The sequence below is a fragment of the Durio zibethinus genome, chromosome 7 (genome assembly GCF_047325235.1).
Source record: "Durio zibethinus cultivar Kanyao isolate XHJ-2024 chromosome 7, ASM4732523v1, whole genome shotgun sequence".
Taxonomy (NCBI): Eukaryota; Viridiplantae; Streptophyta; class Magnoliopsida; order Malvales; family Malvaceae; genus Durio; species Durio zibethinus.
The window spans coordinates 15,896,741-15,968,829 of record NC_143168.1 but is presented as its reverse complement, the minus strand read 5'-3'; the positions used below and the strand labels follow the sequence as shown (position 1 = coordinate 15,968,829).

At 28.9% G+C, this 72,089-nt stretch overlaps 2 protein-coding genes and 1 pseudogene across 6 annotated transcripts; all 3 read right to left on the bottom strand.

The window, feature by feature from the left end:
* Positions 1-34,174: 34,174 nt before the first annotated feature.
* Positions 34,175-36,433, bottom strand: LOC111276827 (uncharacterized protein At5g01610-like). 4 transcript variants are annotated; one of them, XM_022862714.2, is made up of 2 exons: positions 35,839-36,433; positions 34,175-34,807 (listed from the first exon to the last, which is right to left on the bottom strand). In XM_022862714.2, exons 1-2 carry the CDS (start codon positions 36,313-36,315, stop codon positions 34,760-34,762), a joined length of 525 nt encoding a protein of 174 aa, XP_022718449.1. In that variant the 5' UTR covers positions 36,316-36,433; the 3' UTR covers positions 34,175-34,759. The 4 variants fall into 4 exon arrangements, with proteins under 4 accessions (XP_022718449.1, XP_022718448.1, XP_022718447.1 ...); XM_022862713.2 differs by having other exon boundaries at positions 34,175-34,623; XM_022862712.2 differs by having other exon boundaries at positions 34,175-34,626; positions 35,839-36,426.
* Positions 36,434-38,589: 2,156 nt separating this feature from the next.
* On the bottom strand, positions 38,590-46,192 carry LOC111276826 (biotin carboxyl carrier protein of acetyl-CoA carboxylase 1, chloroplastic-like). The gene is made up of 7 exons (XM_022862711.2): positions 45,822-46,192; positions 42,015-42,068; positions 41,754-41,920; positions 41,348-41,657; positions 41,162-41,233; positions 39,047-39,112; positions 38,590-38,907 (listed from the first exon to the last, which is right to left on the bottom strand). Exons 1-7 carry the CDS (start codon positions 45,966-45,968, stop codon positions 38,884-38,886), a joined length of 840 nt encoding a protein of 279 aa, XP_022718446.1. The 5' UTR covers positions 45,969-46,192; the 3' UTR covers positions 38,590-38,883.
* A 12,408-nt stretch (positions 46,193-58,600) lies between these two features.
* LOC111276825 (gamma-tubulin complex component 2-like) lies at positions 58,601-70,880 on the bottom strand (annotated as a pseudogene). Its single transcript, XR_016343508.1, has 22 exons — positions 70,714-70,880; positions 70,398-70,459; positions 70,272-70,317; positions 69,186-69,320; positions 68,534-68,662; positions 67,855-67,937; position 67,820; positions 67,683-67,781; positions 67,448-67,539; positions 66,092-66,164; positions 65,864-66,016; positions 65,669-65,789; positions 65,480-65,533; positions 62,393-62,476; positions 62,144-62,218; positions 61,928-62,053; positions 60,364-60,489; positions 60,172-60,279; positions 59,728-59,790; positions 59,543-59,617; positions 59,043-59,245; positions 58,601-58,972 (listed from the first exon to the last, which is right to left on the bottom strand). The product of XR_016343508.1 is annotated as a gamma-tubulin complex component 2-like (transcript).
* Positions 70,881-72,089: the final 1,209 nt, after the last annotated feature.

Below are 72,089 nucleotides of genomic sequence, written 5' to 3'. Positions count from 1 at the left end.
TTATTATATTTTCCCAATCTTTCCATTATTTTATTTTGTTTTTAGAGTTTCTCCTTTGATCAATACACATATTAATCATCTCTTTTTCCATTACTTTTGGCAAATATGTGGAACATGTATTATTTCTTAGTATTTTATTCTTCTCAGCTTAGCTTGTTTAGGGGATCACTAAGTTCAGTTGCCTTAATTTAATTTCATTTATTGCTTTCATTTCAATTTTATAAAATTTAATCAAAAGTTAATTTGTAAAGGTAACATCCTCAATCTCGTATTAAAATAATATATATATGATATAATATATATGTAAATATCTAAACTTTAAATTATGAGATTTTTTTGTATGATAAAATTATTAAATATTTAAGTTAAAATAGATAATACCTCACAGATTGAGTATGAATCTTTATAAATAGTATCAGAACGATCACAAATCGATGAAAACTAAGTAGTATACCATGGGAGTCATTAAATACTACGTAGTGGGGCTATGAGAGTAACTAAGTATTACACAATGAAAAACCATCCCTAAAATCTTAACGTTTGATGCGATTTTGATCTTGTGGTTTAACTCACTTGATAAGATTATCAAGCTTTAAAGGTGAGGAGATTATGATGCTCTCAATCTCACATTAGAATAATATGTGGATATGATATGATATATATATATAAATCTAAACTCTAAACCTGTGAGATACCTTTTATGGAATAAAATCGTGAAACTTTTAGGTCAAATGGATAATACCTCATAACTTAGGTATAAGTCTCCACATAAAATCCATACCTACATATTTGGAATTCATTTTATGGTATTCCAAGTTTTTAATTGTGAATGACATGAACTAGTTAGAGTTTTACTTTTTTTTTTCCATAAATAATAAACAAAATGTTATTTGAGAATTGTTGTAACGTGTGAGTTCAAAAACTCAATTACTTAGATGAATTTTAAAATCAAAATAGGAAATCAACACAAATATTTTTTGTTAAATGTGATTGCCTACCTTAAAAGTTTATTTTTCGATAAAACCCTAAAACTAGTTTAAGATTTATTAAAAAAACAATTTTAAACTTCAAAAATAGAGTTAAGATCACGAGTATGGTTACATATAAAGAAAGATTTGCACCCTTAGAACATCCATTTTAAAAATGGTATCAATTAATAATATGTTATCCTCTTAGTGTTATATGTTTCAACTTGATATTTAATAATAATTTTCCTTACTTTTTGAAATCAATTTATATTAGGTAAAAAGAAATGTTGATTTAGGAATAAAATAAAAATCTTGAGGTTAAATAATTATCTTAAAACTCTTCATCATTTAGGTGGAATTTACTAATAACCATTTTTGCCTAAGATTTATCCCTATCATGTAGGCAAACTTTTAGAGAAAGCTAAGAGACCATGATTACATTTCTTACTTAAGGTTTTAATGTGTATGCGAATGATGATGAAAATGCCCATGACATTTAAATTCTAAAGATGATATTTTACCAAAATGCAAATGGTGCATGAAATTAAACTACTATGCAATTACATTTCTAAGACTATTTCACAAGCACTTAGTAAACTAACCATGCATAAACAAACAACCAAACAAAGCAAGATAAAATGGAAAAGCGAGAATTGGCCAAGCATGGGAATAACCAAGGTCGAGAGTCCCTATGGCCAAGTTAGAGTTCTTTATGTTGGCCATTCATCTAGGATCATATACCCATTATTAGGACTCATTACAAACACTTGAAAACATGACAGAAACCCATTTTGATTTCATCAAACACTTAGAAAAGTCATCAAATACTTTTTTTTTTTGTTTTGAACACTTCCATCACATACTTGGAAAACATTGAATTTCAATAAGAACACATTGAAAACTTATTATGGCTTCTCATAATAACACATTTTGATCACTTGCTAGGAAATGCCTCAAACACTTAGAAAACATGTTTAGAAAACTATTTTTATTGTCAAAAGATGTTTATCAAACATATAGGGAACTACCAAGAATGAAAATACTAAAGAACATTTTATTGTCAAAATAGCAAACACAATATATCAAGAGGCAAAAAAGCATATAAATGTAAAGCTCTAACATCTTAAGCATATTACAATATTAAAATAAAGCAAAGAAAACATGAAAGAAATGACAAAAGAGCTTCGACCAAGACATGGAAGCCCTAGGCCAAGAGCTCTTCACTTAGGTTTCATGGCATTTTTTTATTCTTTATTATTTCAAAACCATACCATTAGTTTGGTAAGATGAAATATTGAATCAAGTGAAAAAAAATAGTAAAGAATAGCCATGGAAAACATTGTATCTTTTGCAAAAAAAAATAATAATAAAGATATGAAGAAATTATATGCATGGAAACTGAAGCTTGTATGGAAATGCATACAAAGAAGTAAAATAGATACCTTTCAAGTTTTTCAATTTTTTTATTTTTCTTTTCTTTTTTAGTAATTGTTGCCACTTTCTCTTGTTGCCAATCCCTCATCACAACCCTACAAATGTTTTTTTAAAAACACTTTCTCACTACAAGGGCCATTGTATTAAACTTCATAAAAGGGTGATAAATTTTTCATGTTTTTTTACTAAACTTGATGTCCAAGCATATCAATCACACTATAGAATTATCGTGCTCTCAAATATAATGGCTTTAAAAATTTATAGAACACAATCAAATGCAAACTTATTCAAATGTCGAGCTACTAGCCCAAACCCAAAGGCTCGCCCAAGTTTTGAGAAAGCTTGGATAAAAAATTAAAATTCATTAAACGAATTTGGGCATAATTTTTAAACCCGTTTAAATTTCAAGTCAGGTCCTTGATAAAATATTTAAAATCTAAAACCAGCCTAGCCTTACCTAAATTCATTTTTTTTTTTAGTAATTACTGCCACTTTCTCTTGTTGCCAATCCCTCATCATAACCCTAAAAATGTCTTTTTAAAGACACTTTCTCACTACAATGGCCATTGTAATAAACTTCATAAAAGGGTGATAAATTTTTCATGTTTTTTTACTAAACTTGGTGTCCAAGCATATCAATCACACTATAGGATCATTGTGCTCTCAAATCTAATGGCTTTAAAAATTTATAAAACACAATCAGATGCAAATCTATTCAAATGTCGAGCTACTAGCCCAAACCCAAAGGCTCGCCCAAGTTTTGAGAAAGCTTGGATAAAAAATTAAAATTCATTAAACCAATTTGGGCATAATTTTTAAACCCGTTTAAATTTCGAGTCAGGTCCTTCATAAAATATTTAAAACTAAGACCAGCCTAACCTTACCTAAATTCACATATATATAATTTTTTTTATTTTTATATATATGTAAATTATTTATAAATTAATTCATATATATTAATTGAAAATAAAAACTATATATATTTTGCTAAACTTAATTTTTATTTTTAATTTATATATATAAGTTATTTAAATATAATCCCATTAAGCTTAATTTAATCACACTTTTTTAACTTTTTATTATATATATATATATTAAGTTTTACGAGGTGGGTTTGAAATTTATTTTTTTTAATTTAAGCTTGACTTTAGAAAATTTTAAGGTTCGAAATTTTGAGTCGGGTTGAATTTGGGCAAGTATATAAGCTATTAGTACTAAACATGAGCCCAACTCGAACCTAGTCTGACCCGGCCCATATATATATTTATTTTTCTCTAATAAATTGCTAGATATATATATATATATATATATAAATATATCCCCAATTAAACAAACAAATATATATAAATATATGTCTTTGAAAATTGTTTATAATGTCTATCTAATTGTCTATAACTAATTCAACTATTTGAGAGCAAATTTACTGATCCTTAATTATCACCTTTAGAGACATATACTAGTGCCTTTGATTTTAGATTTTGAGGCAATTAAAATTAAACCTAAATTAGGATTTTAAGTAAAAAAAATTGTCTATAATTATAAATAGCAATAATTATAATACTATTATACCAAATAATTTAGAGACTTCTACATTTGCCTCTACATCTATTATTTTTTTAATTATTATTGATCATATAAAACGTATTACGTGATTTGTACACACACACACATACATATATATATATTAATGTTCAAATATTTTGTTTTAAATACTAATCAAACAAAATTTAACTAAACTTAAAGGATGACATGCGAAAGTGAACAAGTAAAAAAAAAATTTAATTAATAAAAAAAATCCACCATTATATGTACTAGGTACTTAAATTATAATGTCTATACTATAAATAAAAAGTTTCAACATATTGGTTATCCAAAGATTTTACATCTCTAGTTGTGGTAAATGATCCATAACATATTAATACAACCATATTTTTTAAAACATTCAACTTGAATTCATGATTGCAAGAGTTACCCTTCAATTTCAATCACTTATTTTCAAAAGTACAAGCCAATAGACTAGTGTAAGTAAAATTATAATTATTTATATTATATTGCATATATAGAGTCCATTTTCAAATTTTTATAACACATTTTTTCTCTAAAAAACTTATAAAATATTTAGCTTACCAAATAAGAATGCCATGTAACAATTATTCCAATGTCATCTCCAATAGTTTTGTAGCTCTATATGATCATTATTTAGAGGTTCTTCAATACATATTAAAAAAAAAATACAGGTCATAATTGTTGTCTTCTCACTTTACTAATAGGATCCCTATTAATTAGTGTTTTTTTAGTCACATCATTTGTGTGATCTTTAGTGTTTTTCAATAAAACAAATATTATTCCCTACATAATAAAAATTTAATTAAGTAAATAAACTTAAGGATTAATGTAAGTCTAATTGCTACTTTTATGACAATATAAAAAAATCACACAATTAAAAATATAAGTGTATTAGTTACATGACCCAACTTTTAAGTCATTGATGTTGAGTGATTATAATCTTGTAAAATTGCAATGATGACAAAAATTATGAACTAATGTCAATAACAAATACTATATGTATAACTTATTTAAGAAAAGCAAACAAACATATAATAATTATTTATTGCTTACTTTAATGTGTTGAGATTGATCATTCCTACGTTTTGAAAAGTACAAATGAGGCATTAGACACTGAATCAAAGAAATGAACTTATCATCCAACTTTAAAGGCATATATTTAGAGAAGTACTTTTGTTAGCATATGTTTTCAAAGTATGATAAAAAAATATTATTTTACACAATACTATAAATGTCACTAAAAATCACTTGATTTAATGTTTCAGAACTAATATTGTCCATAACAACCATTTTATCTAATTATTATAAATTATTCTTTTAACTAAATGGCAATTAGTTATTATATATATAAATTATATAAAATATATATCTTACTTGGCTAGATTCAAAAGTCGTTGATGATAAAGAAAGATGAAGTGGTGGTGACTAATTATAAAATGTGGAATTGTCATTCACCTATAATAATTAGAAAAGCCCCCAATCGATATAAACTATTTTAACTTTGATAAATATTTTTTTAAAAGACATTAGTATAATAAAAAATTATTTAAAAATAAACTTCTCACGTGATTGTTTTAAGATCTATCGACTAGTGTTGATGAGCGAAGAAATGGTAACAATGAAATTAGGATATCACTAGTAGAATTTTGAACATGATCAAGTGTTTGAAATGAGTCATTATCTCTATTCTCCACATAGTTCTAGATCAATCAAACTATTCTATATGCAAAGCTTTTCCTTAAAATTTGGTAATATTAAACATGATTAAATAACCACTTTTATCTAAATTTAATGTGTGTGCGTGTAATATTATATAACAGAAATCATGTTTCTCAAAATGTCCTTTGCTTGATAAACTTCATGAAATTGAGTTAAAAACTAAATTTGTTGTTGTGATGAGCTATTTAGAGAATTAGAAGTTGTATGTTCCTAAAAAGATAGCTTCAACTCAAATAGTTTGCATTTAAAGAATTAATCAATAAACTTAAATATTTAAATAACACTTTTGAAAAAAGTGATCGATCTTAATGAACTTGTTTTATCATTCAAATTTATATCTGGACACCTAGTTTGAAGTAAAGAGAACATGCCAACCACTTAACTTTAAATTATTAATATGATCTTGCATTTTATCCATTTTCTCTTCAGATGACTTTCTAACATTAGAGGCCATCTTTCTTAATTTCAAACAAGTATTGTTAGGACACAACAAATCTATACGAGAATGACCTAAACCATATATACGTACATAGCTTTTTCGATCTTCTCTTATAACTTAAAAGAAAATATCGTTAGAAGCAAGAGTATCTGAAAATTCTAAACCTTAATGTTGAATAGCTTATTGTAGTTTTTCCTATAAAAAATAATATAAAATCATAAAATATCACTAATATTAAATAAAATATCTAAAATTTTTTAAAGTAATAAGTTTCATAGCAAAAAAATCTTCCCTATATACAATTGTTATTGTATGTTCATTATTAATTAGTCTTCCATCTTTACATGTATGATTAGCAATGAACAATTAAGCTAGAGACAACACATTCCCTTCAAGTCTTGTATTTCTTTATGAATTTTCAATTACAATAAGTAATTATACTAGTTTGAGCAATTTTATTTGTAAATTACTTAATTAAAATACATTAAATCATTATTGATTTCTTCCTTTAGACCACCCAAATAACGAGTTATTTTTAGTTTATAAGGTTTTATCATATCAAATTTAAGCATAAAATGCTTAAACTCTAAGATTCTTTAATAAACAGTTCATTTTATCTCAAATTATGAAGCTTAAAAAAGTAGCTTACCTATAATTTTTAGGCAAAAATGTTCATCGTAGGTCCTTTCTCATTTTTTTCGATGTCTTAATTTTGCTTTTTCCTTCATGACTCTGTTGCCTCTTCAAGCTTTTATTATTGTAAAAAAAACATATTTCTTTAATTTAACAACAAACAATTTCACTTTACAACTATTATAATATTTTTTAAACTTAAAAACCCTTTCAACCGTGTAAAGCCAATCAAAGAACTCATCTGATTAAATTTTGCTTTCAGAGCCTGAAATGTCAAGAATTGTTTATTCATGTGTTTCTTTTTTGGTAAGCATTTTCCCACGAATAGGGTTCATAATTTGTAAAGACTAAATTATAAAATCTTTTGAATGCATTAGATATAGCACGTTCTATAACTTTGATACCAAGTTAATATTGGATAAAGAGAATGAAGTGAAATGAATCTCTCAATCAAACTCACAAGTAAAAAGATAATCTCACTCTTTTAAGGATATTGATTTCACTATCCAAATCAAAGATACCTCTAAATTCTAAGAATGCAAAATTCACTACTTATGGATATCCGTACCCAACCTATGAGATATTGTCTATTTTGATCCAAATGTATCATAGTTTTATCCCGTAATAGATGCCTTATAAGTTTAGTTTTAAATCTCTACATATATATCATATCATCATAATTTTTCAATGTGGAAATAAAGGCATTACAATTTCTCCCATTAAAGTATGACATCCCCCAAAGCCAACATAGAACGAAAATCATACCAACCATTAGGATTCTAAAGGTTACTCCCATAATGTAGGTCTTAGCTCTCACTCATTGAAATTCTAAAAATGGCTCGCACAATATAACACTTAGCTCTCAACTTTTAGCTAGCGATTACCTAATACCATTTGTAGAGCCTCATACCTAACCTATAAAGTATTATTTATTTTGACCTTAATATCTCGTAAATTTGTTCCATTAAAGGTAACTTACAAGAATGGTTTAAATTTCTATATATATATATATATATATCATAATAAATTCTCACAATTTCTTAATGTGAGATTTGAGTAGTACAAATTCTTCCATTAAAGGTTAATGTTCCTACCAAGCCCAACAAAAACCAAGATCACAACGGATGTTGAAAATCTAGAAATAGCCCCACTATGCAACATTTAGCTCTTACTTATTAATATTCTAGAGGTAACTTTCACAACACAACACTTAGCTTTTTTTGACTGATGATTATTTTATATCAATTATGGAGACTCATACTCAATCTATGAGGTATTATTTATTTTAACTTAAAGGCCTCACAATTTTATCTTACAAAAGATACCTTATAAATATAGATCTAAGTCTCTATATATATACACCATGTCATTTGTCTTACCCTATTTTTTACAATCATAAGGATTTGTTTCAACAAGCATTAAAGATTCAGTCAAACATGAAACGATATGAGTAGAAGATAAACGATAAGAAATGCCTAAGCTTTGAGGGAGATTAGAGTATTTGTAAAATGTAAAGGGAAATAAAAGTAAAAAACAAAAGTGAAATCCAATACTAAGCCTGAGAAATGTAAGTATTGTAGTCGATTTCATTCTGGATCATATCTTAATGATATAAAAATTTGTTTTAAATGCGAGAAGCATAGGAATATTAGTTAAGACTGCTTTAACAAGAAAAAATGATGATGTTAAGGCTAACCACTAGAGTAATCATAGTAAAGCAATGTTCAAGTTTTCACCTTGACTTGACAAGATGCTAATATAAGTAATAAAGTGGTGATAGGTACTGTTCCTATTAATTACATCAATGCCAATATTTTATTCAATTTTGGTGCCTCTAATTTCTTTGTATTTATCAAGGTTGCTGCATCTTTGAATTTGTATATGAGAAGTTGTATAAGCCTTTATATATTGCTACTCTTGTAGAAAAAATTATATGTGTCGATAATGTTTATAAGAATTATGTTGTACACATAAAGGGTTGTGAACTACTAACAAACTTAGTACAATTAAAGATGATAGAATTTGTTTGGTCTTAGGGATGAATAAGTTAACTGCATATCATGCATTTATTGATAGCTATGAAAAAAGATTCATGTTTCAATGGCTATGACAATCTAAACTTATAGATAAAGGTGGTCATTTTAAGCTCTCATTTTAGGTTGTGTCGATCTTCAATGCCATAAAATTCTTGAAGAAAGGTTGTCAAGTCTACCTTGCTTATATGAAGGACACTTAAACAGATGTAGGCTCATGATTAGAAGATACTTCAATTGTAAAGTATTTTCTTGATGTCTTTCTTAAAGACTTACCTAGCCTACCCCTTAAGAAGAAAATTATATTTGAGATTGACATTACCCTTGAAACTGTACCAATATTTAAACTTTTTTATTGTATAGCCCTGTTAGAGTTGCTTGAACTAAAAAGTGTAGCTCCAAAAATTATTAGATAAAAAATCTATTCATCTAATATGTCATCTTGGGGAGCTCTTTTATTGTTTGTTAAAAAGAAAGATAAAAGTTTATGTTTATGCATTGATTATAAAGAGTCAAATAAAGTAGTTGTGAAGAACAAATATCCTTTTTCTCGAATAAATGAACTGTTTCTTCAGTTACAAGTTACATAAACTTTTTAAAGATTGATTTACGATATGGGTATAACTAATTGAAAATCATGGCAAGTGTTGTATCCATAACTTCTTTTCAAAATAGGAATTTCCATTAAGAATTTTTGGTTATGCTTTTTGGATTAACAGATGCACATGATTCATTTATAGACTTAATCAATAGAATCTTTAAATAGTTTCTAGATCAATTTGTTGTTGTTTTCATTGTTGATGTTCTTATCAATTCTAAAAATAAGAATGAGCATGAAAAACATTTAAAAGTTGTACATAAAACTTTAGGAAATAAATAACTCCTTACAAAGTTTAACAAATGTGAATTTTGGTTGGCAAGTGTTGTTTTCCTCGACCAGGTTGTTTCTAAGGATGGGATTTTTTTTTATCTGAAGAAGATTAAAGTAGTTTTGAGTTGGCCTTCTCCTCCAAATGTGAGAGAAGTAAGAAATTATATAGGTTTGACAAGTTTCTATAAAACATTTGTTTAGGGGTTTTCTCAAATTGTTGTTATTTTAACTTGTTTAACTTAAAAGTGAGCACAATCTAATTAGATTGAAGAATGTGAACAAGGTTTTCAAAAGTTGAAACAATAATTGGTGTTGGAGCCTATCTTTATGCTACCTTTTAATATCAACAGTTTTATTATATATAATGGCATTTTCAAGAAAGGTTGGGTTATGTGTTGATGCAGAACAATAAAGAAATTGGATGCAGAATAATAAAAAAATTGCTTATGCTTCAATGCAATTAAAACCTTATGAATAGAATTATCCAATAGCTTAGAGTTAGTCACCATCATATATGCTTTAAAAATATGAAAATATTATTTGTATAGGGGGCTTTGTGAAATTCATATAAATCATAAGAGTTTAAAGTATCTACTCATGTAGAAAAAGTTGAACATGAGACAAAGGAGATGGTTGGAACGGACCAAAGATTATGATTTAAGTATCAACTATCAACCAAGCAAAAGCTAATGTAGTTGCAAATGCTCTTAGTATGAAGTCCACTAGGAGTATAGCTGCCTTGATTATCTTACAACCAAAATTGTTGGAAGAACTTAATGCACAATATATTGAGGAGACTATGCAAGGAAAAGATGTTTGTCTAGTTTATTTGTTCAACGAAATTTGATTGAAAAGATAAAAGTTTCACAAAAAAAACAAAGGTAAGTTGAGCAAAATAAAAAATGATTTGTACAATGCCTTACACTTAAAGTTTAAGGTTCATAAAGATGACATAGTATGTATGGGAACAGATTATGTGTACAAAATGATCTTTAGTTAAAATAAGAGATCATTGAAGAAGCATACGAGTCTCATTTCACTATACATCCTAAAGGCACTAAGATTTAAAAGGATTTGAAATAAATTTTTTGATGGAATAACACAAAATGAGAAATAGCTTACTTTAAGAACCAATTTTTGGTGTGTCAGCAATTTAAGGCTAAAATCCAAATACTATTAGGGTTTTTGCAACCCTTGAAAAAACCAGAATGCATGTGGGAGCATATCTACATGGATTTTATGATGAGATTGGTTAGGTTATAAAAAAAGAACAATACAATGTGGTGGATGTTGATGGAGTCGCAAAATTAGCTCATTTTTTTACTTATTAGTTCAACGGATCCACTTAATAAAGTGGCATAATTGTACATAGATGAAATTGTTTAGTTGCATGAAATTTTAGTAATCAATTTATTTAAAACAACTCAAGTAGTAAAAAAAGTATAAAAAGATACTTTCATTTTTATAATGCAACATTATATCATATTTAGTTTTAGTTTCATATGCTAAAGCATAAATAATTAAACAAATTCAATTTCAAATTTATTTCATATAAATCATTTTTGTGCATATTTTTAGTCTAACTAGAGTGTTGATTTCTATTTGTAAGGTAAGGATGGAGTTGATTTTGAGATGAAGCTAAATGGAAATAGATCTAAACTAAAAGATGATAACTTGGGTAATATGGTATTTTGCTTTATTTAAACCCTCTCACATTTAATGATTCCATTTTATATAATTGAATTGAATATATTTAGTAAACATGAGTTTTAGGGTAGTGATTCTTAATAGCATGTATTGAAACTCGATTTTATGTTTGAATCGAATTTTAAGATGAATGTGAACCTTATTAGTGATGGTGTTAAATTGAACCTTAGTCGAATATAGATATCAAAGCCCAAATTTTACTATCATCATCTACTTGACGTTGGATTCTTATGGCATCACTCAAGTTCCATTCTATTATATAATTAATTTTGATCATTTTAATCAAAACTTGATTTTTTGTAATGGGTGCCACATGGCATACCATTATCCTTTTATTTACTTTTTTGTTTTTTATACTTTTTTTTATTTTTTTACTTTTTAATAACCATTTTTTAGCAGATTTAAATTTCTTAAGGTGTGAATCATTTTATATCAAGTTTTTTTTCTCTTTTTTTTTAAAAAGAATTTTAATTACTATTTCTTAAAGACTTATTTCTCATATAGACTACTTAATACTGAGGGTACACCAAATGTCGGGTTCTTTCTTTTTTTTTTTTTTTTCATTCATAAAGATGATAAAATAATCAATATCCAATAGGTCTATATCCATTTTGATTCGATATGAGCGTCTTTGTAAAAATCGATATCGAATCTATTCAATTCAAATATTTATAGAAATAAAAAACGGGTCAAAAGCGAATTTATGATATAAGCCTTAAACCACATTATAGTATATGTATATGTAAAAGTATATATTTTATTATCTATTTAATTTTATAAAAGTATATATATGCCTTCATTCTTTTTTTTTTTTTTGAAAACTTGATATTAAGTGGGTTTCACAAAAAAAAATTATGTTTTATTAAATATATTTTGTGAGAATAAAAGGTCAATTTATATATCTATGTGTCACTCCACTTGGGGTTTGTTTTTTATCTTTCACCTTTATCTTTTTTTTTTTAATTTGATAATTTTTTTAAAAAAGATAAAAATAAAAAAAAATTAACTTGCAATAATACGCAGTCACCAACTTAATTTTAAGTTGCTTTAAATACCTTGTTTGCTTCCAACATGGCAGCTATGTTAGCATTTTATATTGCGGTATGTCACCATTAGATAATTAAAGTCAAGCTAAGTTAACCTAGTTAAGTGGCTAGCCCAATCACAAAAAGTTTTTTTGTTACAAATGTCAAAGGTTTAACTTTTATTAGACTGATAAAAAAAAGGATTGGTGCTCATCACTCAATTGGTGTTCAATTAGCCTATTTTTGCTTTTATGCTTGCAAAAAGCAAACAATAAAAGCACCAACTTAATGGCAACAATTCATCTAATGCTTTATTTGATTAATGCTGAGGTTATTTACTTTTTATTTTTAAAATTTTTGCTATAAAGTAAAAAGTAATATTATAATTGATTTTAAACGAATAAATAATTAAAATGTAACATAAATTTTATAATACAATTAGTAAATATGAAAGTAGAATTATTGTGCACAAAAAAAGTAGAATCATTAATTTTATCATTCTAAATATTACATATTTTTATGTATAATTTTTTAAAGTTTTTCTTTACTTTTATATCAAAAGCAATAGTAGAATATATAAAAAGAAATATATATATATATATATATGCACTTTATTTCAAGAGTTGATTGATAATTTTTCTTTAGTGATATAAATCGAATATTAATTTTGCATGATCTTAATGCTCAAAATCTTAAAATAGTATTATTTGCAAATTGTCTTAATCAAAGAGAAATCATATTCTGATCCATAAAAAATTCAATCAAAAAAAGTTTTATGAAATTTAATTTTTCTCTCTTTTGATCCTTTTGCTTTTTTCATATACTTTTTTTACGTAGAGAAAGTAATTATTTTATAGGTAGAAAGAGAAGCAACATTTCTTTCACTTAACAGCCTTCATTTATACATTCCACCAACGTATAAGTTAATAACAAAAAATCTTTCTTTAGTTTTATTGACCAATTGGATCTTAACTTACAACATTTATTAATCATAACTTATCCTTTAAAATGTACATTGGCCACATACTGTCTAATATTCTTTCACTTGACATAACATTATTATACTTTATGGTTTAATGATAAAACATAATGTGCCGAATATAAACTATATCCTTTCTTAAATTGAGCAAATCATAAATCATCATTAAGCAAAAAAAAAAAAAAAAAAACTAATAAGAATCATATTAGTTATATGTAATTAGCTTGACATAGTCCCTTTTAAGTATCACATTATTAGTTCTATACCAACATAACCTGTAATGAGGTCTACCATAGTGATCCAACAATAATGTCTTCGTTTGAGTCAAATCATATTTATATTTACATAATTCAATCATATATATACTAACACAATAAAACAAGATGTATTAATGTGTCAAAAATAGTACTTTAAAGAGCTCAGAATGTCGAATACTTAAAGAACATAAAATTTTACCATAATGACAATAATGGGTTTCAATAATACATATTCTTTCAACATGTTCATTAAATGTCTTTGATGGCAAACCTTTTATTAATAGATCTGCAATCATAAGATTGGTGCTAATGTGATCGATTGACATTTTTTTTATTTTTGTACTCCTTATTTAATACAAAGTATTTCATTTTTATTTGTTAGCATTTTTTGGATACTTGTCATTTTTAGAAAACAAAATTGTTATGGCATTGTCACAATAAATTTTTAGTGGCTTAGCAATACCATTAATAAAGTTTCGCAATCATAAACTATGAAAATGACCTCAAAACATGCCATAAACTTAACTTCAATAATAGATGTAGCAATGACAAATTGCTTCACATTTTTTCATGAGATAGTTCTACTAGCTAAAAGAAACAAATAGCTAAATATGGATTTTCAAGTAGCCATACACCCAAAAATATATTAATCTAAATATTTTATCACTTTAAGATAATTAAATCTCTTACAAAGTGAGTATGTGATCTTTCATTCATTGCAAGTATCTCAGTACCTTTTTTTCATTACTCCAATGATTTAGTCCTGGATTACATTGATACTTGCCCAACATTCCAATATTGAAGCTTATGTTTGGTTTGATATAAATTTAAGCATACATCAAGCTCTCAAAAATACATGAATAAAGAATTTCTTCCATTTATTTACATTCTAATTCATTCTTTGGACATTGCATAGAGCTAAATTTATCTTTTTTTTTAATTAGAGTAACACTTGATGAGCATTTTTTTCATTTTAAATTTTTTTAAAACTCTATTAATATATGTTATCTGAGACAACCATAACAATCCTTGTGATTTATATGGAAAATTTCTAGGTCTCATATAATAAATTAATATCATTAGTAGCAACCAAATTTCATTAATATACAAAATCATAAATATAAACTTGCTTCCGCTAAAGTTCAAATATACACATTGATCAATAGTGTTTTTCTTAAATCCAAAAGAAGTGATAGTATCATTGAACTTAAGATACCATTGTCGAAAAGCTTGTTTAAGCTTGTATATTGATTTTCTAAGTTTACACACCATGTGTTCATTACTTTTAATTAAAAATTTCTCATATTGGTCCATATGAACATCTTCCTCTAAATTCACATTCAGAAAAGCATTTTTCATATCCATTTTATATAACTCTAAGTCGTAATGAGTCACATTTTCATAATAATTTCAAAATAGTACTTTTTAGAAATAAAAAAAAATGTCTTTTCTTAGTCAATTCCATCTTTTTGAGTAAAACATTTGGTAACAAGTCTAACCTTGTATTATCCGATATTACCATTCGAGTAAGGCTTAGTCTTAAAGACCCATCTACACTGAACTCTTTTATGACCATCAGGCAATTCAACAAGATCTAGAGATAATTATGATCCTTTAATTTTAACTCTTCTTTCATGGCATCTAACCATTTGGTAGAATTAGTACTTTCTATGACATGTGAAAATGAAATTGGATTTCAATCAATTCCTAAGTCAAATTTTGACTTTTGTAGATAAATCATATATTCATCAGAAATAGCAAATCCATTTTACCTTGGAGACTTCCTTAATGCTATTTCATGTAGTTCATTCACTACAAGTTTATTAACAACAATTTCATTATGAGGTGTGTTATCATTTATTTTTTGATCTTGTAAGTTGTTAAACTGTTCAACAACTATATAAAAAATAATTTGAAAAGAAGTTATAAGTAAAGCAGTTTACATCCTAACTTCTTAAAGTTCCATTTCACATCATTCTAGACTCCCACTAGTTTCATTATTTTCAAAGAATCTAGTATTTCTAGTTTTAACAATTCTTATACAAAGATTAAGGTAGTAAACTCTATACTTATTAGATTGTTTTGATAACCAATGAAGAAATCGCTAGCTGTTCTTGAGTCTAGTTTCTTTTCATGTTGATTATAGATTCTTATTTTCATTAAAAAGTCCCAAACATGTAAGTATCTTAAATTAGGTTTTGTTTTCTATCCACAGTTCAAAAAGAGTTTTTGGAACAACATTACTAGAAACCCCATTAACAAATACACAACGGTTATTAAAGCATGCATCAATAATGATAAGATAAAGAATAATTGCTTAAGATACTCCTAACCATGTCCATTAAAGTATGGATGCACTTTTTTATAACACTATTTTGTTATAGTGTACCCAGCATTTTGTATTGAGCACATATATCATGTTTTTTAAGGAATTTAGCAAATAGCTTAGGACATAGTCTATTTTCATAATACCTTTCATAATATACAGTATTTTTGTCAGATCTGACAATTTTCATCTCATTGTCTAACTACTTTTCAACCTTATTAATGAAAACCTCTTAAGCATTTACTGATTGAGATTTTTCATGCAATAAGTAGACGTAGTCATAACATGAAAAATCATCAATAAAGGCGATAAAATACTTTTTTTCATAAAAAAATAAAACATCAAAAGGTCTATAAATATTAGTGTATAATCTCAATGAGCTTTATGCTTTTTGTAGCTAATTTCTTAATTATGTGTTTTGTATGTTTTCCTTTAATACAATCCACACAAATACTAGAATCAATAAAAGCCAAATTACAAAAAATTTCATTCTTTATCAATCCTTATATTCTTTCTTTGAATATATGACCCAAGTGTTTATCGTATAAGTAAGATGAATTTTCATCTACTAAACCATTTTAGTATCGAAATTATAAAGCATGGTCAACAGAGTCTTAGCGAAAGATTATCAAGTTTTAATTCGTATAGACCATCACAAAAAATATCAAAACCAATAAAATAATTATATCCACCAAGTGTTATAAGAAAATTCTATGAAATTCGATTCAAAACATACGAAAACACTAGGTTTACCTTTTCTTTTGAACCATGCCTTATGTATCAAACAATATTTCTAATAGTGTCTAGACTTTTCCTAAAAGTGATATTTATTTTTCTTTTGCTCTTTCTTATAGATTTGGGAATTGGTCTTTTATTGCCATTTTCAATCTTTTTTTCTAGTTTCTATTTAGCTTGTAATTGGTCCATGAGATTAACTGAGTGAATTCCTTGCTTTCTCTTGAATAAGCATACTTTGTAGTTCAGTCGCATTCCATTTATCTTTTATAGTGTTGTAATTTAATTGGCATCGACCATAATTAAAAGGCAAAGAGTTTATCATAATTGCTCAAGGAAACTTTCAGTCATTTATATTCCCATAATCTTAATCTTGCTGCTATATTTGACATTTTCAGTGACATGCTTATGCAAGTACGAAAACCATCAAATTTCATGGTAGTTAATGTACCTATTAATTTTCCAACAAATAACTTATCCATAGAGTCAGATTGCAACATATCTTTTACAAACTTCATAAATTCTTTAGTATTATAAGTTTTAGGAATTATTAACTTAATATTGTTTGCTACATTCATTCATTCGAATATTAAGCTTAATCTATTTGATCTTTCCTAAGCCTTATGAAAAAACTATTGTTCAATGGTGTTAGAGTCAATAATAGCAATGGGACTATCATTCAAGAATGCCAAATCAAGATTCAAACACCTAAATGATACTAGACTTGTTCACACAATTCAAAAAAATTAAGCCTATTGAACTTTATAATAGATAAAATTTATGAATAAAAAGAAACAAGAATGCATGTTGCAAAATACATAGAATGCTCGTACATTAAGTTGTATAAACCTTTATATGTTGATACTCTTGTAGAAAAAATTATACATGTTGATATTATTTATAAGAATTATGTTGTACACGTAAGGGGTTGTAAACTACTAACAAACTTAATACAGCTAAAGATGATATAATTTGTGCATCTTGGAGATGAATAAGTTGACTACATATCATGCATTTTTTTATTGCTATGAAAAAATATTTGTGTTTCAATGGCTACGACAATCTAAACTTGTATATGAAGATGGCTATATTAAGCTCCCACTTTAGGTTGTGTCAATCTTCAATGCTATGAAATCCTTGAAGAAAAGTTGTCAAGTCTATCTTACCTATATGAAGGACACTTAAATGAATGTAGGCTCATGATTAGAAGATCCTTCAATTGTTAAAAATTTTCTCAATGTCTTTCTCGATGACCTACCTAGCCCATTCCCTAATAAGAAAATTGTATTTGAGATTGACATTACCCTTGAAACTGTACTAATATTTAAATTTTTTTATTGTATAGCCCCGTTATAGTTGTTTAAACTAAAAAATGTAGCTCCAAAAATTGTTAGATAAAAAATTTGTTCATCCTAGTATGTCATCTTGGAGAGCTATTTCATTGTGTTTTAAGAAAAAGGATAAAAGTGTGTTTATGCATCAATTATAAAGAGTCAAATAAAGTGGTTGTGAAGAACAAATATCCTTTTTCTTGAATAGATGAACTGTTTCATTAGTTACAAGTTACATAAGCCTTTTTAAAGATTGCTTAAGATATGGATATAACCAATTGAAAATCATGGCAAGTGTTGTACCCATAACTTCTTTCCAAACTAGAAATTGCCATTAGGAAATTTTACTTATGCTTTTTGGATTAACAAATGCACAGGCTTCATTTATGGACTTGATCAATAGAATCTTTAAATAGTTTCTAGATCAATTTGTTGTTGTTTTCATTATTGATGTTCTTATTAATTCGAAAAATAAGAAGGAGCTTGAAAAACATTTAAAAATTGTACATGAAACCTTAGGAAATAAATAAATCATTACAAAGTTTAGCAAATGTGAATTTTGGTTGGCAAGTGTTGCTTTCCTCAACCATGTTATTTCTAAGGATGTGATTTTGTTTTATCTGAAAAAAATTAAAGCAATTATGAGTTGGCCCTGTCCTGTAAATGTAAGAGAAGTAAAAAGTTCTATAGGTTTGACAAGTTTCTGTAAAACATTTGTTTAGAGGTTTTCTCAAATTGTTGTTATTTTAACTTGTTTAACTTAAAAGTGAGCTCAATTTGATTAGACTGAAAAATGTGAACAAGGTTTTCAAAAGTTGAAACAATAATTACTGTTGGTGCCTATCCTTCATTACCTTCTAATATCAACAATTTTACTATATATAGTAGCATTTCAAAGAAAGGTTGGGTCATGTGTTTATTTAGAACAATAGAGAAATTGTTTATGCTTATATGCAATTAAAACCCTATGAATAGAAGTATCCCACTTATGGATTAGAGTTAGTTGTCATTGTATATACTTTGAAAATATGAAAACATTATTTGTACAGGGAGCCTCGTGAAATTCATACAAATTATAAGAGTTTAAAGTATCTATTCACGTAGAAAAAGTTAAACATGAGACAAAAGAGATAGTTGGAACTAACCTAAGATTATGATTTAACTATCAATTATCATCCAAGCAAAAGCTAATGTAGTTGCAGATGCTCTTAGTATGAAGTCCACTCAGAGTATAGCTACCTTGATTACCTTGCAACCAAAATTGTTAAAAGTTAGCAAATTAAAGAGGCTATACAAGGAAAAGATGTTGTTCGTCTAGCTTATTTGTTCAACGAACTTTGATTGAAAAGATAAAAATTTCACAAAAAATTGATGGTAAGTTGAGCAAAATAAAAAAAATCTATAAAATGGCTTACACTTAAAGTTTAAGGTTCACAAAGATGGCATAGTATGTAAAAGAACAGATTATGTGTACAAAATGATCTTTAGTTAAAGCGAGAGATCTTTAAGGAAGCACACGAGTCTCATTTCAATATACATCCTAGAGACATTAAGATTTAAAATGATTTAAAATAAATTTTTTGGTGGAATAGCATGAAATAAGAAATAGCTTACTTCATGAACCAATGTTTGGTGTCTCAACAAGCTAAGGTTAATATCCAAATACTATAAGGGTTGTTGCAACCCTTGGAAAAACTAGAATGCATGTGAGAGCATATCTACATAAATTGTGTGATGGGATTGGCTAGGTTATAAAAAAGGAACAATACAGTGTGAGTGGTTGTTGATGGAGTCACAAAATTAGCTCATTTTTTACTTATCAGTTCAACTAGTCCACTTGATAAAGTGGCCTAGTTGTACATAGATAAAATTGTTTGGTTGCATGGAGTTCTAGTAATCAGTTTATTTACAGCAACTCAAGTAGTAAAAAAAGTATAAAAAGATACTTTTATTTTTATAGTGCAACATTATATCATATTTGGTTGTAGTTTCATATGCTAAAGCGTAAATAATTAAACAAATTCAATTTCAAATTTATTTCATTCATTTTTGTTTTACACTCTTATAATGCATTTTTTTGCATATTTTTAGTCTAACTAAAGTGTTGGTTTCTATTAGTAAGGTAAGGACGGCAGAGATTTTGAGATGAAGCTAAATGGAAATAAATCTAAACTAGAAGATGATAACTTGGTTAGCATGGTATTCTGGCTTATTTAAACCCTCTCACATTTAACGATTCCATATAATCAAATTGAATATATTTTAGTAAACATGAGTTTTAGGGTCTTGACTCCTAATAGGATGTATTGAAGCTTGATTGTATGTTTGAATTGAATTCTAAGATAAATGTGAACCTTATTAGTGATGGTGTCAAATTGAACATATATCAAATATAGATATCAAAGCTTAAATTTTACTGTCATCATATATTTGATGTTGGATCCTCATGGCATCACTTTTAGTATAATTAATTTTGATAATTTTAATCAAAACTTGATTTTCTGTAATAGGTGTCACATGGCACACCTTCATCTTTTTATTTACTTTTTTGTTTTCTATACTTTTTTATTTTTTTAGTTTTTTTAATTACTTAATAGCTATTTTTTAAAAAAAGATTTAAATTTCTTAAGGTGTGACTCACTTTATATCAAGTTTTTTTCTCTTTTTATTATTTTTTAATTTTTATTTAATATTTTTTAAAGACTTATTTTTTATATAGGACCACTTGATATTGAGGGTACATCGTATGTTTGGTTCTTTCTTTTTTCTTTCTTTTTTCATTGATAAAGATGATAAAATAATCAGTAGAGAAATAGGTCTATATCCATTTTGATTCGATATGAGCATTTTTGTAAAAAATCTATATTGAATTTATTTAATTCAAATTTTTGTAGAAATCAAAGATAGGTCAAAAGTGAATTTATGATAGAGACCTTAAGCCACATTATAGTATATGTATATGTAAAAGTATATATTTTATTATCTATTTAATTTTATAAAAGTATATATATGCATTCACTTTTTTTTTTAGTTGAAAACTTGATATTAAATGGGTCATAAAAAAAAAACTTATGTTTTATAAAATATATTTTGTGAGAATAAAAGGTCAATTTATATATCTATGTCACTCCATTTGGGTTTTTTTTTTTTTTTTTTATCTTTTACCTTTTATCTTTTTTTTAATTAGATAAATTTAAAAAAAAAGATAAAAATAAAAAAAAATTAACTTGCAATAATGCGCCGTTACCAACTTAATTTTAAATTGCTTTAAATACCTTGTTTGCTTCCAACATGGCAACTATGTTAGCATTTTATATTGCCCAAGTCACCATTAGACAAGTATAGTCAAGCTAAGTCAACTTAGCTAAGTGGCTAGCCCAGTTACAAAAAGTTTTTTTGTTACAAATTTCAAAGGTTTAACTTTTATTAGATTGATCAAATAAAATGCTCATCACTCAATTGGTGAAAGATTTGATATGATATGAACAATTAGCCTATTTTTACTTTTACGCTTGCAAAAGGCAAACAATAAAAGCACTAACTTAATGGCAACAGATCATCTAATGCTTTATTTGATTGATGCTGAGGCTATTTACTTTTTATTTTGAAAAGTTTTGCTATAAAGTAAAAAATAATATTATAATTGATTTAAAATGGATAAATAATTAAAATGTAACATAAATTGTATAATATAATCAATATATAGGAAAGTAGAATTATTGTGCACAAAAAAAGTAGAATCATTAATTTTATCATTCAAAATATTACATATTTTTGTGTATAATTTTTTAAATTTTTTATTTACTTTTATATCAAAAACAGTATATAAAAAGAAATATACATATATGTAGGCACTTTATTATATATATACACGTAGGCACTTGATTTTAGGAGTTGATTGATAGTTTTTCTTTAATTTTGTAAATTGAATATTAATTTTGCATGATCTTAATACTCAAAATCTGAAAACAATATGGTTTTTAAACTGTTTTAATCAAAGAGAAATCATACTCTAATCCATAATGAATTCAATAAAAAAAATTTTTTTATGAAATTTAATTTTTCTCTCTTAATCGCTTTGCTTTTTTCATAAATTTTTTTAATGTAGAGAAAGTATTATTTTATAAGTAAAGAGAGGAGCAACATTTCTTTTATTTAACGACCTTCATTTATACGTTCCACCAATGTATAAATTAATAACCAGAAATCTCTCTTTAGTTTTATTGATCAATTGGATCTTAACTTATAACATTTATTAATCATAAATTATCATTTAAAAAGTACATTGGCCACATACTATCTAACATTCTCTCAATTAATGTAAAATTATTATACTTTATGGTTTAATGATAAAACATAATGTGCTTAATATAAACTAAATCCTTTCTTAAATTGAACAAATCATAAATCATCATTAAGTAAAAAAAAACTAGTAATAATCATAATAGTTATATGTCATTAGCTCAACATAGTCCCTTTCATTTATCACATTATTAGTTCTGTGCTCAATATGATCTGTAATATAGTCTACCATAATGATCCAAAAATAATGTCTTCGTTTGAGATAAATCTTATTTATATTCACATAATTCAGTCATATATATTCTAACGTAACAAAATAGGATGCATTAATATGTCAAAAATAGTACTTTAAAGAGCTCAGAATGTCAAATACTTAAATAATATAAAATTTTACCGTAATGACAATAATAGTTTTCAATAATACCTATTCTTTCAACATGTTCATTAAATGTCTTTGATGGCAAACCTTTTATTAACAAATTTGCAACCATAAAGATTGGTGCTAATGTGATCGATTGATAGTTTTAGTTTCTGTACTTCTTATTTAATACAAAGCATTTCATTTTTATGTGTTAGTACTTTTTGGATACTTGTTGTTTTTAGAAAAGAAAATTATTGTGGTATTATCACAATAAATTTTTAGTGGCTTAGCAATACCATCAACAATTTCAAGTCTTGAAATAAAGTTTCGCAACCACAAACCATAAAAGTGGCCTCAAAACATGCCACAAACTCAACTTCAATAGTAGAAGTAGTAATGACAAACTACTTCACAATTTTTCATGAGATCGTTCCACCAACTAAAAGAAACAAATAGCTAAATGTGGATTTTTAGGTAGCCACACACCCAACAATATATGAATCTAAATATTCTATCACCTCAAAATGATTGGATCTCCTACAAAGTGAGCATGTGATCTTTCATTTATTATAAGTATCTCAGTACTTTCTTTTCAATCCTTCAATGATTTAATCCTAGATTACATTGATACTTGCCCAACATTTCAACACTAAAACTTATGATTGGTTTGATATAAATTTAGGCATACATCATGCTCTTAAAAATACATGAATAAAGCATTTCTTCCATTTGTTTACATTCTACTTCATTCTTTGGATATTGCATAAGGCTTAATTTATCTCCCTTTTAAATTAGAACAACATTTGAAGAGCATTTTTTCATTTTAAATTTTTTAAAACTCTATTAATATATGTTATCTGAGACAACTATAACAATTCTTGTGATCTATTACGGACTATTTCAATTCCAATAACATAAGATGTATCACCCATATCTTTCATTTTAAAATTCTCAAAGGAAAATTTTTTGGTCTCATATAATAAATCAATATCATTAGTAGCAACCAAAATTTCATTAATATACAGAATCAGAAATATAAACTTGCTTCTGCTAAAGTTCAGATATACACATTATCAATGTTTTTTTTCTTAAATCCTAATGAAGTGATAGTATCATTGAACTTAAGATACCATTGTCGGAAAGCTTGTTTATACTTGTATATTGATTTTTTAAGTTTACACATTATGTGTTCTTTTCTTTCAATTGAAAATTTCTCATGTTGGTCCATATGAACTTCTTTCTCTAAATTCACATTCAAAAAAGCATTTTTCATATCCATTTTATGTAACTCTAAGTCATAATGAGTCACATTTCCATAATAATTTTGAAAGAGTACTTTTTTAGAAATCGAAAAAAATATCTCTTTTTAGTCAATGCTATCTTTTCGAGTAAAATATTTGGCAACAAGCTAGCCTTGTATCATTTGATACTGCCATTAGAGTAAAGCTTGGTCTTAAAGACCCGTCTACACCAAACTCTTTTATAACCATCTGGCAATTCAACAAGATCAAGAGATAATTATGATCCATTGGTTTTAACTTTTCTTTCATGGCATCTAACGATTTGGTAGAATTAGTACTTTCTATTACATGTGAAAATGAAATTGGATCTCAATCAATTCCTAAGTCAAATTTTGGCTCTGTCGATAAACCATATATTCATCAAAAATAGCAAATCTATTTTACTTTAAGGACTTCCTTAATGCTATTTCATGTGGTTCATCCACTGCAAGTTCATTAACAACAATTTCATTATAGGGTGTATTATCATTTATTTGTTAATCTTGTAAGTTGTTAAACTGTTCAACAACTATATGAACAATAATTTGAACAGAAGTTATAAGTAAAGAAATTTGCATCCTAACTTCTTAAAGTTTCATTTTACGTGGTTCAAATCCCCACTAGTTGCACTATTTTCAAAGAACCTAGTATTTTTAGTTTTAACAATTCTTATATCATGACTAAGGCAATAAACTCTATACTTATTATATTTTTTGGATAACCAATGACAAAACTGCTAGCAATTCTTGAGTCTAGTTTCTTCTCATGTTGATTATAAATTCTTATTTCCCCTGGGAAGTCTTAAACATACAAGTATCTTAAATTGGGTTTCTTTTTTGTCCATAGTTCAAAGAGTTTTTAGAACTATGTTACTAGAAACCATGTTTAACAAATACATGGTAGCATGCATCAACAATGATAAGATAAAGAATAATTGCTTAAGATACTTCTAACCATGTCCATTAAAACATGGTTGCATTTTTCTATAACACTATTTTGTTGTAGTCTATCGGACATTTTGTATTGAGCACATATTTCATGTTTTTCAAGGAGTTTAGCAAATAGCCTAGGACATAGTCTATTTTCATAATACTTTCCATAATATTTAGCACTTTTGTCAGATCTAATAATTTTTACATCATTGTCTAATTGTCTTTCAACCTTACGAATGAAAACCTCTTAGGCATTTACTGATTGAGATTTTTCATGCAATAAGTAGATGTAGTCGTAACATGAAAAATCATCAATAAAAGAGATAAAATACTTTTCTCCATCAAAAAATAAAACATCAAAAGGTCCATAAATATTAATGTATAATCTCAAAGAGCTTTGTGCTTTTTGTGGATAATTTCTTAATATGTTTTTTGTATGTTTTCCTTTAATACAATCCACACAAATACCAAAATCAATAAAATTCAAATTACGAAAGATTTCATTATTTTGTCAATCTTTGTATTTTTTCTTTGAATATATGACCTAAACATTTATCACATAAGTAAAATGAATTTTCATCCATTAAATCACATTTCATACCTACATTACGATGCATGGTCAACAAAGTCTTAGTGAAAGATTATCAAGTTTTAATTTGTATAAACCATCACAAAAAATATCAAAACCAATAAACTAATTATATTTAAACAAATTGAAACATCCATTTCCAAACTTAAAGAGTATCTAGTTGTATCAAGCTTAGACAATTCAATTGTATCAAGTTAAGACAAAGAATTAAATTTCGAGAAACAAAAGGAACATAAAGAGTTTAAAAAAGATCTAAGTAGTGTCCAATGTCTAAATTAAATAATAAGTTCCAATGGCTTTAACTAAAGCTTTGACTCGATTCTCCATAAAAAAATTTTCATTTGGATTTATCGCTTAGGTTGTAAAGAATCCCTGCATCATATTTAAAATATGGGTGGTACAACCAAAATCAATCCACCAAGTGTTATAAGAAAATTTTGTCAAATTTGATTCAAAATATACGAAAGCACTTGGTTTATATTTCCTTTTGAACCATGCTTTATGTATCAAGTAATATTTCTAATAGCGTCCAGACTTTTCTTAAAAGTGACATTTATCTTTCTTTTACTCTTTCTTATGGATTTGGATAGTTGAAGCATTAGTTTTTAGTGCTCCTTTATTGCCATTTTCAATCTTTTTTTTTCTAGTTTCTATTTAGCCTGTAACTGGCCCATAAGATTAACTAAGTGAATTCCTTGCTTCCTCTTGAATAAGCATACTTTGTAGCTCAGTCACATTCAATTTATCTTTTATAATGTTGTAATTTATTTGGAATAGACCCTGATCAAAAGGCAAAGAGTTTATGATTATTGCACAAGGAAACTTTCACTCACTTATATTCCTATGAATCTTAATCTTGTTGCTATATTTGACTTTCATTGACATGCTCATGCAAGGTATGAGAACCATCAAATTTCATGGTAGTTAAAATACACATTAATGTCCCAATAAATAATTTATCCGTAAAGTCAGATTGCAGCTTATCTTTCACAAACTTTAGAAATTTCTTAGCATTATAAGTTTTAGGAATTATTAACTTAATATTGTTTGCTACATTCATTCGCTTGAATATTAGGCTTAATCTATTTGATCTTTCTCAAGCCTTATAAAAAAACTATTGTTCAATTGTTTTAGAGTCAATAATAGCAATGGGACTATCATTCAAGAATGCCAAATCAAGATCCAAACACCTAAATGATACTAGACTTGTTCAAACTATTCAAAAAAATTAAGCCCATTGAACTTTATAATAGACAAAATTTATGAATAAAGAGAAACAAGAACACATGTTGCAAAATACATAGAATGCTCATACATTAATACTTTGAGTTATAGGTTAAACATATATAGATTCAAATATTATTCATATAAACATTAAATGTACGTTGAAGTTCTCCTTTGGATGATCCAACAATTATAACAATAAATATAATTGATGCTTAATTTTGATTTCACATAATTGACGATTATATATGCTCTAATTAGACATTATTATTATATTTGTATGTGCCAAAAATATCTAATGAATAATACTAATCAACCATGATCATGTTCAAGATTATAAAATTAATCAATCTATGTATAGACAATCCTTAAATATTTTATAATCAATGAACTTCAACTTGGTCATAAATATATATATATATATATATTATCATTGATAGCTAAAATGTAGATAAAAATCGAAGAGGAAAGTGAATTTGATAGTCTCTAAATTCTTTCTCAAATTTGAATTTCAATTAAATTAAATGAAAAATTAAAATCAATATTTTCTTTAATGAAATTTTGATGCAATAAACAATAATAATGAACTTGAAATAAATATAAACAACAATAAAAATGAAAGGAGTAGGAATAGATAAATCAAACATAAAAATTTATAAAGGTTCAGTCTTTACTTCAAAGGCACCTACGTCCTTTCCTTTAACTATCCTAACCAAGCAAAATCCACTATATCTCAAATCTTACAAACAGCCTATCCAAAGTTAAGAGTACAATAAACCAAAAACCCTAAATAGTTTTTTTTCAAAATTTCACATATACACTCAAAGTTTTACTTCCCTTAAACCCACAATCTCAAATGAAAAACACATGCCTTTACAATCTAAATAACCTCACTAAGGTTAGATGTTTGCCTAATTAAGTACAAAGAATGATAAATAAAGAACAACTATAATTTGGATGCAAGAATGGGAAAAACTAGCTCTAATATTTTGAATGCTCTTAAATTTTTTAAAAAATGAATATAAAGCTTTTTTTTTTTTTTTTTTGGTTTCTTTAAGCTTTAATGGTGTTGGAAAACCTCTTTATATAGAGAAAAATGAATTCAAGACATTGGGATTGAGTGGAAAAAAAGTGAGATGTTTATTTATAGAAAAACTAGCCGTTGGAGACTACTAGGAGTAAGGGGATTGATCCAGTCAAATAAAGGATCGACCGAGCCACGAATTTCTTTAAAATTTTGACCATTGCAAGCTAAAGGTTCAATCAATTTTGATAGCGATCAATTAAGTCATGCTGATTTTGAATTATGGGTGATTTTAGATGAATAGTATAGTTGGCTATCCTAAATTAAATCTTGTTTTGCACTCTAGTTACTAATTTGATTATATCTTAAGTTATAAACTCCAAATTAATATCTTTTGAAGAATTCAAAACTAGACTTAAGGAGCTTTCTATACATATAAAATTCAACATCCGCTTCAATGTATAAATATCATAGTAAACTTCTAAAACTACCCCTCATGAAGTTGTTAAACAACATGCATAATCTCTAGTAAAAATTCAAAATCTTTACTTTGAAAATTTAGATTTAGATTTTATTTGATCAATTAGTAAGTAGACTACAATAGCTTTACAACCATATATAATTCAAATATTAAAACTTTATAAATCAATTTTGAAAAACAAAACAAAATCAATGTTGGAAAACTTTATTCTGACAAAACAATTTTCTTTAGATATTTTATTTCTCCAAAGCAATATTATCAAAATTTTTTGAGTTCAAGATGAATAAGTTCACTTTAAAAGCAACAATTAGACTTTTATTTAAACTCAAATAAATAATTTTTAAAGATAATTTTGGTTTGAGAAATATAAAAACATAAAGAAAGATTTATATGCACTTAAAAAATATTTTTCAAATTATAATTTTTTTTCGAAAGTTACACTCATAATCAAACTCATAATTAAATATTACATTCATATAGTCAACTATTACATCACTAAAAAATCAATTAATCAACTATAACTTAACTAAACAATTAAACCCACACACAGTAGGACTTGAACCTAAGACCTTAAGGTTCTAGGCCCTCATCCTTGTCACTAAGCCAAGGCCTCATTAGCATTTTTCAAATAATGGTTAATTTTGGAAACTTGTATTTTTGAGATAAACATTAAGACCAAGCTTCTAAAACATTTTTCTAAGATTTTTCTTCCAATCAAATAACAATTTTGAAAGAAATAGTATTTATTTAGTATCAAACATAATATATCTCAAGAACCATGTGCTAAATAAACAATTTTAAAATATTAATTAAGCTTACGTAGTTCAATATTTTATCATTTCAAAATAAGAATCAATTCGAGGAAAATGATTGCATTAAAATTTTAGTATTTTTATACTCATTTTTAGTGCAATTTCTTTTGATTTGTAGCTTGATCCTTGAAAATTTTGGCAAAAATACTCTTAAATGCATAATTGTCTTATATGTAGGTGGAAATTTAGAAAATGAGGAATTTTGATCTATTTGGACTCAATTTAGTTGATTTATGGTGGTAAAAGCTAAAAAAGGTTACAACTACTGTTATTGTGCTACACTGCCTTCTAAGAGGATTTTTCTTACCTTTTTCTTCTATGACTTGTTAAGCTCATATGAACTTTATGAAACCTTATTTTAAGTCCCAATTCTCATAATTTTCATTTGGAATTGTCTTCCTTAGCTCAATAATGGATTATCACCCTTTTTAGTATTTTTATACCTGCTTGAAAGAAAAATTGGAGAGAAAGCTTGTGCATTTAGTCCCCAAAGAGAAAGAAGAAAATGCAAGTGCTATATGTGTGCAAGGTTCATGCTTACATGCATTTTGGTGTCACATTTTTGGTGATTCAAAAAAGACCATGAGGAGTTGCTGAGTTAGCTGATTGGAGGTCTCCCATTAGTCATAATCTTGACTTCTTAGAGTGCAATAAATCATGACAATGAAGGTTGAAGTAAAAGGAAAGCTAAAGGAAGAAAGCAAGCATGCAAAGGATAGAAAAGAAGAAAAGAAAAAAAAGAAGGCTCTAGAATATCCATGCTTAGATATTTTTGTAGATATTTTAGGGGTTGAGACACCTCTTATTTGTTTATAAATAGAAGTGAGGTGCCAGCCATTTGGAGAGACTTTAGGCTAGATTCTTAGTTTTTTTTTCTTTAAGTTGCTACATTTACTTTTCTTTGCATTTTATATATTCTTAGTATCTAAACAGCCTTATTTGGCACTTTCTTTGATTGATTTTCTTTGCAAATTTAACTTTTTTGCACTCATTTTCACTATACTTTCATATTTTCTTAATGAAATTTACAAATTCTCATGTTTTAATCTTTAGTTTTCATTAATCTCACAAGTTCTTCAAAACTGTTTTGTAAATTGCAGTTCTACCCTTCTCATGATATTTTGATCAAAACTTAATGAATTCAAGGTTGATTTGAGCCAAGTTTTTCTTCCTAGATTTCTAATTCATAGATCTATAATTCTGAAAAATAATTAGCTTCAAATTCCAATCGCAGAGTTCCAGATCAAGTTTTGAAGTCACAACTAAATCTAGATGCAAAGAAGAGCTTTACATATTTGAGAGCATTACAAGGGATCTACTCTCCATCTAGGCATTTGGTTTACATTTCTTCCACTTTACACTCTTAGATTTACATGTTAACTTGTTAGTTTTTAATTAATTGCATTTATTTTCATGAATTTACTTTCTGTTTGGATAGATTTCTTTGCACATGCTCTATTTTTCCATATTTGTGTACAGTTTGAGCTGAATTTCCTCTCATGTGATGCAATTTTCTTCGTGAATTTTGTGGAAAACTTGTTGATGAATCATGCCTTAGCTCATTTCCAGTTCAATATTTCTAGAAAATTCTAGATCTAAATTTTCTTTTGTTGACTCAGTAGTTACATTCAACAACTCAATGCAAGTTTTTTTTTTCTTTGTTAATTCTTGCAAATTCTATTCAATTTTTGTTCCTTAATTCAAGTTCTCATGTAGTTCTCTTCATGTTCTTACAATTTCCAGTTTGTTTTCATTCGAGTTCATGCAATTTAGATTTAGAATTTCAATAAAAGGTTTGGTTTCCAGATTTTCTCTAACTTTCAGTTTTCAACTTTAAACTTGAATTTTGCAATTTTGATTCAACCTTTTCACTTCAAATTAGTATCTCATTTAGGTCATGCCTTGTTTTGGCAATTTTAAGTTTGAATTCATAAAAATTACAGCACATTAGACTTAGGTTCAATTGTCGAATTCCAACTTTCTTAATAATGCACCTCATGTTCGATTGTTACTTGATCAACGAGATTTTGTGTTCTTGTGGTTAATTTTCACTTGAATTTCATTTTTACTAGAGTCAACCTACTGTTTTTGTTAAATTTCAGTTTGCTTAGATAAATCCTTGAGTATTTTTAGTAGTTACTTTTATTAGAAGTTGATTTGTTGGTTGAGTAGTTAGTTATAGTTAGTTATAATTAGTTAATTTGGTTACAATGTTTTAGTTAATGTTTGTGTTTTAATTTTTACTAATTGTTTTTCATTCTTGGTTTAGAATTATATCTCAATTCATGTTTAGTTTATAGCACCTATTTTACCTATTGTTTTAGTACACTTTCTCATTTTACTTAGTTTATATGTTGATGCTCCATTCAATTTTATTTTTGTATTAGTTAGTTTTTATTTCTACTTTATGATCGAGTTAACTTTAATAAGTGTATGGTGATAATAGATACTTAAGTTAAGGATTTCTTTACCTAGTCCTCGATGGATCAACATCAAAGTTTAGAACCTCTATTATTACTTGTACAATCTGTATGCTTGCAGTCAACCTGAATCAACAAATAATCTTGTCATTTTATTTATAACATTATATAATTATGAGTATTTGAATTTTATTTAATTTGACATTTATAAGAATTTTTTAATTTAATCACTTTGGTGACTAATAAATAATACATACTATAGATATCACATAAATAATTATAATAATTATTTCAATAATAATAATAATAAATAATCGTAACCTAAAATATACACATGTGAAAGATTTTAATTTTGAGAGTAAACAAAATGTTCAAAACCTATCATATATAAATTTTATATAATTTTTATATCTCATATATACAATACAATACGGCATATAATATATATATATATATCTCGTAATAAAGTTATACATAAAGTAATCAAAATTTTGTTCACGTTAATAGCTTTTATAATCATTACAAAATTTAATTATATTGTTCCCGATTCAGTACCTTTTTTTACAAAGTCAAGGAAATATTAATCAAGATGATCACAAAGAGATAAATCTCACAAACACCTCTGACTTACAAAACAAAAGAAATCCATCCGAAATAACCTTTCAAAACTCGATGAATTCTAAACAAATTAAAATCAAGAAATGCCAGCTTTAATTGAAAACATCCTAAATTATTAAATTTGATTCATTTATTTAATTTTATATTTATATGAAATTTATTGATTTTTATTTAAGTTTTAAATACTCATAACTTTTAATTCATTATATTATGCATTTTTTCTGGTCAATAAAAAAAGTGTTCATTTCTGCTTTTGGATTCAGGGCTGAGAAACTCGAGACAAATTTTTTATGTAGAATCCCATTATTAGCTTATAGAAAATATTGAAACTCTTAAATTTTAATAAATTGTAAAACAAAATTAATCACAAATAGCAACATGAAAATTAATCATCAAAATAATATATATAGTATTTTTAAAGAAAAATTATAAATTCTTAAATTCAAAACTTTAATATCCCATAATAATTTTTTTAATTATGTAAATCGAATTTTAATTTTAAATAATTTTAATGTTCAAAGTTTTGGAATAAAATAATTTTTATAATTTCTTAATTAAAGAAAAATCATATCTTGATATATAATAAATTATATAAAATAAAAATTTTATGAAATCTCTCTCTCTCTCTCTCTCTCTCTCTCTCTCTCTCTCTCTCTCTCTCTCTCTCTCTCTCTCTCTCTCCTTTCGTTTCATACGCACACTTTTTTATTCATCAATTGGGTTTTTAACTTACAATATTTATTAAACCATAAATTATCTTTTTAAAAAAGGTGGGCCACATAAATAAAACCTATGAAAAATTTCTATTAATAGCATGTGAAGTTAACTATAATGGAAATAGATTTGTGAATTCCATCAATTAATTCTTCTTAATTTTAGTAAATTTGAGATTTGCGTACAAATTTTTACAATTCTCAAACAAATTTAGATAATCGACACGAATCCAAACAAAATCCCAGCTATACTTAAATAGTTTTCACTTTATAGAGTACTATACTTGGACTTGGCCGCCTTGGCCAGGCCTGTGCTAACTACTGAAGAAAGGATCATCCTTAAAACCATCTATATAAATCTGGTCCTTTCAGATCCGTTCTGTAAATTGAAACGATTTTTTTTTTTTTTTGAAATTTCCATCCCTTTCCAAATAACTTGAGCAAAAAATTTTTTTTAAACAAGGTCAAAGATACCTTCAAGCTTAGCATACCTAAATCCCTTTTCAGATCTTAAAGACAAAAATTTTAGATTTTATTCCGAAAATGCTTGCCGTAAGATTTAAACCAAGTTAAATCTGAATTGAGTTACCCTTCTGGATATAACCTTCTTTTAATTATTATTAACAAAAGAAGCAATCTGAATTACGAAATTTCTATCCAGAATTTCATTCGGACCACCTGAAGATCTGACGCGGCAAGCATTACCATTGCAGGGTTTGCTTGTAGCGTTACATTTGCAAGCCGGTAAAAATATACAAATTCTGCTGGACAGTCAATGAAGAGTCAAACTCTTCTGTTTTTTTTTTTTTTTTTTTTTTTTTTAAAACAAAGAGACAAACTCTTGTTATTTGTTAAGCAATTTTATCCTCTCTTTTCTCATAAGAAGAAGGTATCTTAACCTTTCTTCCCTCAAAAAAAAAAAAAAAAAAGTTAACGTTTGATGAGAATATTTAATCTTGAACAAGCCATTCCTTGGAACAGAACAGTTCTATCCGCACTACTTTTCTAGCAAGGAACTCATCTAATCCTGAACCCTTTTGCCTCTCTGCTAACAACGGGTAACAAAGATATTGTGCTAGGATTGGATACGCTTAAAACGTATAACGACTTTGAACAATTCTCTCAGCACTACTTTCTAGCAAGGAACTCAGGAAACAGTTTCTGAATCCTGAACCCTTACACAGCTCTGGCCATAAAAGTTTGACACTACAACGGTATGGCACTCGAATGTGATGGGAATATTTTTAAAAGATATTGCACCTTGCTTCAAAGGTACAATATTTAGAAAGAAGCAAGAAACATTATGGCACATAAGAAAAGAGAGGATAACAATATGACTTGCAGCATGTTTTCTTTTAAACATCATACATTTAACTGAATGATACGAGAACAAGGTGCAAAACAAAGAGTTCTCTCCATTTACAGAAACACAACACGACACTCATACTTTTGTATGTCTAGTGATTTCATGACAATAAACAACAGCAATTTCTAAAAATTAATTAAGAGAAACCAGACCTGAACAAATGCTCCAGCATCAACATCAATTCACCAATACAAGACTCAAGTCCTTCACCTCTACCACATTGCTTTACAAAAACTGTTATTCTTGCAATGGCAGAGATATTAGCTGGAATAGTTGTACAGCACAGCAAGCAAACACACAAATGGAAGCCTATGACCCATCAAAACATGCTCTTGAAGAGCATCTTTAAGCAAGAAGAGAAACTCACAGGTGCATGAATAATATTGAAACTTGAATACAATATCTTTGCCTCCAGATTCTATGATACATCCCTTAGCATATGCTCTTCAACAGTTCCAATACCAAGTGACTTAGATGGCTTCTGAAATTACAGAGATATTATAGGAGAGGAACATATAGGCACAAAGACAATTTGATCACCATCTTAACTTGAGAGAGCAAATCAAACATTCAATTAGGAAATTATCAAACTATACTGCAGGTTGTGATGCCATTTACACATATAACTCCAAAGCACCTTCATCTCTCTTCCTAATCTGTATCTGTGTGTATGTGAATGTATATTTTAGAATATTGAATTCCAGAAATTTTAGCTATGAAATTCTCACACATCAAATGCTGGATATATGCAGCGACAAAATAATAGCATATGTGTTCATTATTGTCTCTCAAACATCACAGCTAGTTACCATTTTGATGAAATCAAAAACAATAATCTTGATTCAAACCACCTAGAATCTATTATAGGTATAAAAAGCTTACCCCCTGAGAAAAAAGTAAGCAAGGTTATGAAAATAAATAGCATATTATTATAGTGCCTTGCATCAGCTAACCATGAAAATAATATCGACACAAGAAATCCTTATGCTCACAAATCGAAATCCATTAAACAAGGAACTACAGTAATATCAAGGAATTTAACAACACTAGCTGCTAAGGACTAAAATCTATACCATCATAAGATTTGTTGAAAACACAATTTTTCAAAAACAAAAAAAGAAATAATAATAATAATAATAAAAAAAAAATTGCACAGGCTTGTAAAACCTTGGGGATTAGGATATTGTCAAGCTCAGACCTAAAAACATTTTCAAAGGAAAAAGGAATGATCATACTTCAATTTTGTCTAAGAACAAAATTTTCTAAGATAACCAAAAGGAAAGATTGTAGGTCAAACTTGAGGAAACCACATAATAGTAACTAGATATTCAAGAGGCACACGGCTAAACAAGTAAAAAGAATTAAGTAAATGCAACATATACAACTGAAAATGGCAATTTTAGATAATTAAAGTTTTTGTAAATATCAATATATATGATTTTATTTGTATATGCCAGAATTACTTTTGTACATGTCTTACAATTTAACTATTTTCTTTTAAATTTTTTAATCAAATATGCACTCACACTAATTATAAGCAAACCCTTTCAGCGAAAAGTAAATTCAGAATTAAGAAAACTTGAATTTTTGCAGTCCCTAACCTCTGAATTGTACATTAAAAAAAGAAAAGCAAAGCAAAGCAAAAAACATATAATCTAAAAGTGATCAAGATGAAGCTTTATGCAGAAGCAACCTGGGAATTCGAGTGGGAGTCACTAGGATCAACGGCGGTGCAATCACGGGGGCTCTCAAACAAGGACAAGGAGAACTGTTTATCAACGACGCCAACATCAAAGTTGATCAAACCGGAGCTCGGATCATCGACACGTATGCTATTGACGGGGAACCATAGGAACAGCTCCTGCTGCGACACACCGGATAAATTCAAGATCTTCCCGAAAGATAAGAATCCGGAGATGTTGAAATCGTAGTGGAGCTGGTTCTCGAATTTGGCGTTGCAGGGTTGGGTTAGATTCACTTGGAAACGCTGAGTGTCGGGGTCGATTGAAAAGTCGGTTATGCCCTTTGGGAGGAGGCCCATAGGGAGGCCGTTGCGTTCCAAGTGGTCGTAGATTGAAGAAGGTGATGATTGGGTGAATGGAAAATTGAGGGAAAGGAGAAACAAAATTAGGGAAAGCGTGGGAAAGAGAGAGAAAATTGAAATTCCCATGCTTTCTCTCTATTTTTCCCCAACAAGAAACTTTGGTTTCTTTTTTTTTTTCGATTGATTTTTTTATTTTGTTGATGAGGCTTCGATTGGTTTAAGGTTGAAGAAAAGGGAAAGAGAATGGAAAACCAGAACAGTGTTTTTTTTAGGGCGAAGATGTTTGGCCACGCGCTTAATAGGAGCGTTAAGACACGTATGATAGAATGGAAATCCACTCGCCAAAGTAACTAGGCGGTTGCAAAAAGAGTTTGAAATTTTTGGGAACCCTTTTTTTTGGAAGATTAGTATAAACCAGAATTTGTTGCGGTAATTATTTATCTTCAAATTACTACCAATTTATAAAAAAATTACTCAATTGGTTTTTTTTTTTTGGCCAAAAAATTTTCTACCTATTGGAAATGTCAATTAGGCGTACTGAGTTGAGTTGAGATCAAGTCATTTTAGTTCAAGTCAATTTCAATCTTTTTCAATTTCAATTGGTTAGATTTGATATTTAAATTATTTGAATTTAATTTTTTTTAAGATCAATTTATTAATAATAATCAAATAATTTTGAACAAATATGTTAAATCAAGTTTGAATTTATTAAATGTAATTAAGTTATTTAAGATTACATTTTTGTGAATTTGTGATTTTTGGATATATCTTATATAATTCAAATTTAGTTTAGATTTTTGTAAAAATAATTTTTTAAAAATAAATATCATTAGATTATATAAAATTAAAAAAATAAAAAAAACTGAATTAAGTAATTCATTAATATGAAATTATATTATGTAATATAAAAAGTTAGTATTTGGTGTTTAAATTATGATAAGATATATTTGATGTATAAGATAATAGATAGGATAAGACGATAATTATCTTATATTAAGTTTAGTTTGTATCTAAAGAAAAATATAGGATTACATGGACATTAATATACTCTTGGTATAAGATTATTTAATCATTTCAAAGTGAAGGATTATTTTTAATCTATAATATTGAACTTACATGTCTTATTATATATTCGAAAATTATATCAATAATTTAAATTATATAAATTTTGAGAAAAGATAATTTATCAATAAATAAATTATATTATCATAATTCTTATACACATCAAACATAAAATAAGATAATATTATTCAATCTAATTTTATTCATAAGATCATTTTATCTTATCTTATCATAATTTTATATATCAAACACATCCTAACACTACTATATAATATTAGATGACAAGAAGTTTAAAATATTAAAAGATGGTGTTATAAGTAAAGTAATTTTCACAAGTGATCAATATAAAAAATTCCTCTAAAAGGATTTAGACTTGTCACCAATGATAAATATTTTTTTTTTATAAAATTATATTGTTTTAACTTTCAGTTGAGTCTCAAATTTGATGTTAAAAACTTATAGTATCCTATCCCTATATAACCTTCCATTGCATAATATAATAATAAACAGAGTAAACAGAAAAGGAAAAAGAAATGAAAAGAAACAAAAAGTTTTGGTTTTCTATGTGATTATTAGTTGTTTTTCTACTTTATGGATTATCGTTATTTATTTTATGATTTGGTTAGAGTAAATAAAAATGAGAACAATAAAATAAATCCTATTTTGTTTATGATGCATAAACATATAAATTGAACTATCGGTTCTCTTCCTCCCTTCTCGAGATTCTTTTCTTTTTCTTTCATGCTGCTGGATTTTATAATTTCTGTTGTTTTTAGAAGGTAGCCATTCCAACTTGACTCATGTTTTAACCGTAGTCATTATATATTTTTAATTGTAGTCATGTTCATAGCAGGGCCTTTTGTAAAGTTGCTTTTATTTAGAGATTGGTTTCTGTTGTTGTTCTATAACATAACCAACATTTCGTGGAACCTGCGTTTGATAAGAATGCGTCTTGAACCTCTGAGGTGCAGATTGACCCAAAGCGTAACAATTTATGCCAGATATCTTGAAAATCAGTTTGATTCAGTCACTATAAAAGTTTCACTTTCATCCCTGATTCAGTCACTGTAAAATCAGTTAATTATGCTAACGAATGGGAAATTCTAAAATCATGGATTGTAGAATTACAGTTAATTTGGCCTAGGGCTGACAGCAATGAACCTGAATTCGGCCAAAGCCTCTGGTTAGTCCAGAGATTCTACATTTTTACTGCAGTTTCTCACCGAACATACGGTTTCTAGTCATGGAAATAAACTGCACTGAACCTCAAGCCAACCCATGTCAAGCATGAAATATTACTATAGGAATAAAACTAGAATTATATAAGCACGACCAGACTACAGAAGAAGCTGCCCTTAATTTATTAGACCAACTAATGAATCCACATTTTGAAAATGTGAGGGAAAAAAAAGTGAAAATCTACTATTCCCAATTGCAGTAATAAGTAAATTCCCATCAGAAGTAAATATTTCTTTATGATAACAAGTCATTGGCATCTCTCTACCAACTCAAGCCAAAACACCTCACAAATAAAACAATGCCGCATCTCAAAACGTTACCAGAAACAAATACTCAACCTGCCCTCCTTAGTTTTTACTCCATCGTTTGGTTTTGCCTACTCGAGTCTGAGTTTCAAGGTTCAATCACGAACAGAGGCTGTAAAGATAACAAACAAGTATGTCAGAGCAACAGTAAAATAATATATATCAAATATAATTCAAATTTACAATTCAATATACATACATTTATATATATATATATATTATTCGGAATCAAGGTAGCTAAGAATACTTACCATGTCAACACTGACTGCTTTGCCATCTTCTACAAGGATCTCAAGTATGGTTCCCGATTGATCAGCCTAAAGAAATAATTATTTTCAGTTACAGTCAGTCCCATAAGAGACAGTTTGACAATTTCAATAAAATGTGGATGCAACAAAACAGTGTCTTGATTAAGGGGCTGTATAACATATTACGGTCTACTACTGCAAGTACTGTAATTACGGGCTGTAATCACTCATTGTCCAAGCAAATCAAAATGCAGCTTTCAGGTTAGATGCTGAGAGTCCTCCAATAGGAAAAATTAATCTCGATCCTATGCCTTCAACTAGCTTAATCTCAATTTGCCTAAATTTTGCTGGATCATTTTCAATTAACCAACTAGTTTAAGCCAATAGCTGATACAAAAGAGAACAGGAAAACGTATGCAGTAAACCTCAATCACTTCCATACATTATAAAAATTATAACATGTTCATAAATATGGTTTGGAACATTTTACCTTTGATAGGAACATAAACATCAAGTCTCATTAAGGTTAAAGTGTAATCAAGGAGCATAGCCAATCAAAAAAATGGAAACATAACTGACCATCTAAATGAAACCTACAGCAGAGTATCATACCCTGATAACCACAAAGTCCCAGTGAAGCTTGCCTCAAGTTTCAGTTCGTTTATAGGACCTTTGTGCCTTACACATTCAAAAATCCTAAATGAATCTTTTCCTTCCATTCTGCCTATGTTAAAGCATACTCTTGTCTCATATTTAAATTTCATTTCTTTCACCCCCTCTTTATTCCAACTATTAAAAATCATTTTTCGTCAGATTGCATCTAAACTGTGCTTATGACCAAATTCATTAAAGCATCCTTCTACCAGTTTATATAAGATTGCATCAGCTTTTGTGATTATTGAGGGTGAAGCTGGATCCCTTGTGGTGTGGGATAACTCAACTAAGCCATAATCCCGGATTTATTGGGGTTGGCTACATGAAATCTTTTTCTTAATTCCATTTGGTTAAGGGCTTTATCGTGTACAATTTTGTATAGGCACTTTGAGACCAGCTCAAATGCAGGCTAGGGGAGACCTAAGTGATAGGCTGGCCACTTAGTTAAACAGGAAGGCAAAAGATAGGAGGGGCCAGGTATAGCAGCTAAATCTGACATCATTTTGAACCAAGAAATGAAAAATCAATTGAAAAAGTCCAAAACTAGGAGTTCCAACATCAACATTAGGCCAAAGTGAAATCCAGGCCTTCTAATATGTAGAATAGACAGTCTAATAATGACAATTTGAGCCCGAAAGAAAATTTTACATATCTTCGACATATCAAAATGGTTAGGTATTCAGTTGTAAGGTCAATTTTATTATTAATAAACTTATATGTTGATGAATGTCAATTCTCTAGGAGCTGAAGGTTGAGAAGACAATTCCATCGAAAAATTTTATAGTTACGAATAAAACTACTAAGGCTTTCTTTTCTAGACATTATTATTTGACAAAATGAATTTGCATGGAGATGAACTAGATTGTATTAACTAAGCAATCTGGTTGATATTCTCTTCTCATTCTCCCTACATACTCATTATCTTTCCATCCAAATGCACGAGAAACCTTTCAGTGCCACAGCCAGCTAATTTGTTAGCAACATAAGCCACAGTTAATATTAATCTAAAGAAAATATTTAACTAATTTTTTTCTATAAAATAGAGCACACATGAGCTCTGATTCCTTACTCCTCACCTTCACAATGCTCCAAGCAGCAGAGGCATGGATTTTTTTTGAGAAAGGGAACAGGACTTTTGTCCAACATCTTATATAAAGCAGTCCTAACAACTTATATGCCAAATCATAGGCCAGTAACCTTCACAAACAAATTTGTAATCTAATTCCTGTCCACTTTCGTAGGAACACTCGATACGTAAATTAAAAGACATTTCAAGGATCTAAGAGCTTTAGGTTTTATCTTAAACTCTCTTTAGATCCATGGTTCAGAGTTCAGACTTAAATTAATCAACTGTATTCTATATTGGGAATATAAAAGTTCTAACATAATAATGGGAAAAATGTCAGGAAACAGTAATATTTGTATAACTAAAATCTTTTCTAGGCAGGAAGAATAAGAACTTACTTCTATCTCGTTCATCAGCTTCATTGCCTCAATAATGCATAAGACCTGACCCTTCTGCACTTTGTCTCCAACCTACAGAGAAAGCCTTTTGCGTAAGTACAAAGAGCCAAAGAGAATCAACTGCAGGATAAATATAATATCAGTGCCATTAAAATCCAATAAAACCAACATGTATGGAATATTCACCTTCACAAATGGCGGTTCACTGGGACCCGGACTTCTGTAGAAAGTACCAGCCATTGGACATTTAAGAGGTGGAAGTGATGATTTGGATGACCTGGGAGCAGCTGGAGTTGTGGCAGCAGGTGCTTGACCAGAAGGTGCAGGGGCCGGGGCAATTGGGGTTAGAGGCACTACAGGTGGTAGAGAGGGTGACTGCATCATAATAACTGGAGCTGCAGATGATGGTTGGGGCAAGGCCTCCTTTTTCCGGATTATCAGTTCACAGTCAAGTTGTTTCAGCTGCAACTCCACAATATCTCTTGAATCAACTAGCCTAGAAGAAAACAAATAAAAATCATCAAATTGAGCAAACTTACAGAAATGAAAAACACCATAAAACATATCAAAGACATATCAAAGAATAGCATACTTGACTAGACTTGAAACTTGATTAAGGAACTCCGAGATTGATTCTTCTGTGGCCAAAGCTGGAGGAGATATATCACTTGATGACTTTGCATCCTTTGGTTCTGCTGTTGGTTCCCCTGATTTGGCTGGAGGTGTAGAAGAAGCATTTGATGATCCATCTACAGGAACCTTGAAGGCAACACATGATCCCAAAAGCATGTCCAGGAAGGAAAAAAAAATTGAAAACAGATCCTCTAACCAAAATCATTTTAAATAAGCTTACGTCATCCAATTGGGCTTTCACCACAGCAGAACAATTCAGACCAGGCTGCAAACACTGCAGTGTAGAGACCAGCAAAACTTTTAATCCAACATAGAAAAACAGGAGTTAAAATGCACTTGACTGAAAAACTTAAACTTTCAGCCATTTTTTTTTAGTATCTCCATATGAATAAGTGAATTCATCAAGAAAGCAAAATGTTTTAGGTCTGTACAAAGAGAAAGATGTCAAGTTTCAATAAATGATGAGCCCCTCACTTTCAATATTATATTGCACGTAAGACATCCATAATGCATAATGAGACTAGAAAAACCAACTGCTTATTTCCAAATAACTCCATTAATTTAGAGTGAGAAAGGAAAGACAAGAATATCTTTTAGACTTAATGAATACCTGGGCCACAACTTATTTTGCAAGCAACTAAGAATCTAGCAACCACATTAGTCAACCATAATCTAACTGCATGCTTTGTCTTCACATTTTCCGATCATGGAATTGCATGAAATTACCATTACGGAGTGAACTCGATTGCATTCTTGAAAGCATTAAAAGCATCCTAAAGTATTTCATTTAACTTTCCACCATGATGTATGGTACTGTCATCATGTCAACAGGGTGACAGTTTATTCTAAATGTTTCAGAATAGTCCTCCAAACAAAACTATCCTATGAAGATTTCTCAGTGATTATGCAAATGATATCTGATCTCTGTGATTAAAATTATAGTTTTCCTTGTTTCTTTTTTCTTAAGTATGACTTTATATTGAAAATGGACCATCCATATACGTTTCATCAAGTAATAACTATAACAACCCTAGACGATAATTTATAACCATCCCCACTGTCTTTTGGCTTCGCTCCAAATGAAGACACAATAATTTTTATTCAATTTTATTTTTTGCTGCTATTAACTTCTTAAATCAATGTATCTTTTTAACTTAAAATTTGAAAATTATTGTTCATGCATCTCTTGCTCACAATCTATTAAAACATATAAAAGGTGAATAGTTTACTGCACTTTCTTTAATCATTTTGACCTCATCTATCAAGTGCATTATATTTTCAGTTACTTCTCATGCAGAAGACAGATTTCAAACATGTTTGTGTTTTCTACCACAAAAAATCTAGGCAAGTACATGTAGAGTGTTCAGAAAAAGACCAGCTTAAGTTTAGTCAACTAAGCTAATGGAGTTACATTTATAATCTAAATGGTGACATATAAATTCAATAATAACTTAACTCTTTCTTGATACAAAAAGTTAACTACTTTCTTAAAGAGAAATCATACATGTAATTATTTGTACAATAGATCATAAAATGAACAGCAGTTGGTATACTTCTTGATTACTGTGCATAATATAAGATAAATAGAAGCACAAGTTATCTGGTATAATAGATGATAGTATGAATTCTGTAATGAATCTGAACAAATGGGTTTTAATAATGAAAAGGGCTAAAACATTTATTAGATTTAGATGTCAAAAATTGATTACATAATACATAGCAATTGCTTTTTACTAACGATCTCTAACTGGACTACTGAATTTGGGATTGTTCCGCTAAATAGCATCCCAATAAATAGCATATTGATTCTAAAAGGCATTTCCATTCCCTGAACAAGTTCGATAATTGTTTTTGATTCTCAGTAGCACCTAAAGAACATTATACTCTTTATCAGTAATTTCTATTACTGCATGGTATTCTAAAATAGTTTATCATGCAATTAATCCTTGTAATGGGATTTAGCACTTCCTAAACTCTAAACCCTAAATTATGCAGATTTAGGTCAAACTTTCAAGATGAAAAACATTAAAAATTCTTTTAAAACTAGTAGCAGCTACAACAAAGAAGGCAACAGAGCTGGTTTCCAAGCTGCTGGAACAAAATTTTGCCATAATCATTCTTAATCCAATTAAACCAATAAAGCTCCGATGCCTTAGAATAAACTTTTGCCTAGTAAAGCTTTGGTTTTAGTACTTTGGAAATTCCGCACATAATACCTTAGTGCTTAAAGTGAAGTTACATACTGAGCTTGATTTTGTAAAATGTCCAAGTATCTAAAGCATCAAACCAGTTGCATATTTGTAAATGGTCACTTTCCTAGCATAAACAATTCCTTTAACTACAACACACATAACTGGTTTCCAATCTGTATTTAGTTTCACATAGACTCTTACAAAATGTATTCAGCTTAAATTACAATTTACTATAACTGAAACTAACAAGTTGAATTATCCAAAAAAAGAAAAAGGAGAAAGAAAAAGAAACTAACAAGTTCGTAATTTTAACAGATGATATATGAGAGAACACTAAGGATCATTAGGATGGGTGGTGAGATTGGCTCCGTGAGATTGAAAACAGCGGTGGAGGTGAGATTGGTGACAATAGCGGTGAGATTAAAATCAATGGTGGGATACGTGTTTAGATGCAAAAGCTATGATAGTAGTGAGGTGAAATATATTGAGAAGAAAAATTTACCATTAAGGACATTAGATTGAAAGTGATATATAATATAAAATTTATTTATTATATAAAATTTGTTAATAAATAATAAATTTTATTAATAAACAATAAATTTTATTTGAATTATTTATTAATGTATTAAAAAATAAAATTTATTTATTATGTTAAATTAACAAATTAATTTTACACTTTTTAATATAAAAAATAAAAAATTGTAAAGATATTTTTTATATACTAGTACATTTTAAAGGATAAAAAATAAAAAAAAAAAAAAAAAAACCCATTGGCCAGTTACCAACTGGACCAAAATTAGTCTGTTGATGACCGGCCATTTTTCAATTACACCAAAGTATCATTTGGCTACAAAAGTTGAAACAGGCACATCTTTTCATTGCAACTGCATCGCACTAGTGCTGCAGTGCAATTAAACAGAGCATAAGAAAACTAAACTTCTAGCACCAGAACATATTGTTTCAGCAAGCAAGTTGCTTAAAGACTCGTGCAAAAGAAAGCATAGGCATCAAACATTCAAGTGTTTGACTCTTTCACAGCATGATGACAGAAAGGTCAGACCATGCTGTGACATGGCAAGCTATTACTTATTGTGGTACGAACATTTACAAAATCAGAAAAAGGAACTATTTTTTTTGCTTTCCACCCCTACTTCCTATCTATTCCTAGATTATTTGATAAACTACTTTTTGTTTCTAACGCAGAACAATGAAAGAGAAATGATGAAGCAAAAAAAGAAGAAAAACCTTTTTAATTACAAACTCGAAGAGAAACAAGTATTCCATATTTTTCTTTTTTGCTCTTAATTTACCAAAAATTGCAGAAAGAAATTCACATTTGGCTTAAAAAAAGGAGATAGCTAAAATGCCACACACATATAAACAATTTTCAATTTCACAACAGTTAAAATTATCTAATTTGTAATTCATCAAAATTATTTTCATATCCAATAATAGCAACAAAAATCTAAAATAAGAGGCCATGATGCAAATAAAACACCATTAAACACATTTCTAAAAGCCAGCAAAATTAAGTGCAAAGATAAACAATCATCTTCTCTTCTCTTTGCTACTAATTTTATCAGCAAAAACACATGGATTCAAGCATAAAATTTATCAAACAATGGAGGTCACAAATTTACACTCTACTTCTATCAAACTTAAACATAGCAACCAAAAAAAAAAAAAGAAAAAAGAAAATTTCTAATCAAAGATTCAAAGAATAAATATATTGTCTCTTCCTACTCTCGTATTTGGCATTAACAGATAATAAGCACCTAAAATTAATACTAAAAAATATAATGAGAAACAGAGAAAATTTAGAATAACTTTGTTACCTTGGAGAAGAATCGGAGGTTTGGCCTCGAAGAGAAGCGAAAGGAGGCCTTGGTGTGAGGAAGGTTAGTAGATTGAGGTAAGGTAACGGTGGTTTTGGCGACGGAAGAGAAGGAAGCGGAGCCCGTTGTTGAGAGTGAAGACGCCATTTATTTTTCAAGAGACAAAGAGGAAGAGAAATGTGGTTGGATTTGTAGGAGAGAAGGTGAAAGAACAGGAAATGAGGAAGAGGATTTAAAAGAGGAGAGAGGGAGAGAGAGGGATGAAAGGAAAGGTAATCAAAGAAAGGGTTTTGGGGAATCCGTCGAGAAGAGGGAAAGAGGGAAAGAGGGAGGAAAGTGGATGAGTCAAGTGTTTAGGGGCCGATGGTATCGGAGAGAGAGAAAGAGTGGGAGCAGGATGGGAGGAAAGAGATGGAGAGATTGGAGAATACGCGCATTTTGCTGGTCCCGCCGGCACTTTTTGCGTTTTTAGGAGTTTTGCTAAGTAGACAGGAGTTCGTTGCATAAGATGTGTGATCCTTTTGACACCTGTAGGCTTTTCATTTTTGTCTTCGATTTTCCTTCCTCCGGAGATTTCTTTATTACCCCGTGGGTTCAGTTGTTCTTGTGTTCGGCGATTGGAGGCTGTGTAAATGGGTGGAGCTTGACATTTGAGAAACACAAATAAAATTTACTTTACAATCTAATTACTCCGAATATTTTTTGTTTTAAAGTAGTTTACCCGAATTAAGCAGCGCACAAGCATTCCTTATGTTTTTACTTATTTTTATTGAATCACATGTATTAAATAATAATATATTAATACAGTTCAGATGATATGCACATTCATTATGTTATGGGTTTGGTAACGGTTCTTTTAAGTGAATTAAATAAATAAGAATTGAAGGTTAAAATGTGATTAAAAATTTCAATACATATATACATACATAAAAAGAATAAATAATCTACCAAATTTTTTATTTTTTTATTGAGGCGTGACTTAAGTATGGATGTACATATTTGGATTAAAATTGAATTAATCAACTAATATAATTAATTTTGATTAATCGATTAACAAATAAAATTTTCTGATGAATTATCTATACAGGAATTTTGAAAATCTCCGTTATGAAGTAACTGTATTGGAAATTTGGCTAACTGCCTATTGCCGTAATAATTGTGAACCAATTAATTCCAAAATGAAACGACTTGAGACAAGTGCACACAATCATTCATCAAACCACATAATCAGTTTTAAATCTGAACGTTAAAAATAAAATTAAAAAAAAACCCATCAATTTTATGCCGAACATGCTGTTGACTGCCTGTGAGTAGGATCAACAAGAAGCTGCTGCTTCTTAATAGCAACTGCCTGCTACCAAGAAGAAAATTTTGGCAATAGAAGCGGTAAGTTTCATAAAAAAGACTAGAAGTTCAAAATTCAAAGAAAGGCCCAATTTAGAAACTAGAAGTTTTAAGGACAGACTATCCTGCACATTGACTTGGCCATAGCAAATGCACCCATACTCATTATCATTGTGATTCTAATGCTAAAAGTTTTATGTGATCAACAAAGTTTAAAAACGACATGATCACAGCTAATGCATCCATTCCTTCCTCAAAGTATATAAGATATTAAAAAGAAGCAGGTAATATTTTTTTTTCTGATCTTTTATTTCCAAGATCCACATGTAAATCTGACTTCAGCAATGATTCCCAAAGTTCAAGCTCAGATTACTAAAGCACTTTTGTGATCAACAGGATGAAGCACTTCCAAGATCTAGATAATTGCTAAACTATATCTACTTGTTTTCATTATTAAACCTTCTAAAGGATAATAACATGATAAATTAAGACACATACGGAAATCGCATCCAAATTTGCATTTTCAGATGCCCATCCACATAATAAAAAAATGTGGGGAAACAAGTAACAACAACAAAAGTTGCAATAAAGATCAAACAGAACATGTAACAGAGGTGAGAAGACAAAAGACTGTCATATCAGGAGTAAGAAACAAAACTATCAGACCTCTTTGAATAGCAATGGTGTTGACTCAATGTTCATGATCAACACCTGTTTGTGATTAAGACCATTGTGATTAATAGGAAGAAAGGACCATAAGCAATTGTTCTGCAAAGGTGAACAATGTAGCATTACAAGGTTATCAAAAGTCAAAACTATAACAAACAGTAAATCATTTATCAGAAATCACACTGAGTTATTCAAATGAGTGCCATTCAAAAAATTAAAAAAAATAACAAAGTATCAGTAAGAAGAAAATGCCTAATCAAGGCGCAAAATGATGCCTTTTTCCTCACTCTAAAAATCATGGAAGAAGTCAAAGCTTACAATATATTATAGAACTCCTTACAATATATTTGAAAAATTCAATGAGCATCTCCTTAAGGGATGGTTTCTTTTCTTGTAGAGGATGTGGTGGTGAATATGGTGTGTATGAAAAGTGATATGAAGATGAATGATGTTGTAATGGTGAAAAATGTTGCTATGGTGGAACATAATATGACACTTAAGGAAATTACAGTGATGGCGAAGAATATTAGGGTAGTGAAAGGTGTTATGGAAGTGAATACTAAGTAGGGTAAGTCGAAGTGTTCTGAAGTGGTGAATTAAAGAAATGTTCCGAACTAGTATCCCACATGTGCTTAAAATAGTGTAAGTGTTTGTGTAAGATTGAAAGTGTTGGTCATATAGACATCGATCTATATGTTAAACTCCACCATGCACTTTACCATTTTCATTTTGGCTTGGAAAGTTATAGACTAAACTAGACTTGGGATCACTTTTAGTTTTAATGGCCTTTACTAGATTTTTCTACAAAGTCAAATTTTTTGATCAAATCTTCAAGGGCCGACTCTTTTTTGGAATTATCTTTCTCATTAAGCCATGGTCCTAGGTAGTGATCAAAATAATAAGGTCGTGCATGATTCATTTAATGTTCAGCTATTCCTAAGTATTAAAATCTCACATGTGAAAAAAAAAATATCCTAAATAAAAACCTACATAAAGAAAGTTAGTTGTATACAACTTAAGAAAATAAAAACAAGGTAAGTTAGTGACTCGGTGCTAAAAATTTGATTGGAGAAACTCTGCAAGTGCATAGGCCATATAAGTAATAATAGTGATCGAAAGGTTAAGATGTCAATCCCATGAGGATTAGCTAAAAAGGTTCCTAAATTAAGTACCTTTTATCTCCATACCCTTTTAAAGTTGGCTCAATCAAAGAATATTCATGAGAAAATGAAAAATTAACTAAGGTAAAATTAACAAATAAAATAAACTAATATGCCAAATAACAAAATCAATTGAAATTCTACTAAAAATTATACAAGTAATCAACTAAAACCAAGTAAAAAAAAATTAAAACATTAAAAACAATGAATAAAATGCAAATGAAAATTTTTTAATTAATTATGAAATGCAAGGACAATAGATAACTACAAGAAATTGCATGAATGAAAGTCAACATAAATTGTATGTACATGAATGACCTGAGAATATAAAAATCAAAATTACTAAATCAAGTTTGTAACATGAAATACAATTGCCTATGCATGAATAAGAAAGGAAAATGGACTTTTACAACCTATACTCGAAAACTAATGTGCAAAGCAATCAAACTTAACATGCAAAACTTCCTAAATTGATTTGGATTTAAAACGTCATCTAAGCAGCCTATATGAAACATGATTTAAAGAATAATGAAAAACTACATTGTAAAAGAAAAGTCAACCAAACAAAATTTACAAACCAAGAATAGTTAAACACAAGTTGTAAATGAATTTTTATACCACACAGTTGAAACTCTTACATAGCACAATTAAAACTACATCTAATCTAAAATTTGAATGAGAAAATAAAAAACTAAATGAAAAATTAAAATTGCAGTAGAAAGTATGCAGAAAAATATCAAACAATACATAGAAACTAAATCCAACTCTGACCTCTATTGCAAAAGCAAGAAAATTCAAGAGAAAAAATTCAATGTGTTATTATATGCTGGAAAAGAACTTTATCTAACCTAGAACAACTTAGATCTATGAGTTAATTACCTAAATCAATAAGAAAATAGCATGAATCAACAAAAAAAAAATTAGCTCAACAAACTTAATTTAAAAAATAGTGCAAAATCTAGAAAAACAATATATGTTCAACAAAAATTAACCAAATAGCACTTAAAAATCTGAAATAAATTGCACAAAATTAGATTAAACAAGGTAACTCATAGAACTCAAAATCTAAAAATGCAAACAATGCAAACAAATCACCAAAATGGAAAAAGAATCTATGCGAAACTGATTACTTAAAACTGAAACTGCATTATCACTTGTATTTTGTCAAAAATTTCAAGCTTGATCTAGAAGGTTATGGTGTGAGTTTAAAACTGAATTTAAACTATGTTGTAACTCTATGACTTAGGAATTTATAAAAAAAGATTGAACAAAAACAAGTAAGATTTTATAAAGATATCATCTAAAAACTACATGTAGGTCAAAACTGGCAAATTCAAAAGTAGATTTGCATATCCATTAAAAATCAATAAATTTAAGCTTAAAAGTGAATTCAAATGAAAATTTTATTAAATGATTTTGAAAAAATACTAAAAAATACTTAAGAAACAATAAAATTGCAATGAAATTCGAAGGGAAAATGCTGAAAAATAATGTTTTGCAAAAAAGAAAATGTAAAGTGTAAAAAAATATATTGAAAAGTAAAAAAACAAAAGTTTAAATCATAAACTAACTCTCCTCCTATAACCACCCTTCACCCTTTTATTTATAGACAGAGAAGAGAAGTTTTAGGTCTTAAAATATCTAAAAAAATCTCTAATTGGTTGGGCACTTAAAGCCTTCTCTCTTTTGCGTTTCATGACTAGTGCATTGATGTTTTGCTGTTTGGCTCCTCACGTCTTCAACAAGTTTGCAAGTTGACTTCACATGTATTTGATGAGTCATAAAGTCAAAATAAAAATCAATTATAACCCTTTAAGTTGCCACATCAGCCACTCTTCTTGGTGCATTTGAACCAGCTTGTATGCCTAATAACTTTGGTGCTCCTCCCATCCACCATGCACATTCAAGCATCCTTGTGTCTTTAATTTATTTTTTTGTTATTTTTTTGCAAAAAATTCAAACACTTTATGAATATAATTAGCTTGCATTTTACTAAAAAAAACCTGTGAAAATAATACAAAAATAATGTAAGAAAAATCAAGAAAACTTCTTAAATGTCAATTTTACCTATTAATATTAATTTAGGCCAATTGTATAAATTGTACCAAAAATCTTCAAAAAAATGTATCAAAATTATCCAAAATTTCTCAATTCCAATATTTGCACCTACACATGAGATAAATATACATTTAAGAGTAATTTTACTAAAAATCCTAAAGAACAAGTCAAAATATAAATAAAATTACACTAAATTTTAACATAAAAATACTCAAATTTTAATGCAATTAATATCTATGCTAGATGAGAAAAGTAGAATAGAGGTAAAGATTTACAAATGTAGCTTTAGATTTTATGTTAGGCCTTAAACCAACTAGAGGTGATAATTTGTTATCATGACAAGTATTAAAGGAAGGAAAAAATAATGGATGGTTTATTTGAAAAATAGCCTGTCCAGGATTTGTGTCAAAATTTTTTTTCTAAAATAATTAAAGCTGATATGGTTGATAGTAAGGTATGTGAAACATTTTATGAGGTTATATTAAAAGTTAAGTGCAAGCCTATAATTAGCATGCTTGAGGACATTAAGATATATGTGATGAAGAGAATGGTTTAAAAAGAGAATATGTAAATAAATGGAAGATTAATTATAGACTAAGATAGTTGAAAAACTTGAAAAGTTTAGGAAACTTTGTGGTTAATGGGAAATAAAATGGAATGAAAGTATTAGACATGGAGTTTTTTAAAATGATTTATAAAATCAGGTAAGAAAAAATCACACTGTAATGTTGCAACAACATTCTTGTAGTTGTAAGAAATTGGACATTGATAAGGTTCATTGTCAATATGTAATGTCTACCATTATGTATCAAGGGTTAGATCCTTTGCATTATTTATCTTTATGGTTCAACCAAAAAAATTATTTGATTATCTACCATTTTATGCTAAACCCTATCAAGGTTAATTATTTTGATCAAAAAATACAAAAAGCCCAATCATGCCACCATTGGTTAAATGAATACTTCGCAAACCTATTAAGAAAATAAGAAAAGAAGCACTTGAAAGAAAGAATATGATCAAACTTTTAAGGGTTGAAAAACTTATTGCATGTGCTTTTTACCATGAAGAGGGCCACCCCAAGTAAGGTTATCCTAAAAGATCTGAATTTGTAAGATTTATACTCATGATTTTTTTTTAAAACATTTTAAGCTGTCATATAGTTGTTCATTTTAAATATGTTTTAAATTGATTAAGACATGTTATTTTAAACATATAGGCAAGTGGTGTTGAAACATCAAGACCTCGAAATGGATAAAAAAATATATATATGCCAAAAGACATGTCTATTGATGTAGCTAGTGGACTTCATTGCAAGGTATAAAATATGTCTACTGATATGTTAGTTGACTTTATTGCAAGGTATATTACTTTATAAGTTTGTATGTTTTATGTAGATTATTCTTAAGGATCAAGTGTAACACCTGTTAAGCAAACTTATAATGATCAAAGATCCTCTACTTCTATTACGCATAAGCTAATTAGTTATCTAATATGTTTAATTTTAATTGAATCTATGTTTCATCCATATTGTTGTTAAGATTGATTGAGAAAACTTTACAAGTGCATAAGCCGTTTAAATAATAATAAAGACTATAAAAGTTTAGATGTCAATCTCATAAGAATTAGTTAAAAAGATTTCTAAATTAAGTACTTGTTATCATTGTATCTTTCTGAAGTTGGTTCAATTAAAGAATCAACATAAAAATTAAGCTAATCTAAAAAAATAAATTAAACAAAGCTATGTATTATGTAAACTAAGAAAAATAACTAAATTCAAGAAATTATCAAAATACCTTAAAATTTAAAGAAAACAATAGCCTAATTAAGAATAAAATGGAATTGAAGTGAGAATTAAAAGTTGAAAATGCAATTCAAAGCAAAATTAAAAAGAAAAAAACTAAGAGTAAGAAGGCAACTATAAACAAAAATGGCATGACAAGCTAAAATGTAATTCTAACTCTAATAAACTTCAATTGTATGAAAGTAAACTATAAAAGACAAAAAAAAAAAAAAATAATGAACTAGCAAACATCAAATTTCAAATGAGAATTAGAAAAAACTAACTGCAAATTATAAAGAAAAAACAAAAATCATAGATCATTTTCAAAGCTAAAAAAAGTGGTTATAAAGAAAAAATTCTAAATCTAATTCATATAAAACTAGATGAATATGATCTAAATATTGAAAAGCATGAAAAATAATTCAAGAAAACCTAAATTAAAGATTAAAAGCTAAGAAAAAAGTGTTAGTTTTAATAAAAAATAGCAAGATCAAAATTTTTTGAAAATCATGAACACTAAATCTCAACTTATGATATGGATCTAAAATGTGCAAAATAAATTGAACGTGAGCTATAAATTGGAATAACAATTTAAGAATAAGATGAGAAACTTAAGAGAATGTAAAAAACCATAGAGAAATGGCATGAAATAATTAAGTTCATCCAAACAAAAATGGCACCAAAGTAGAATTTTGAATGAATCATAAGACAAAAATGTAGAGCTAAAATTTTTTTAATGAACATGAGCTTAAACTGAAATAAAGCAAGATCAAACAATAATTTTACCACAAATTTGAACAATAAATTCACAACAAAATAAAGAAAAAATAACTCAACTAACTAGCAAACTAAATAGCACTTAAAAACACAAAAAATAGAGCATGCATTGCAAATGTGATCCAAACAGTAATCAAATGTAAAAAAATAAGTTGGATCAAGTATGAATCAACAAGCAAACAAGTAAAAACAAGAATTTAGAGTGCAAAGAAAGCTAACAAATCACCTAGAGGAGAGAAAAACCAAGCTCTAATTTGAATTGCATACTTGATCTTCACTTTTTTCAATATTTCAACCTCAACTTGTAGGAAATAACTATATTGATTGAGAACGAATTTGATGTTGATTTTTAATATGTTGAAGCCTAATGAGTTACAAAACTATGAGAAAAAATTAGAGCAAAAAAAAGTACGAAATGATTGAGTTTTGATTAAAATATTGTAATTAGGTCAAGTGCAAAAATGTAGTAATAATTTTGAGATCAATAAAAAAATTGAAGATTTAAGTTGGAAATTAATAAAATTTGCAAGTTTTGTTGTCAAAATCATAAAAAATATTAAAAAATACTTGAAAAAAATGTAAAAGTGCAATCAAAATCAATAGAAAAACACGAAGATCAAGGGTTGTTTGTTTGTTAAGTAAAATGTAGTACAAGAAAATGCAGTATAAGAAAATGCAAAAATTAAAGAACAAGAAAAATAAAATCTTAAGTTAAAGTCTCTCTAAAATGACTGGCTCCACTTTCATTTATAGGTAGGTAAGTGGTGAATGAAGCCTCAAAAAGTCTCTAAAATATTTACAATGAGGTGAGCTTTTAGAGACTTCGTTCCTCCTTACTTATGCACTTAGTGTATGGCTGTTTGGCTTTAAAACTCTTAATTAGGTTACAAGCTTCTCTTCATGCTTTTTTACCAAGCCAAAAAGTTCTCTTTATAACCAATAGGTACTCTCCAAATTACAACTCATGTGCTCTTTAAAACCTCATTTTAAGTCTTCAAAAGATGGTACCAAAGTGCATTGGTTACATAACCAACTTCTAACATGTAAACTTGCATCCTTGTTCCCTTATTTTGGCATTAAATGCATCCATTTGTTCTTTAATTTTTTTGCCAAAATTCAAGTTATAAAATGAAAAATTTAGGCATTATAATGCTTTAAAAAATTTTTGAAATTTACCACATAAAAATTAACCTCTAACTCACTAATACACACGTTAGCTTTCACGCATGCATTAAAATCTTAAAAAGGTACTAATGCATAATTGAGCTAAAGAAGATAATTGTAAATAAAAATTATAAGAACTGAAACTTGAAATATGGTTCCATATAATTCATTTGAGCTCAAGAAGTTATAGAGGAAAAGGATAAGAAGAACTTCTTTAATAGGTAATGAAGTATAATTACATTAGTTGTGACTTTTGCTAACATTTACCACCATAAATCCTTCAAAATGTGTCTAAAAATCTCCATTTTCTCTATTTATACTACACATGAGATAAATGTTCATTTAGGAGTAATTTTGCCAAAAATCTTATGGAACAAGCCAAAATATAAATTAATTGCACTAAAAATAGGTATAAAAAAGCTAAAGTTTTAATACAATCAATTTGTATTTTGGCAATGAAGAGATATGGTGACACCTCAACATGAGGAAGGAACAATAAGAGACCATGGCCATGTGGAAAAGAGATAAGTTTATACCAAGACCTGGACAGTGGATTCTCAATACTAAATGTAAGTATTTAGGTTACATAAGTCTATAAATGAAACATGTTTGGTGAGAGATTGTTTCTAACATTACTTTATTATGTTTGAATCAAAAAGGTTGAAAGACGAAGTGAAATGATCATAGGCAGACAAAGCATGAAGCTTGAATCTTGTATTACTAGAAAGAAATTACCGGTAACACTTACACCTAATTTTTTTTTCAAACTATTTCGATTCAAGTGACAATGTCAAGATATTGATTTAACATGAAATTCTTTTTTTCTAATAGGCACAAAAGAAAAACATGATTGCGAGGAAATAGAAGGTAATAGCTGAGTATTCTAAACCAACCTTAACTCAACAAAGTACATTAACAAAAGGGAAAGAAATAGCTAGACTCTAAAAACAAATGCTTTTTGTCACTTTTTATCTTTTTTGTTGCTTTTGATGGTTATGGTTGGCTTTTGCATATGAATTATGTCTATGATCTTTTTGTAAAGCTTAAGATGTTATTGTGGTTTAGGGAACTATGTTTTTGTACATCCTGATCTTACCATACAATTGAGGTTTATATAATAGCAAGACTAAACCATACTAACAAGGTGAATATGGTAGATTGCTTCTATATAGCAAAACATATTATTGGATTTGAAAAATGTACATTGTTTATTGTGCTTGAAATGAAAAAACCTACTATGCATTATGCATGAAATGAAAAAGCTTATAATTTAATGTATATTTTGTCAATTTTTTTAAATGTAATGTATATGGCAAATGTGGTCAAATTAAACTACAAATGACATAAACAAATGAGTCATAAGGAACAAAGTTTTGACATTACTCGAAACTTATAACCATGTACATAGACAGCTACTATAGCAAAAAACATCCATTTCATCAACTTAGCCAAGCATTTATGGAAGGGTTAGAAATTCACCTCTTGTTATGTCATCCCTACCATGTCATATTACGAAATACAATAAAATTAACCAAGTCACTATGAAAACCAATTTGTATATCTTCTTTTCTCTTGATTATCTTCTTGAATCCATAATAGAAGTATTCAATTTTGTCTCTAGCACCTCAATCTCAACCTTCAATAAAGCCATTTCATCACATAAGTCTTTGTTGATGATTTTAGAAGACATTTCTTTAAAACATCCATTTTCTTTCTTAAGTTTAGCTATGGTTCTTTTCAATGTTCTATTTTTTTTTTCAATGTCAAAGTCTCTTTTTTCAAATTCTTATTAGCATCCTTTAAATTAAAAATCACTTCTTTTGTATGGTCATCACCTATTGGTGGATTATACGAAATAAAAAACCTGCATCTCTTAACCTATATAGTTTATCATAAATAAAAAAATGAACAATAATCAATTTCTACATAAAACTCTATAACATGCAAATAAATTCCTCAAACGATTGCACAATTTCATACCTCATAGTTGCTGCATCCAAAAAATCTTCTTCCAAGATTATTATCATTTGTTGACGTAACTAAAAAAGTTTTCACTCCACAATAATAGTATATTGGATCACCTTTATAATTATAGGTGAACAATGCATGACCTATACACATATTTTTCATATGAAACAAATGACATTTCTTTTTTTGCAGTTGATTTCTAAAATATTTTCAACATTCTATCTAAATTAATTTATCAACAAATATATGCATATAAAAATAGTATATTGCTGCAATTTGTTCACCAGACCCAAATCCTAAATCAAAATGTGTTCAACGATCAAAATGATTATTCATCAAAATTAAGAGCAAATGGATTTTGATTAAAAGCCAAATCCTAAAACAAGAAGTTGTCAAAAAATGAATGGCCAACGGATTTTTCTATGCGATGGTGACTTACCAAAACTCTTGCAGCTCTTAAACTTTAATTGCTCAAAACTAGTTAAATTTGATCTTAAAATCATGTCAATTATTTTGAATCTTCATCTTTATAAGTTTTGATTCTTGAAGTCGGATGGATTTCGAGGAAATAGAAAGCAAAATTTTATGGTTCGGTTTGAAGACAAAAGATTTTAATATGAAAGATATATGAAAAAAAAAACTAAAAAAGAAAAACGTTTGAAAATTTTCAATTTTAGGAATTTTTGAAAATTTGAAGGTTTAGGTTTTAAGGATGCTTATCACTTAGCATTTTAATCCATGTCATCAAATCAATGACACATCACGTGGTTAACATGCCATGTCATTGATTTAACGTACTAAATAACCAATCGTCACAGATTGGACGAGAATTTCAAATAACGAAAAGTATATATACTTCTAATATTACAATTATTATGCAAGAATTAAAAGTTAAATTTTACGTATAATATAAGAATTAATAACATAATTTGCCCTTACACTCTTGGAATGACCATTAAGTGAAAAATTTAACAATAAATCTTCAAATTACTGAAAAAAAAAATACCTTCAAATTACTGAAAAAAAAATACATCTTCCATATCGTCAATGTAAGCATGAAATTAACTCAATTAAGAAAAGTTGAAATTCTCAATTAACAACGATAAAAGTACAAGGACTATTTAAAGGAATCCCAAAAAACCTGTTGAGCCTAATTGCTAGTTCATAGCTGGACCATTTTTACACTTATTAAAGAAAAAAGTCTCAGTTTACAAAAATAAATAAATAATAACGAAAAATATAGGATTTGAAAGAGGAAAGTCACCTCATTTTTACAATTAGGGTCCACTTATTCTTATATATACCGAGAAAAATATACACTACATTTGGACCAATAAAATCCTTCAATTGTTGCACCAAAAATCTGATATGGATTCCTTTCTCTACATGATATAGGGTTTATAATAAAAAAGCAAAAAATAAAAAATAAAAACATACTATTACAACGTTAACTTGCCCTTTGATTATATAGATATAAAGGCATAAATATTAGAATCATTTAAAATCACAACACTCGGCCAAAGCCAAAAACATTGTTCATGATTGTCAAGTTTATGACATGGTACGGTTGTTATCATATAGCAGTCAGTTGTTTTATGTTAAACAATGCCTTGTTAACCATACAACTACAATATCAGTACGTACACCTTGCTTCTCACTTCTCATTAAAATTTGAACCCCTACTAAACTTAGCATCTAAAACACAATACTATACGCAATACAATGATACCGAATGAAAATGATAAAAATGACATAAAAATTATATAAATTAAAATTTTAATAAAAATCATAAATGAATTTAATGAAAATTCAAAAAATTATTTAATATTTTTTATATAGACACAAACTATAACACATAATTTTCATATAAAACACATTATGAATATATGAATTATCAATGTTTTAAACAATATAAATACATGAATTAACAAATCTACCCTAACCTCATCTCTCTTTCTAAAATGAAGATACGGGGTATAAAGAGGAGAAAAAGATACTGAGAAACCGGACACAAACAATAATCCTTACAGTAAAGCACAACGTATAGACAGAAAAAGCTTGACTAAGAGATTCACATTTCTTGTAACCATATAATCAGATAACTTATTGATCAGTTCCAACACCAAGGATCCACTGTGCAAGATGCGTCAAATATGGTTCTGCTTGGGAACTGCTGCTCAAAATTGGTCTCAGACTCTGAAGCTCAGCATTAAATTCCCCTCTCAAATTCACTGCAATATATTAGTTAAAATTAGTGTGATGAGAGAAGGAGAGGTAATTGTAGTAATTCTCCACACTTACAGAACGGAATCAGTGACTGCTGAGTTTCTAGTCATGACTTTTTGCGCCTGAGATGGATTCCTTGGTTTCCACTGCTTGGACTTTTCCGAGCCAATTGAACCATCAGACTGCTCCTCTAACTTGGGAATATCAATAGACGATGAAATCAACCAGTGTGTTGCTGCTGCATATTGTAGGCACAAGGATTTCAGCTTCTCCACTTTCTGCATCAATAAAAAACCATACAAATTAAGAAAAAGACATACAAGAACCATGATAAGTGAAATTCCCCCAATCAAGTCTCGCGTATTCATGGGCTAATGCATCTTCTAAGCCTCTTTCAAACTTCACCTCCAACTTCAGTTTTTTACATTGAAATTTGAAATGTGCTTCATAGTTCAGTATATGATTCTAATATAACCCTAAATACCATTTTAGTCTACCTAATACCAACGAACTAGTATGTCCAATTTCTCAATATCTTTGTCCCAAAAATATTGATAAATTGATAAGCAACAAACCTTTATCAAATCAGGCAAAAGAAGCAGACATTCTCTCAGACACTTATCAAGGAAAAAATCGTGATGCTGGATAACCTGTTACAAGAAGAAGCATGCTCAAACATGTGATTCACTAGTTTATCACAAAATAATACATATCTTATATGCAAAACAGATATGCAGCATATAGAAGTCTAATTATGAACCTCATCAATGCTTTTTGCAGTCTGAAGTCTACCATGCAACACATGCCAATTGGGTTCAAGAACCTAAGAAGAAGGATTTCATTAACGTTACCAAAAAGCACCAAGCCCACTAACTGATCATCTTAGAGTAGGTTTATATTTTCTTTCTTATCCATATATATATATATATATATATATATATTTTGCGCCTTTCCTCCATGAAACTAAGAGTCAAGTCTCAAAGTCCTTCACTTGCTACTGGCCTTAACTACCAGGTATGCAGATTTTTCCCAAAGTAAAGAAAAATTGAGGTTCAATTATGCAAAAAATTGAAAAAATGGAATGGAAATTGAAAATAACGAGTATGTGTCATATCAGACTCTATCTGTTTCCATGAATTTTTCAATCCAAGCATTACAAATTTATTTAGAGCAAATATGGTGCAAAGGATACAAAGAAACCTGCCTCAAATGTTAGATAATGCAGAAGATTGTTAATAAATCTCAGCATGCTTCGACAGAGCAGAGATGATCTAGATACAGCAGTTCCACAAGTATTAAGAGCACGGTCTCCCTGCAAAATTTTATTGCAGTTATAGAATACAATAAAAAACAGGTAAAAACTCACCAGACTACATCAATAGGTTCAAGTCCATACTTGATGCATATGCCAAGCCCCAAAAAGCTGGCGCTCCACATGTTTACAGTGGAAAAGGAAGCAGAAAATCAACTGGTATTTTGTCAAGGCTTTTCTTGATATAACAATTGACAGTGGCCATTGAATCTGAAAACAGACAAAATATTGCGAGCATAAGGATGACAACCCATGGTCATACCATTGAACAATGTAAAAGTGATACCACCAACAGATCACAACATAAGCAACTTCCAGTCACAATAAACCATCAAGCAAGTATAAATAAACTACTAGGGCAGAGCACTATTTGGTCAAAACCAAAGAGAAACAACTAGTTTGGTCTGGTCTTAAGAGTAAATAATTTCATTTTGGTTTGAAACCAAACTGAGTTTATAATTTGGTTTTACTTTGGGTTTTAAAAATCTTGAAAGCAAACCAAACCAAGAAACAAATTAAGAATAATATTTATATGTACATAAACATTTAAACATGTATATGATAAAAGGTTGGTTTTTATAGAAATGTGTGACACAAAAAAATTCAAAACTAAGACCTAACATGATTCCTTTTTTTGGCCTTTCATGCAGCCGGACCCAAAGTTAAGGGATATAAAACTTAGTTTGTTGTTGTTGTTGTTATATGTGATGAATAAGATGTTTATTTTATTTAAAATTGTAAGTTTGACATTTAAGGTTTCTTTTTAAAAAGTTGTCAAGTAAACTTTATTTCTTGGATATGTTGCAAAGCCAATGTAGTATGTACTACTATTTATTTCATGTTATAAAATATTTTATATGGATTAGTTTATATTTATGATGCTACAAATCCAGTTCTTAGTAGCATATTTAGACTTCATTAGGTGCATGACTCTAATGCGGTAGGAATTCATTTTGACTACACCGGAGCCATGTTTGACCCCAAAATGGCATTGGAACTTCAAGTACCAGTGACATTTTGGATCCAGTGACATTTTAGGGCCAAATGCAATTCCCATCACATTGAAGCCATTCACCAAATGGGCAATTAGACTTGTTTTGAATTTTAATTTAATTTTTTATATTTGACTTGAATTAAGGAGATTCGGTTAAATTTTAATTGATTTGAGTGTTAAAATGTGTTAAAATTGTTCCAAAAAAAATTTGGCTTTTTTGGTTAGAAGTCAAAACCAAATAAGAAACCACACCACATTGAATTATTTCAATTTAGTTTAATTTGGTTTTCATTATAATGTGGTTTGGTTTGGTTTCAAAAAATTAGAAACTGAAATTCTTGGTTTGGTTTCAGTTTACCTTTGAAACCAAACCAAAGTAAACTGTGCTCGCACATAGAAACTACCACTCAAATCATATAATTCGTACAACTGACTACTATTATACCTTGATAAAGGTTAACCACAGTCCAGAAAATATTGGAGGAACCAATAATAATTTTAATAAAACATTTAAACCTTAAAAGAAATCACATCATTCAGAGACTCCCAATGAAGGCTACACTCCTGCAAGTAGGTCACCTTAGTTCACTTGTAATTCAAAGACTCCGTCAAGAACACAAGTTGTATGTTAACGACAACAAAAGAAATATATACCTTATAGCTCAAGGAAAATGTATCAAGACCAGTAATGTTTATTGGCTCCTCTAGATCATTGCTATCAGATACATTCCTGGTGTCAAGATCCTTCAGTCTGCTCAATCCTTTGAGAACAGATCTCTCCTGAGAGTTAAAACATAAAATATTGTGTAATGTAGATCCAATTCAAAGTTTTCCCTCCATGAAGAAATGAGGAAGAGAGGAATCACATACCACACAACATTTTAAGTCCTCATGACAAGGATCTGCCGCAGCAGCTGTGGTACGCAAAGCAAGATCCAGCAGAGACTACATATTTTGAAAAGAAAAGGTTAAAATTCACAAATCTCAGATGGTCTGCCTTTTTAATAATAGTTATTTTGCAGTTTTCCTTTATAAACTTTAGTGAGTAGATGAAGAAGTCTTATCGTATGAACCTTATATGGCTTGTAATTAAAAAAAGAGGGAAAAGGAAGAATAAACCCGCAGTTTCTCCACAGAAATCTCATCATGCTTTTTCAAGAGCTCCTCTCAAGCTATATCCATAAAGTGAACCAAGAAATCACCCTGCAATTTGATAGCACCTGAATTAGAATGACTATATAAATTATTTAACAAAAATGTCTATCATGCAACTATGTACAATACATGAATTGGATCTTGATCTACAATACAGAAATCAGTAGAATATTAGTTTTATTCACGATCCTATTAGTCCAGAATGTAATGCAGTGTTTGCATATGATCATTTTATGAAAGAATTCAAATTGGAAAAGGGTTTTAATCTAGAAAACCAATTACCTTGTTTGTTTAAGACATAGAAAGGATTTCCAAATGCTCAAGACTTTTAAGCAGGTATTTAGTGGCCACAACATACCTGCTTCAAATAACACCTAAACAGGCATTATTTGAGAATGGCTGCCTCTCTTTTTCTTTTCTCTCTCCTTACTTGGCCTCCTGCCCTCTCTCTCAAGTATTTTTCTATCCCCTTGTTCTATCAGTCCCTCCCTATGCTTACCAAATCAGAACTTTTCCGGCAAACCAACTAAACCTCCAGTCATCAACATTGCCCTTTCACTGCCACCAATGTCATCTTCTCAGGTTTGCAATTTGCTAACATCTATGTGTTTTTCTTTTTCTTTTTTTCAATTTCCACCTTGCTATTAGGCTTAGCTTGATAGGAAAGACAGAAAGGGCTAAGGATGGAAAACTTGTTAAACCAATGATTAGGTTTCATAACAACTTTCATACTCTGTAGGATAACTATTGAATTAACAGTTTTTCCATCTATCCCTTTGCATCCTTCTTGTTCTTACCAAGCAAAGCCTAGAGATAATAAAATCTGAACCAACCTGAAAGATCAGCACAACCCGCAAAAACCTCATCCATGCCAATTAGAAAAGTTAACCCAAGCTCGGATCAACCCAATTAGCAAGCAAACTACACCTTACTCAATTCCAAAAGCAACCCAAAACACCTCAAAACTTAAATTGAATTTAATATATATTCTTTCTCAATTCAATTCCAACTTAATTTAAAAACTATAAGCATAAAGCAAATTATAGATATGACCAAAACTCAACTAGATTAGAATTAATTAAAAAAGTGAACAACCCAAACAAATTCTAGATATGACCAAAACCACAACTAGATTAGAATTAATTCAAAAAAGTGAATTTAAACCAGTCTCTTCTACCAATTTTTTTCTCTTTCGCAGCAAGAAACGATGATTCTTGCTTTAAGTCTACCAATTTCAGGACCCAAACTGGCCCAAAACCAACCCAACCCAACCCAACCAATTCCACCCTTACTAGCTCTCCCTCTTTCTTTTTCCCCTCTGTTTCCACCGATGTTTATAGTGACAGAACTGCTTATGCAACACTGGTAATATCTTTCAATATTTCTTTGTTATTTTTCTATTGTCTCTCCTCTTTTGATCCAAACCAAACTCGTCTACCATTTTTTTTAAGCTTTCCATAGCAAGAGATGATGATTCATGCCTTGATTGAGTTGTCAAGACCTATCAATTTTGCTGTTAGAGATTCAATTACTGTTTGTCTGAATAATTGATAGTTTGCATCACTCCATTATGATAGGAGAGACAGAGTCAGAGAGTGACAAAGGAGAGGATATTAATGTTACAATTTCGTTCTTTTTTAAAATTTTTACACATCAAAGGAGATAATTCCAATTTGACACAATCCAAACAACAATTACAATTTCTAGCATGTTTCATCATTTTTAATTCCCTTCATTTCAAAATTCTGAGAAACTTGAAATATCGCATCCAAACAAGGGTCAAGGAATTAAAGCTACTGCTCTGTCAAGTTTCTATTACTCTTGCAATGAAAGACATTTCTCATACCAAAGCAATATAAGCCATAAATTACAAATTTCTGCTACTTTTGAAATGCTCTAACTTCTGGTTTACTTTCATTTTCTTTATGCAAAAAAGGTAACTCTTTCTTTTCTTTTTGTTTTGTTGTTTATGGATATCATAGTATTCACCCAAGTTTTCCTATTTTAGCTTTGGAAACTTCTTGGAGCTTTCTCCCCATTTATCACTTGGTATCTCTTTACGATTAATTATATCCCTTATAGAATTAGCATATTCAATTTATGCATCCTTCTTACAGTATTTATCCATTTCTTTCTTTTAGTACCATTTAATTACTAATTTTAGGAAAAACTTAGGTTTTTTTTTTTTTTTTTTACCACAGAAAAATGTATTAGTTTAAAACCAATTGATTTTGAAACATAGTTTTATAATAATCAAATTATATATCAAATATAGATAGATAATAAAATGGATGATAATAAACATTGTAAAGATGACCTAAGTAATATAAAAGAGTATAATTCCCTACAAACATAAATGCTTATAATGATTTTGGGAAAACGCATTTTACAGTCTAAACAACATAGGTCCTCTCATTGAATGCATTCAGCATGTTTTCACTTAAAGGATTCATATAAGAAGCCCCTTATATGGATAACTAAACCAGATAAAATTTTTAAATCTTTGAAACTTCTATTTTTCAATCTTTTAAGCAGTTATCAAAACAGCACTATAATTATTAAATTCTCCTCTAAGATCCATTGTTGATAGAGAAATAATACTAATGTGAAGACAATACTACTAATCTTACTATGCTCTAAAACTACTGAAGCTTTAGTGTTTGCGTTTTACAAAGCTCTTCATTAAGTACTAATAATGTTAAATAGTTGATGAACTAGTGCTAAAATGTCATGAATCAGATACACCCGAACACAGCTTGACCTAGTGTGAATACTGAATCCTAAGCATACCCCTGCATAAGGGCTATTGAAAACTTGGCACTGACTACTGAGTTACACGTTCTGTGAACCTAGTCGGCATGACACACATACATTCATCAAAAGATGCGATGTGATCTACAAAAAAGTGGTCCCTATCTTGACTAGCTCACCAGAAAAAACAGTTACCAATTGTGTACTTTGTCTACTCAAATAGGTAACCACACCAAAACATATTATACATAAATAAGGATTGGTTTCATCCCAAGTTCACAAAATATTTAACAGAGTTACCTGGTCAAGAAGAAGATAGTGCTTTATAGACCACAGCTTTCCTGTTAGATCATACTACACCATTAAAACATGCAAGTCACCATTAGACAAAGTTCCAGCAAACTCTCTCGAATGGAAGACAAAAGTAAAATAAAAACACGAGAAAAATTAGCACGTAAGTTACTAAAAGTAATAACAATTCAACATCACCTTTTCTTTAATGAGACCTCAGAGCTCAACACTGGCAAATTCATGAGCAGCTTTTACACACTCAAGATATTGATGGTTGGAACCAAAAGTCTATTAATTTAGAATGTTCAGACACAGGGACCTGCAATAATATCCGGTCAGAATTATTTTACAATGCAAAAAGGACAAAAGGAGGTTCTTGTCAAAGAATCAAACCTGAACATTGTACCCACATTCTCTCATGACATTCAGATATTTCCCAGTAGTCAATATTGTACCAGCAATATTTGCTAGGAAGCTAGGAATGTCCTCCTTGGGACTGTAACGTTGCCTCCAATACTTGGCATCATAATCTTCAGTAAGGCTCTCCTACAAAACCTAAAAATTATTACCATGAAAAGCACTAATTTGAAGCACAGATATATGTGGATAGAATAAATATACCTTTTGGAGAGACTTGTTCTCAGCTATAAAAAATTCACCATATGGATCATCAATCACTCCTTCATAGATCCACCTAAATTGTTGCAATTTCCTCATGATTAAAAATTCAAATGCTTCATAAAAGACTCATGCAAAAATATAACTTACAACTCTTCAGGAAGAAAGAAACTGAGCAAATTTAATAGTATTTTAATGTTGAAACATATCAATCAACTCTGAAGTAATAATCTAAGATTTAGCAAAAGGAAAAGAACACCATGCCTTTTTTTCCTACCAGGTCACTGAAAGAGCTTCCTAATTACCTAATCTAGGAACTATAAGCAACTTCCACCACTCAAAACACTTAAAAAAAAGCCCAAAATCCTTTATGCAAATGATGTAGGTCTTCATGAAAAGTAAAACTGTATGCAATTGTCTAAGGCTAATGTTTAGATCTAAAAAGAATAGAGACAAATTGTAGATGGATGTCACAGGATCAACCTAAGAAACAAATTGTGAAGGACTAAATCATGATTGTCATTTCATGCATCCAACTTTGCCATTGACAAAAGAGCCTCTTCTCAAAAACAAGATGCCCATCCATAAAATTATTTTGGGAGTGCTTATACATTTACTGTATAAATTCAAAATTTGACTGTTAAATCATCAATAATTAGAATTTCTACAGTAAAAAGGAACATAATTTTCTCCCAACCATGATATCTTTGTGAGAATTACAACATAAAACCAATGTAATTTGCAGTCAACTAATATGTATCATCTCTAGTGACATGGACCGATCACTAACTATAGGATTTTTTGCTATAGCTTTAACCCATTTATATATCAAGGGTGTCAACAGAATCTAACATGGATGGTAATAAAGAAAGCTATTTATCATCTCATTCAAACGCACACAGACAGAACAGAAAATATGAAAGCAACTCCATCATTTTTTCTAAGGACCAGATTTGGGTTTGGAAAAACGCTACTAACCCTGCTTAACATTCATAATCTCTTTCTGCTTGATTGTCATAACATTCATTTAGACAGTTTTTCCTAACCTTATGAAAATTAAAAAAGAAATATTATGGTTAGCAGTGAAATAATTGTCAAAAGCATTCCATATCGGTTGATGGCTCTTTGAAAAAAAATAAAAATAAAAATAAAAGAAAGAAAAGAACTCTTAGAAACACATTTCTCCACTCTCCAACAATATATTTTGTTGCAAAACTAGACTCTGGAATCAGATATACTGCAAGTATGTAGACATTCTTGAAAACATAACAAGATAAAGTTAAAACTCTTGAAAATAACAAACTTTTATGTGTAAGCCAACAACAAAAATCAGATATAATGCAGGTATTGCAGGGTTACCTTTCCAATATGCTAAGGTATGCATTGCTAGCAGATTGGGTCATTTTCTCTAGCAATGACCTCACTGCATTATCACCAGCCATAGCGTTAGCCTGAAAGCAAATAGGCAAATTGGGACGAGGCGAAAAAAAATCAATTTCTTAAGTTGTAATGCAATAATAAATATGTATGTATATGTATATATGTATATATATTCATATATTCCTCCATGAATTAATTAACACAAACATCTCACCTTGCTCTGCGACAGATTAAGCACTGCAGAACCCGCAAAATTATTAGCTGAAGCCTTCCGTATCACATTGGACAATGCTTGCATGGACCCCATCATGGGCTGCAAACACCATGGAAGAAAGTACCCTTAGTGAACACTCTAAAAACCAAAGCATTAAGAATAGAGTCAAAACTGACAATAAAACCACAATCCTTGAATGGAAAGTCTTCCAAGTCGAAATTGGTGTTCAAGCTGTGCAACCATGGCCCGATAATCCTGATCAAGAAAGTTAACATATGGTGAGGGAAAAACATAACGCTGAATGTCAGAGACATCATCATGAAACTATCTAATACCATAATCAGCCAAAATATGGAGAAATTGAATGAACATAGATATTGCATATATATGGATGATAAGCGGAGCATTAACATCCTACCCAAAGACCTTCCGTAATAATTGACAGTACATCATAAAAATTTGCAAAGGGCATTGGAATTTCTTTATGGCCCTATTTGAAATCCAAAGACCCTATTTTCTCATTCACCTAATAGAACCTAAAAGATTATGCTTATGCCAACAATAAATCCCATCATTTATTCCATCAAAAGAAAAAGCTCATCAATTATCACATTGTAAACATGCCATCATGAATCCAATCGTATTGGTATATATTGATTTGCTAGAGAAAGAAAATTTATAGAAAATGACAACCAAGGTAAGCAAATTAGACAGGTATAGCCATTACATGAATAATAATGTTTAAATGGATGGTAGAAGAATAGATAGTCCTATCACTTTTTGAATAGAAAGAAATATTAATGAACAGCAATGCAATATAATTTAAACAAAAGAATTGTAGCCCAAAAAGCAAGGAGTGCCCTCAATGCAGCAGCAAACGCATGATTGACAAGGCCATTCTTGAACTGGGATCCGGACTCTACAAACTGGTCAATCAAGAGAAAGCTCTCACACAAAGGAAATAACCATTTTGCTAATTCCTGCAGTGGTGTCTCAATCAGTTAAAATTATTGTGCTAAGGTAAGTCAGCAAATCACACATGATACATTTGCAAACCCCTCTTATCAATTATTAATATAGACAGAAAAATATCAGAGAACGGCCTCCATCATACTCCAGGATTAAAATAATCCACAAAGTTAATTAGTTGATGTGTTTTCAAGGGAATTTTGTTTTTTTCTTTATCCTTTTGTTCTAGGAATAAAGTTCTTTTATCTTCAGCAATCTGGACTTTAAATCAAGTGCAGTTCTAGAGTCCCTAGAGAAACCCACACCAGGGCAGGGTGCTACCAGAGGTACATTGCTTTATGGAATTGAAACAAAAGCTACAATACATGTCCCTTTCATGGTTACTCAAGCATAATCTAAAGTTGATTATAGCAGCATCACAGAGCACCAAGTTCTTTCAATCACTGTAACAGCAAAATTAAAGAGTAAAAAAAATTCAGCCACAAAGGATAGCATGAACACTTGTTTGTAACAACAGAAAAGAAAAATTCTAACCCGAAGTGCTAAATCCATAGATGCATCAACCTGGAAAGTAACAGCATCAACCTTTCCATGCAATCTTTTGATTGAAATGTGTCATCCTTCAATTTCAACCAAAGCAAACAGGAGATCATCAATGACAATAAGTTCCTACAAACCAAATTACCCGATTAATAACTACACTATTTGTAAGATCTTCACAGGTTAAAACCATTAAATAGAAACAGAAAAAAACTAGAAGATCAATAGTTAAAGTAGAAACCTAGCAAAGCACAATGAAGATTACAGCACATAATAAAGAAAATATGTTCGTAAGCAATCTGTGTCTTTGTTATTATAGTAATTTTTAAAAATAAATCATATGTAAAATATTCTGACATGTTCCAATTTGTTCCAAAATGTGCAACCCCAAAAACTCATAGAATTCATCATTTTCACCCAACCCCATGCAAACCAGAAATAACACCACTTTAGAAAAATGATCAACTTGTATGAAAAGTGGTAAAACAAGAGAGAGAGAGACACCGAATCAAACACCACAGTTCAACTCATGAGTGGCAAGTACCTCAAAATAAAATCCCAGCACTACACGTTTAAGATAAACTAACAATTAATTAACACTGTTGCTGGCAAAAAAATATTAAATTGATGGTCCAAGAGAAAAAAATCAGCTTGTCTGAATTTTCAAAAAATGAAACTACAATTCTGAGTTCCACATAAGCCAATCATACCAACCATAACAACACGAGAACGCTCACTCTCACTAGAGCATAGCTCATGCATCGCACAAAATTCACAAAACATGTTGTACTTCTTTCACAGCAAACTCAATACTGTCTTCAATCAGTAATTAGTAGAACAAAAGAAGAACTGTAATACTTTTTAGTTAAATAATACTAATAATAATAATAATAATAATAACAATCCCACTCCAGAAGAATTTTATATTTTGTAATTTCAAAGCAAGTTCAATTTAAAAATCAATTAATTCAAAAATAAAATAAATAAAGGCTCCACTATTTTTAACAACATAGATTTTTTTTTTTTAAAAGAAGGTAATTGAGCAGGAACTAGCATGATTTAAGTTCAAGTGAAGAATACCAGAACCGCGGCATCATAACAACCAATTGGATTTTCCAAACCAGAGCTGATTAGAGACAAAAATAAAAACATTAAGCTTGGACATAGAGCTAAAATAAAGAAAGCCAAAAAATGCAAATTAAATACCTTAACGAATCCAATGAAAAACCCTTCGCATCAGCTGCAAACCGAGATTTCCCCTTTATTTCCTGGAAGGAACATTAATCTACCATTAGCCACTAAAAAGAAGTTACATTGACATCAAATAAACGAAAAAAAAAGTTAAGTTTTAGGAAATGTGCTCTTTTCTTCTGATTATTTATCCGGCAAGCGAAAGGGAATGTAGAAAGCCAAAAAAAAGTTGCAGATTAAAAAAAAAAAAGAAGAGAAAATGCATGAAATTTTGGAAATACAATTCTTTTTCTGATTGATCCTCGAGAAGTGAGAAGGTAAACAGAAAAACCTGCTGAAATCGGCCAGTGAGGAGAGGTCTATCGAGGTTCCAGCGAGGGGTTGAAGGGCAACTTGATTCCATTTTTTTTTTTATTTCATATGATTTGAATAAAAAAATGTGCCAAAACTCTCTTCTACTAGACATATTTTAGTTTTATCATTTCTTTGAGACTTTTGACACTACAGTTCTTCTCAATTTTTCATCGCGTAAAAAGTTGAAGTTAAAAATTTTTACGCAATAAAAAAAGGGTGGAAAGTAAGTTTTAGAAAGGCGAGCCAGAATTTCTTTTACCGCTTAAGTCCTGTTAACTACATTCGTGAGTGACTAATTTTGATTTGATTTAATTTTTTAAGATTAATTTTTTTTTAAATTAAATTTTAGGTTGAATCGGATCAAATATTATTGAAAAAAAAATGGATTTAAGTTTGGTTTAGGTTATAGGTAAATTTGATCTGATTCAATCTTATATTATATAAAAAATTATTTTTTAATTTTTAATATATATTTATATTTAAAAAATAATATTTTATTAATTTTTGGTCAGATCAAATTAGATACGACTTGTATAAAATCGAGTTGAATTGAGTTCGGGTATAAAAAAAGTAAAAAAAATTTCGAATCAGGTTCAAATTTGAATTTTATAATTATAAAATCAGGTCGAATTCAAAACAAACAAAAATTCGTCTAAACCCAACCTATTTACCAACAATAATTTTAAAGATTAAAATATTAAAAAAATTTAATTTTATCATTTTATGCATGATAATTTTTATATTTTTATTATATTTAAATAAACTTTCATTCCCTTTTATTTAAAAATATATTCCCTTTTATTTAGAAAAAATTTTGTTGTTTTTAAGCCCATAGAAAGTGTCATATTACTTCAAATGATGGTAAATAAATACAATCAAATAATGAATGATGGAAGGGCGTACCTTTATCTATAGAATTAATAATGGATCAGGTTGAGACGAGTTTTTGTTCATTTCAAATTTGATTCGATTCAAAAAATTTTTTATTTTTTTATACTCAAACTCAATTTGACTCGATACTGTATAAATCATACTCGATTCGATCAGATTAGAAATTAATAAAATATTATTTTTTAAATATAAATATTTAAATATATAATTATATAAATATATAAATAAATAATTAAAAAATAATTTTTTATATAATATCGGGTCGGATCAAATCGGATTTGCTTAAAATTCGAATCCGACTCGACATCGATTTTTTTTAATCTTATCCGACCCGACTCGAAACTCAATTATAAAAAAAAAAAAAGATCCTATAAAATCAGGTTGGATTGGAACTCACCGAAGGCGGGTTGGGTTAACGACCCTACCTATCCATTTCTCCTCTAAAACCACATTAAGAGCATG

Excerpts from the sequence above, each read along its gene's own strand:
- LOC111276827 (XM_022862712.2), bottom strand. The coding sequence starts at position 36,315 with ATGGGAATTTCAATTTTCTCTCTCTTTCCCACGCTTTCCCTAATTTTG. Across the intron at positions 34,627-35,838 it reads ACTCCCACTCGAATTCCCAG|AAGCCATCTAAGTCACTTGG; the intron begins GTTGCTTCTGCA and ends CTGTAATTTCAG.
- LOC111276826 (XM_022862711.2), bottom strand. The coding sequence starts at position 45,968 with ATGGCGTCTTCACTCTCAACAACGGGCTCCGCTTCCTTCTCTTCCGTC. Across the intron at positions 41,234-41,347 it reads GTGAACCGCCATTTGTGAAG|GTTGGAGACAAAGTGCAGAA; the intron begins GTGAATATTCCA and ends CTTTCTCTGTAG. Across the intron at positions 38,908-39,046 it reads AAGCAGTCAGTGTTGACATG|CCTCTGTTCGTGATTGAACC; the intron begins GTAAGTATTCTT and ends TTATCTTTACAG.